The sequence below is a fragment of the Paramormyrops kingsleyae genome, chromosome 22 (genome assembly GCF_048594095.1).
Source record: "Paramormyrops kingsleyae isolate MSU_618 chromosome 22, PKINGS_0.4, whole genome shotgun sequence".
Lineage (NCBI taxonomy): Eukaryota > Metazoa > Chordata > Actinopteri > Osteoglossiformes > Mormyridae > Paramormyrops > Paramormyrops kingsleyae.
This window is the reverse complement of record NC_132818.1, coordinates 4762520-4834608: the sequence shown is the minus strand read 5'-3', so window position 1 is coordinate 4834608 and position 72089 is coordinate 4762520. Positions and strand designations below refer to the sequence as shown.

The 72089-nt window shown below is 44.8% G+C and overlaps 1 protein-coding gene across 2 annotated transcripts; it reads right to left on the bottom strand.

The window, feature by feature from the left end:
* Positions 1-22852: 22852 nt before the first annotated feature.
* Positions 22853-67174, bottom strand: hs3st2 (heparan sulfate (glucosamine) 3-O-sulfotransferase 2). 2 transcript variants are annotated; one of them, XM_072705087.1, is made up of 2 exons: positions 66983-67174; positions 22853-24415 (listed from the first exon to the last, which is right to left on the bottom strand). In XM_072705087.1, the coding sequence occupies exons 1-2, from the start codon at positions 66985-66987 to the stop codon at positions 23797-23799; spliced, it is 624 nt and encodes a 207-aa protein (XP_072561188.1). In that variant the 5' UTR covers positions 66988-67174; the 3' UTR covers positions 22853-23796. The 2 variants fall into 2 exon arrangements, with proteins under 2 accessions (XP_072561188.1, XP_023672294.1); XM_023816526.2 differs by lacking the exon at positions 66983-67174 and adding an exon at positions 52672-53225.
* Between the last annotated feature and the right edge of the window lie 4915 nt (positions 67175-72089).

Sequence of the window (72089 nt, the reverse complement as noted above, 5' to 3'; positions counted from 1 at the left end):
GCGCGTGTTGGCATATGGAACCACAGAGTCAATGGGCACCTTGGTTCTGGAGGTTTGAAGCCCAGTTGTACAACGGTTAACCCCATCCCTTATTCAGTAGTTAGGATGGGACCTTTCTGGACAATTGAGATACAATTTAGTAAATTTGTGCACCACGATAGCTGACCTTTATGCCAAAGTTCAATCTCCTTTTTTCAGAAGTTTATTTCAAGTTTTGAAGCATCATTATACAGCAACTGACCACCTCCCTTAATCCATAAGTAGCCGTTTGCCGGGGGGGTCTGGGGTTGTCCCGTCCTTGGCCGCTAGCTGGGGTCTCATCGGGCGTGGTGGGGTGGGTCTCTCCCGGTCTGCACCTGGGGGGGGGGGGGCGTTCCCTGCTGCTGGGCTGCCTGTGCCGCCCCTGAACACCTCGGTTGGCCGTCCCTGCCGGCTGTGCGGGGTCAGGGATGGGGACTAATCGGGGCCAGTCGGGGATCTGGCCCCGGTGCCGGGGGGGGCCCACTCCTGGCACGCCCTTATTGCTCCCCTGGGTCCAACACCACATTTCACACAACACTAGGGCCTTGAGGGGCGGTGGGGAGGTGCGCCGAGACACTGCCCCTCAATTTTTACTTACATGTTAGACACCACATGACACTAGGGCTGAGGAGGTGGGTTGAGGCAGGTGGGGCTCTGCCGTCTGCCAGCGGTGGGGTGCCCATGCCTCAACTGCTCGCCCACTTTTTGCACCTTAGTCATATACGCAGTCCATATTACATTAGGGCCTTGGGGGTGCGGGGAGGGGGATGGGGGACTCTGCCATCTGCCAGTGGTGGGGCCCTCATACCCGAACTGCACCCACTAATTTTAATGCATAGTAGACATAAACACACAACTCTCTCACACATGTACATGCACACTTCACACCAACATGGGTCAGGGAGGGGATGGGGGCTGAGGGGCCCCCCCTAACTCTCTGTCTCTGGCCCTGTGCTGGTGGGGTGGCCCGCCGGGGGGAAGACCCATCATGGGGGGGTTCGGGTGGCCCTGGCGGGTATGGGCGGCCTCCTCTCTTGGGCCGCGGGCCGGGTGGTGCTTGGCTCTGCTGCGCCGTGGTGGGGCCCTGGCGGGCGGTCCGGGGAATCTTGGGACGCTCTGGGCCCTGCTAGGCGGATTGGGGGGTTCGGTCTGGGCTGGGCGGGGTGTCTGCCGCTCCCCGGTCGCCGCGGGTCCGCTCCCGGGTGGGGGGGGGGCTCTTTGTATGGGCCCCCCTTGGATCATCCTGCAGTGTTGGGGGGGAGGCGTGCCGGGTCGCTGCGGTGGGCGGCGGCCCGTCCTCCCGGGGGACGGGCTGGGGGGGCTGGGGCTCCCCCGGTGTGTGGGGGGCCGTCCGCCGGGGGGTGGGGGGGGTGGTCCCGGTGGGTGGGGCCCTTCGGCCCTGGACCCGCCTGCCCCGGTGGGTTGGTTGCGGGTGGGGCTGGGGGGCTCGCCGCCCGTCCTCCCTCTGCGGGCCTCCCTGTGCGGGGGTTGGCGCCCCCTTAGTCCCTCGCGGGCTCCCTCTCGGGTTGGGCGGGTGGTTGTCTCTGGGATGCGTGGCTGTGGGCCCTTGTGCCGGGGGGGCAGTAGGGTGGCTTCGGTTGCCTGGTTCTCCTGCCTTCGCCTTGGGCCTGGGGGGGGGGGGGTGCTGCCGCCTCCCCTGACGGCATTAAATGCCAGCACATCCAATGACAAATCAGGTCACACCTACACTTGCACATGCATACAAGACTGGTTGAGCGATCGATATCATTATTATTATTACTTTTTAGGGTATGTTATAGATTTAGGAATTGAAATATACATATATAACGGTACGATTACGTGTGTGTATGCTACATATATATAATACCGATTTGTATTAATTATTATTAGTATCACTGATGTTGTTATAATTCTTGTTGTTTGATGAGTGTTATGTTTCTTATGGTTGTTTGTATTCTGTATTCCCCTATACTTCATCTTTTTTCCATCCCGCCTACATTATTAGTGTTATTATTTCTGTATACCTTTTTTTTTTTTTTTTTTTTCTTTTCTCTCTCCCCCTCTCCCCATGGTGATTGATGTCTGTTATTGTTACGCTGTTGTTTTTGTACCCCCCCTGTTTTTCTCCTTTTCCACGGTACTGGTGAGTTCGGAGCGGCCACAATCTTTACTCTTGAATGTAATGTAAAATAAAGTTGTCCTCCGAAGAGGGGGGGTGGTGGTGGGCAATAAAAAAAAAAAAAAAAAAAAAAAAAAAAAAAAAAAAAAATCCATAAGTAGCATCTTCAATATCATGAAATAAAACAGTCTAAGAAATTAGCTAATAATGTGAGTATTGTAAAGAAAACAGGACAGTTAAAGACCTGAAGTCTGTGGCTATGGTGGCTAAGAAGCACAGTGGTTCCAGTTAAAATGGGCAGCACTAATGACAATCAAAGGACTCAAAAAGGTTGGGTGGTCAGCAAACAGGATCCAAGGTGCAAGAACTACAGCAGAAACCAGATAACAAACCGGAAGTTATTGCCAAGAACCACCTAACAAATCCAATCAGGAACTCAAATCCAAGTGAGCAGAATCAGTCCTCATGACTGAGTGAGAAAACACCAGCCAAGCAGATCTTAAACTGAGTAGAATCAGGTATGGGTGATGATGCATTGAAATCATCTGGATGTGGGAGGAGCCATCAGCAACAACCATGCCTGTGGAAGATTGCGAACTTGGAAACTGGATTCTGAACTGGATGTAACAACTATTAATAATGCCATTGAAAGCAAAAAAAAAATTCACCATTAGTTGTCCTATAGGAGAGTACATACAAGATTGTGAGCAAAACAACGCTCAAAGTGTGCTGGATATTCATCTCTGCTGAATATTAATGAAGCGGAGAGCTGTCAAGTTCCAGCTTGATAAGAGTCACTTCTGAAAAATGCTTCTTCCAGTGCCACCTGAATCACTGGGGAATTCATCAAAGCCATCATTAACTTTGTCCTGAAAGTTATTTGTATTTATTTTATTGTTTTCCAGAAATGATAAAGCAAACGTAGGGCTGCCACTTCAGTGCATCAGACCTTTGGTTTCTAGAATGACGGGTAGCCAATAGTCTTCATTTCCCCCGATAATCAGTATTTTGTTGGTACAAAATTTTAAATGGTCATAATCCATTCCCATACAGATATTACATTCTTAAAATAGCTGAGGATGAATCCATTTACTTGTGATATTTTTTAACCAAAACAACCACAGGTAAATAAGGCTTTATGTACATGATATTGGGGGCTGACCTGCACTCACTTTAATTGTCTCTCCTTATCCTTCCCCTTTATGTAAATATGTAACAGATGGCTGAGAGATTAATATGTTTCCTGGTCATATCCATGTGTGGAGGACATTCACTGTATATTAAATTCTTTCTAAAGGGCAGAACAGCAAAGCACAGCGTGAGTAAGACCCAGGAATCATTTATAACTCACCTCTGACATTAAGAACAGCACAGATACAAATAATGGATTGTTTGGTGGAAGTAGTGATAAAGCCTCATGTATTTAATAAATAAAATACTTTCAGGTCAGCACAATTTAAAAGTGAAACGGCGGCGGGGAATCGGCGCATATGAAGCTGCTTTGTTCCGCAGTTTTCTTTTTGACACATTTTTTCTGGTCTTTATACATTTGGATTCTAAAACCGAATCACATTTTTAACATTTAACATCGTGTCACAATTTATGTGTTGGGCTTTATGATTTCAAGCAGCGTCGCGAAACCCGGTACATCTAACGGCAACTACCCATTATAGAGCTTAATTTTATGCACTTGTCAATGGAAGTGAACGAGCTGGAAATGATAACAGCGTAGAGTGAGTGTAGCTCCTCAGTGCCGAAAATAAACCCTCTAAAAGTGATGAACGCATAGCCGTGAATCACAGGCCCGGCCTCCGTGCCCAGGCTGCCATTAATAACCTGTATTTCACAGACACCTAGGCAATCCCCATGGAGGGTAAACATTGACCGCCGTGAAATTGCTCCACTAAATTTGAAGTTTATTCATTTTTAGTCAGAGGTAATATTTTCCCCAAAGTATTATTTCAATTCCCTATGATAAAATGAAAAAAGTTTAACGCGAAGGCAACACCATAACTCTTAATGCATCTTATTAGACCTGAGACCTTCAATCAAGGGCATAGCAAAATTGTAAAAAAGAAGAATACCTGCTCATTTCATATACAAAGTTACACTATTTTTGTGGTCCATATTAGGGGTTACATTGCACGTACTACTTTTATCGTCAGTATTAGGGGTTACATTGCACGTACTACTTTTATCGTCAGTATTAGGGGTTACATTGCACATACTACTTTTATCGTCAGTATTAGGGGTTACATTGCACGTACTACTTTTATCATCAATATAAGAGGTTACATTGCACATGCTACTTTTATCGTCAGTATTAGGCATTACATTTCACATACTACTTTTATCATCAATATAAGAGGTTACATTGCATGTACTAATTTTAGTGTCAGTATTAGGGGTTACATTGCACATACTACTTTTATCGTCAGTATTAGGGGTTACATTGCACGTACTACTTTTATCATCAATATAAGAGGTTACATTGCATGTACTAATTTTAGTGTCAGTATTAGGGGTTACATTGCACATACTACTTTTATCGTCAGTATTAGGGGTTACATTGCACATACTACTTTTATCATCAACATAAGAGGTTACATTGCATGTACTAATTTTAGTGTCAGTATTAGGGGTTACATTGCACATACTACTTTTATCGTCAGTATTAGGGGTTACATTGCACGTACTACTTTTATCGTCAGTATTAGGGGTTACATTGCACGTACTACTTTTATCGTCAGTATTAGGGGTTACGTTGCACATACTACTTTTATCGTCAGTATTAGGGGTTACATTGCACGTACTACTTTTATCGTCAGTATTAGGGGTTACGTTGCACATACTACTTTTATCGTCAGTATTAGGGGTTACATTGCACATACTACTTTTATCATCAATATAAGAGGTTACATTGCACATGCTACTTTTATCGTCAGTATTAGGCATTACATTTCACATACTACTTTTATCATCAATATAAGAGGTTACATTGCATGTACTAATTTTAGTGTCAGTATTAGGGGTTACGTTGCACATGCTACTTTTATCGTCAGTATTAGGGGTTACATTGCACATACTACTTTTATCATCAATATAAGAGGTTACATTGCACATGCTACTTTTATCATCAGTATTAGGCATTACATTTCACATACTACTTTTATCATCAATATAAGAGGTTACATTGCATGTACTAATTTTAGTGTCAGTATTAGGGGTTACATTGCACATACTACTTTTATCGTCAGTATTAGGGGTTACATTGCACGTACTACTTTTATCATCAATATAAGAGGTTACATTGCATGTACTAATTTTAGTGTCAGTATTAGGGGTTACATTGCACATACTACTTTTATCGTCAGTATTAGGTGTTACATTGCACATACTACTTTTATCATCAATATAAGAGGTTACATTGCATGTACTAATTTTAGTGTCAGTATTAGGGGTTACATTGCACATACTACTTTTATCGTCAGTATTAGGGGTTACATTGCACGTACTACTTTTATCGTCAGTATTAGGGGTTACATTGCACGTACTACTTTTATCGTCAGTATTAGGGGTTACGTTGCACATACTACTTTTATCGTCAGTATTAGGGGTTACATTGCACGTACTACTTTTATCATCAATATAAGAGGTTACATTGCACATGCTACTTTTATCGTCAGTATTAGGCGTTACATTGCACATACTACTTTTATCATCAATATAAGAGGTTACATTGCATGTACTACTGTAATTTTAGTGTCAGTATTAGGGGTTACATTGCACATACTACTTTTATCGTCAGTATTAGGGGTTACATTGCACATACTACTTTTATCATCAATATAAGAGGTTACATTGCATGTACTAATTTTAGTGTCAGTATTAGGCGTTACATTGCACATACTACTTTTATCATCAATATAAGAGGTTACATTGCATGTACTAATTTTAGTGTCAGTATTAGGCGTTACATTGTACATACTACTTTTATCATCAATATAAGAGGTTACATTGCATGTACTAATTTTAGTGTCAGTATTAGGCGTTACATTGCACATACTACTTTTATCATCAATATAAGAGGTTACATTGCATGTACTAATTTTAGTGTCAGTATTAGGCGTTACATTGCACATACTACTTTTATCATCAATATAAGAGGTTACATTGCATGTACTAATTTTAGTGTCAGTATTAGGCGTTACATTGCACATACTACTTTTATCATCAATATAAGAGGTTACATTGCATGTACTAATTTTAGTGTCAGTATTAGGGGTTACATTGCACATACTGCTTTTAGCATCAGTATTAGGGGTTACATTGCACATACTGCTTTTAGTGTTAGTATTAGGGGTTACATTGCACATACTACTTTTATCGTCAGTATTAGGGGTTGCATTGCACGTACTACTTTTAGCATCAGTATTATGGGTTACATTGCACATACTGCTTTTAGCATCAGTATTAGGGGTTACATTGCACATACTACTTTTAGCGTTAGTATTAGGGGTTACATTGCACATACTGTACTGCTTTTAGTGTCAGTATTAGGGGTTACATTGCACATACTACTTTTAGCGTCAGTATTAGGCGTTACATTGCACATACTAATTTTATCATCAGTATTAGGGGTTACATTGCACATACTGTACTACTTTTAGCGTTAGTATTAGGGGTTACATTGCACATACTACTTTTATCATCAGTATTAGGGGTTGCATTGCACATACTACTTTTATCGTCAGTATTAGGGGTTGCATTGCACATACTACTTTTAGAGTTAGTATTAGGGGTTACATTGCACATACTGTACTGCTTTTAGTGTCAGTATTAGGGGTTACATTGCACATACTACTTTTAGCGTCAGTATTAGGCGTTACATTGCACATACTACTTTTATCATCAGTATTAGGGGTTGCATTGCACATACTACTTTTATCATCAGTATTAGGGGTTGCATTGCACATACTACTTTTATCATCAGTATTAGGGGTTGCATTGCACATACTACTTTTATTGTCAGTATTAGGGGTTGCATTGCACATACTGTTATGCCTGATACCAAACTGCTAGATGCAGTATTTTACACTCTACATTTTGCCCACATGCCATCAAAATAGCGAAATGGATCTGGACATGCCCATAACTGTTAGTTCCACTTTGCAGTTTATGCAGTTTTGCAGGTTTTGTCAAAATAGAGCCATTAAGTGCAGTTGTGAAGTGCACTGCTAGGACCGTGCGTATCAGGCTCCTACAAGCAGGACTGAAGACCCATAAAGCAAGGAAGAAGCCCTTCATTAATGAGAAGCAGGGAAGAGCCTGGCTAGAGTTTGCACACCAATAAATTGAGAAATGAGTGAAACAAAAAAATTGTGCTATGGTCTCTATATATACAACTGCAGAAAAAAATTATTTGGTGCCCTCCAAAAATTGAACTTGCGCAATGCCCCTGGATGTGTGAGATATAAAATCTCTGCAAGGACTGTTGCCTTGCTCAGTATTTGTTTAGTCTTGAGGCCTGATGACTTCTGCTGAAAAACGGCTGTGTTTTATAACTCTGACAAAAAAAAATAATGCTTCACTAATTGAGTGGGCTTCCTGTAGTTTGCGTGCATTAAAGCATCATGGTAAGTCCACTGGGAGTTTAAAAACACCAGTCCCAGATATCTGAGCTGTCTTTTAAGTGTGGAATAATATTCATCCAAGGGTCAGTTTCCAAAATTGGCTTTAGGGACATGGAATGCAACCTCTATGCTGGGAAAGGAGCCTGAGCTGGTGCAGGAGGTAGAGAGACACCGTCTAGATATAGTCGGGATCGCCTCCACACATGGGTCGGGCTTTGGGACCAAACTCCTGGAGAGGGGCTGGACTCCATTCCACTCTGTGGGTTTACTCATGACCAGGATGATGATCAGCACCTCCAAGCCTGAGGCTAACGTCCAGAACCAGAAAAAAGGTGGACTGGCCCTCCAGGTTGGGGATGGGTTACTGCCTCAATCTCTGGGTCACAAGTGAGAATGGAGAAGAATGGAGCAGGAGACTGAAAGGGCGGATTGGTGCAGCATTAGCAATTATGCGAACACTGTATTGGTCTGTCGTGGTGTAGAGAGAGCTGAGTCGAAAGGTGAAGTTATCGATTTACCAGCCGATCTAGGTTATGACCCTCACCTAAGGTCACGAGCTCTGATATACAGGCAGGAGAGATGAGCTTTGCCGCAGGGTGACCGGACTCCTCCTTAGAGATAGGGTGAGGAGCTCGGACATGGGGGAGGGGCTCAAAGTACATCCACTGCTCCTCCGCATCGAAAGGAGCCAGCTGAGGTGTTTCAGGCATCTTGGATGCCTCCTGGACACCTCCCATCGGGAGGAGACCTCGTTGGCAGGCCCAGGACACACTGGAGAGATTATATCTCTCAGCTGACCTGGGAGCACCTGGGAATCCCCCTGGAGAGGCTGGAGGAGGTGGCTGGAGAGAGGGAGGTCTGGGTATCTCTCCTCAGACTGCTGCCTGTCTGATCTGGACCTGGGTAAATGGTGGACAATGGATGGATGGAGGGATGGATGGATGGATGGGTGAGGATACTGACCTTTTTATTTTCAAAGCACAAGCTAATGCATAAATAAATTACTGTGGTTCAGAGAATGATCACACAATATTTGCAGTGAACATAAAACAAATAGTTACCAAAAGAATGTAGTCAACAATAAAATGCTAAAATCAATAAAACAAAAAAACCTCAAAAGTACAATCACATACATCCTCACGGTATTGAATGTATTCCTCCGTATTATCTGGGAGTTGTGCTACCTACGACATGGCTTAAACCGTCCCGTGCTGTATCGGTATAGCAATTATGCGTTACTGTTAAACTTGAACATGGCATCATATCAAAATTATATGGCAGCAACTGTGACTATATTAGCAGTTAATATCAGTATAGTGAAAAGAGACAGGCTGACACTGGCTGAGGTGTGACAGAATTCGATCCCGGCACTGACCCCTTGGGTTGTTCAGCCCTGCAGGTATCTTCAGCTCGTTAAGCCTCCATGCAGACTATGCAAAGCGACTCCCAATGCCTTTTGTCAAGTGCTGACGGTCACTGTCAGCGATGCCCGGTGTGGGGGCCGGAACCCAAGTGTCAGCGGAAAAACATGAGCAGAATGAGCGAGTGCCCCCCCCAGCCACTTGCCATTCAAGGGGGGGCAACGAAAAGGTGAGGCGGGGGGGAACCACAGCAATATTTTAAATAGTGTGAATGCGCCAGTTATTGCAGGTCTCTGGTTTGCCTCTCTCCTGCTGGGGAGAGATGGATATAAAGCTGGTATTTAGCAGGGATGTGCATGAAGAACAAAGCGCTGTTCATTTTAATGGTCTCTGTGCTTCGATGTCCTGCATGATATGTGTACTGTGATTTGTACAAGGAGTATGACTAACAATAAAGCCAGAAGAGGGTACGGCAACTGTACACTGTATGACTGAGGCAATGCTGTAAACAAAAGAGAGAGCAACGCAATTTCAAGGTCTGTGATGATTGCTTTCGCAGAAACCCGCCAAACCGTTCTGTGAGGAGAATATCAAGCATATGATATTAATATGAGAATACCAGATTGGTCCGATACGGCCACAGTCAAACGTTTGTGGAACAATCATAACATTGTGGCAATTAATCATTAACAGGAGTCAGGTTTTACGTCAACGTCTCCAGCGAGATTCCAGAATTTTTTTGCGGCATGTAGAAATAGCACTAAAACATTTGTTTTGCTCTCTGTGACACGTGCAGTGGGCTCTTTTACACCTAATATTGCTGCAGGTGTTCCTGCAGGGTAAGACTGTACTGCAAACTAACCTTTAAATGTGTCATACTCACCACACTGTATATAGATGAAGGTATAGATGCATTGATATACTTTCAGTTTGTTTGTGGCAACTTTGGTTTCTATGCTGTCTATGGTTGAGGATGCAGATAACCTTAACATGAATTTATTTTCCATAATGTATTATTTATTACTGGACTGCAGTGAGCCTGGACACTGTTGCAGAGTGTGCAGGGAACGAAGCAGGAGCCCACGAGCATGGCCAGCTGATCCATCACGGGGCACCTTCTCGCATTCTGTGATCTCTTGGAAAGATCAGTCCATCAAAATCAGCTGTCTCCGAGCTGTGGGGGAAATGCTTGCAGACATTTTAATATGGTCCAAGCTTCTTAAATCAATCTTTATGGCGTAAATCATAGAATCACTCAAATCATATATTGTACTTGCAGTTGACCCCTCACCTTTGTGAACTGTCAAAACGGAAATGTTTATTTTTCACAATAATTGCTTTCATGACTTATAAATCACAATTTATCAGTGTCTTCCTTATATACATATCCATTCATCCATCCATCCATCCATCCAAAAATCCATTCATCCATCCATGCCATCCGTCTTCCAACTGCTTATCCTGATCAGGGTCACTGGACAAATACATATTATAATTCAGGAACATTTTTCAAACAATATAATCCGATAGCAACAGTCCGAACCTCTACTGAAAATGCACAATTTCTGTGATTAATATATAGTATATAGAAATTCATGAATAAGTTAAAGTGAATATGGATTTCCTGGGTAAAATTACTTTTAAAGGTAAATGGATTAGAAAAGTTTTGTGCATGCAAGAATAGAAATAAATCAATAAGCATTAAAATGTTCAGAGTTCATATCCGACTGCTATTATTTTTTTGTAACTGGTATTAGGCATTATTTTAAGTATCATGATTTTTTTCACTGGTTACCAGAAAAAACAAAGCAAAGGATCAATAAACTGATAATATTCATATTACTTTCATGATAAACTACTCATTCACAGTAAACTGACATTTAAAAAAAATGTGAGAAAGGGCTTGGTGCTGGGAGATTGTCTTTCTTCTTGCCATTGATCCGTTCGGCCTGTTTTTCATTCCTGGTGTCTCCGCATTTCAGACTATGTTGCTTCTCTCCTGGCAGTTATCCAGCTGCACGGTCACTTTGTGCAGGATGCTCCTGTGCGACATTCTCACAGGGTGGCTGTTCTCTTCTCTTTCCATCCCTGGGTTTTTTTATTGAAAACATTTTTGCTTTTAATTCCATACTGTTCCCTCAGTTATCCTCAATAATGATACAAAAGTTCCCTGCTTCATCTGTAAATTATGTTTGCTAAGTTTTCCAGATATTCTACATGAAGTGTCACTGCATATAATTTATTTTCTACTTCATAATAAATTCCAACATTCCTACACAAGGGTTCTGAAGTCTGTAATTTAGACCAGGGGTTTCAACCATCAGGGTGTATAATGCTGGGGGTGTGGGGTGTGGGGGGGGGGCGGGGGGCGGAGTTGTTTAATTTCCAAAATAAGCTAAATATTTTCAAGCATTCATTATTTTACAACCCCTGACAAATGGAAAAAAAGCTGAAATTTTGACCACCGCTACCCTTCCCCTGTCAACACTTTTTCCAGTCCGTGATGTTTTGGCAAAATGTGAGCTCAGCCACAGGTTGGGAGCCACCGGACTTCCATGTTAGTGCAACAGGCTGGACCCCAACACAGCCCCAGTTGTATCTCTGGCTATGGCTCTGCAGTACACACGGCTACAGCAAGACAAAACACCACCCAAATGTAGCTGATGTTTTAGTCTCTGTCAGCACACAATGTATCATAATGTCAATAATCTATTGGTAGTAATTACAATTATCTATATCACTAATTGTTTGAACAGCAGCCAGGTTAATATGCGTCCACAGAGCTCAAATACTTACATATATTTGTTCAGGAAAAGCAATGGATATAAGATGGCATATTTCACATGATCTGTTTTGCCAAGGCAGCCAATTGCCCCAATCTCAATTTTTTTTTCTATGAAATGTGTTCAAGGGAAACGTATAGCATGATGTTATTAATAACAGAGGCTGTACCTGTTCATTGCAGACCACTGTTTGTCTCCAGAAGAGTGGGATGGACCTTTCCTATACATTGGTGAATTACAGCTCGCAGCCGGTGCAGCTCCTAGGGCATCCAGATGACATTCAGAGAGCCATTTCCTTGGGGATCAGGATTTTGTTTCATGCATGTCACTGTCAGCAAGTCTTGAGTCAACTGAAACGGCCCAATGAGACTTTTCAGAAAACATTTAAAGTGAAACACTGGTGAGGGAATACAGCAGGAATTGTTTATATGCATTGAAGCGTTTTATCCATTTCTCTGTGAAGATGGACGATCACGGCTGGATGGAATTTAAATTACATGGTCTCTATCCAGAGTGGTGGTCCGTCAGCTCGAAAACTGTGTTTACAATCTGAGTGTCGTGCTGTGAGGATACATACTAAACATTTTCTTTGGTGTCTTGTCTTTTAAAGACAAGTAAGCAGGATCCAGCTTTGAAAATAAAAAAGATCCAAAGAACCATAATCCAGAATATGGGAATAATATTGAATATGTATAAAATATGGAAGTTTGTATTTCAAGAGTCTAGATGCTTTACAGTCGAGGGCAGTAAAGAATCGAGCAAAAACACACATTTATCCAACATTAGCTCTTGTTTCTGTCCCTATTTTTCTGCAGTTTTTCCAGTACTGCCATTATGCACATTTTTGATATACCAGTAGACTTTTAATGGTGTCAGATGGGGCCCTTGAGTTCTGACATGCTGCTTTGTCTTTGAAATCTCTGTCAGGCTCCTTCATCTTCCGGACCTCCAGAGGCCGCCGATGCGCCTATTTGTCTTTGTGACCGTTTCTAACCCACAAATCCACAGAGTGTCTAGTTAATAGAAAAGTTCTGCTTAGATCAGTGTAACTCAGCTCACCTTCCTAGGACATCAGAACATGTTCCTGGATTCCTGTTAGTTACTGAACAGCCAGTTTGACCACAAAGAATTAGTTTTGCTTAGCAAAAACAAGTGACACCTTTTCATACAAAAAAATGCAGCTCTGACTTTTCATTATTAATATGTTTAATGTTTCATTTATCAACTTTAAATCAAATGATACAAGTAAACTGGTTATTTTCTAAGTGGCACACAATGATCTGCACCGATTGCACACCATAAGCCCGAATGATTGAGTATTACTCCCAAAGTAATTGCAGGTTTATTGTTGTCTGGTTACTTTGTCCTTTCCTTAACTTTTTTGACAAAGAAAACTATTTTTGACAAAAATAGTTGTAGACTGTGGACAGATGTGTCTAGTTCTCTGAAAGACTTCTCCAAAAGATCTACTACAATAGTAGATAACAAGATGGACACAGCTAAGACAAGGGCAGAGAATTTGTATAAATGGGTTAATAAATGGCAGGAAATTGTTTCGATGTCATCCCAAGGTAGGAAGTATGCAAACCTAAGCCAACAGACAGTACAGCTTTAAATAACAACTCTGTGGTGCTTTAAAGTGAAAACGGTTAATTGAAGAAAGGCAGCACATGTCAGTTTGGCAGCGGGAAAGTGCTGCAGCTACACAAATAAAACCTTGATCCCAGCAATTATAGCAAGATATTGCTTTGAATTCAAACTAATTCCAACACGGCAGACAATTAACAAAATGCAACATTTCTTTTCTTCAGTTGCTTCTTTGTGCAGTTAATTGTGCAGTTAATTCTGATGATTTTCAGCTGACAAACAGAGAGAGAGAGTAGTGTGCAAAAGCAAATTAGCGGAAGGTTGTTGATAGTTGTTGCAAATAGTGCCATAGAATAAGTGAAACCTTTTAAGTAATGAAAGCTACATCATAATAGACGTCAACTAAGTGCCTAGAATAATGCTTTTCTCCAAAAGGGATTTACCTATGATACCAAAATTAGCTTTAAAAGAGGAACACAGGATTTAGCTTCATTTATTTAGAAAATGAATATTCGTTGTTTAGTGGATACAAATTGATGCACAGCCATAAACACATTAATAATTCATTACAAACATACTGCTACCTTGAATTATTGTTGTAGCCACAGAAGACCACCTCATTCAAAACCATAATCTTGTGATCTTTAAAACTGAAATGCCAGCCTTTTGTTTATTGCGCTACCTTTGGTCCATTTTATTATAAAAGATTTTGATGGATTTTCTGAAAATGTTTACTTATTCCTGGAATGTGACTTGCATTGTGTACAGCTGAAGAAAGAATGCATCTTATGTGTCCAGGAAAATCCTGTTTGCAAAACACAGCTAACTAATGTTTCTTAAAACGGTAGCGATATATTGAATACGGCCTCTGTATCTTTGAATCTAAATGATTTCACCTCTTTGGTTCGTACACTGTACTCGACAGGTGTAATGTGTTCTCTATTTGCAGTACCATCTCATTGTGTTTTGTTGATTAAGGTCCCCTAGGTGGTAAAAAAACAATTTCTGGTAATTACAAGTAATTCTGTGCTGGAACAACATGGCAGCCATCAATGAAGTCAGTTATCCTCCAGCTACGAGTGTCACAACTCTTACACACACAAATGAACAAACAAAAGTAAGCTGCTGGCATAAAGCTTTTGGAGCACGAATTTATTGTTATAGGCATAATTCTTACAGTCTATGCTGGAAACATAATTTCCTCTGTGATTTATTAACATTTTGCATATGCTCAAAATGAAACAATAAACTTGATGAAATGCTATATTATTCTGTACATCGCCGCATCTGCTCAGAATTTAAGGTAAGCCAGAGATAAGTCGAGTTATTTGGTTTTATTTTATACTGGCAGGGTCAATAAATCTGAGAAAAACAAGATATGAGCCTCGTCATCTACCGCTTAGTGCATCATGCCTTGTACATTGTACTACAGTGAGAGTCAATGGGGACACACAATGACGGTAAGGGGCGTGTGTGCTGGCCTTAGACATAGGGTCTTATCCCCCCCTTTTTGGACTACTATCATGCATCCAGACAAGGAGTCCAGGAGCACCCGCTTTCAAGGCGTCCAGCGGCACCCGCTTTCAAGGCGTCCAGCGGCACCCGCTTTCAAGGCGTCCAGCGGCACCCGCTTTCAAGGCGTCCAGCGGCACCCGCTTTCAAGGAGTCCAGCGGCACCCGCTTTCAAGGAGTCCAGCGGCACCCGCTTTCAAGGCGTCCAGCGGCACCCGCTTTCAAGGGGTCCAGCGGCACCTGCTTTCAAGGGGTCCAGCGGCACCCGCTTTCAAGGGGTCCAAGAGCACCCGCTTTTCAAGTAGCATGGCCTCATGTCCCGAGCTCCTCCTGTGATGGAAGGCTCAGTGTTGCATATTAAAAACAATGGGCCTCATTCACCAACTGTTCTTACGAACAAATTTGTTCTTAAACCCCACGTACGCACTTTTTTTTTACGAAGATTCTGACATTCACCAATGTTTTCTTATCTGAATTTGTTCTTACCTAACAACAGAATCTACGCACATTCAAGACCATTCGTACGCACATTTGAGTAATGATAGTTTGTTCAAAATAATCGGTTATAGCAGTTTTGTTCATTCTACAGTTCATAAAATGAAAGTATTTGAATAATTTATAAAAGTAAAATATAAAAAATAATTTGAAAGTGTAAAAATTATTTTCATGGTAGTAACGGCGATCATGCGGATTATAAATAGGTTTGTTTCTGTGCATTGGCCTTGCTATCAAAATGGCATTTCTGTTACTTCTTGAAGAGCTTGCCAATCGTGCTCTGAGAAGGGAACGCATGTTTGAAGATCATTTAGATTTATTTGGCACACAGCGTTCACAGAGAAGGTGATATCTTTCCATGTATCAGCTTTCTTTGGGGCTTTATATCCACTGCAGTTACTCTACTAAATAACATGTGTCTCCTGTACAGTACAATCCAGTTATAACAGACTTCAAAGGACCTGGCAAAACAGTCCGTTATATCCAAAGTCCGTTATATCCAGAGTTGCTGTAGGCCTATGCCCAGAACACAACTACAGGACACCATTTACTCATGCCACACCCCAGCAGACACACTTGTGATATATATTGTACATGTAGTAATCCAACTTTACCTCAGCAGATGTGTGACTATTAATAATACCGACTACGTATCTGCGCTGGATATCACCGGCACGCCGCACGCCTGTATGTCCGTTATAGCCGAACAAAACTACTAAAAGCGACACTGGGGACTAAATTGTTTGTCCGTTATAAGCAAAATTCCGTTAAATGCGAGTCCGCTATATCCAATACTTTTGCTGCATGTTCTTAAAGGCACGCGGCCGGGACCAGCGGACCTTGTCCGTTATAGATGATATTCCTTTATAAGCGAGACCGCTATAACGGGATTTTATTGTATAAATACTTCTACTTCAGCATTACTGAAGTTTTTTTCCGGTTAGTGCCAAGCGGCTCACAGCCTGCGTGCCTCTTCGTGATTCCTTGCACACGGCGCTACAGTCTCATGCCCTTTTATGGGAAATTGCAGGGCGTTTCCCTATGCTAATTAGGACAAAATGGCACGCGCTTTCAGTTACGAAGACGTGGGATTCACCATTCTTAAGAACAAAGGTGTGAACAATTCTGCTACTTAAGAATACGTCATGAATCCGACGTAGGTTGTTCTTAAATTTCGCAGGAACAAATTTAAGAGAATTCTTAAGAAAATATTGGTGAATGAGGCCCAATGCTTACGTACAGTGGCCTTCAAAAGCAATTCACATGTTTTGTCTGAGCAGTCTGGGAATATACATTTTGGAATCAGAACTGTGTTCTAATATCTTATTGAACTATTCTTAGCAGTTAAAGAAGGCTATTTGCTTGTCAGTTTGTTTTTATATTGGAAAAATGTTTATATAGTGGTGCTTAAGTTCAAAACAACACATTAAGCAAAAAAGAATTAAGAACACCTGAACAAAAACAAAACATTAAGAAAACATTTTAAAAGTTTTCTCAATGCTCTTTTTTTGTATTTTTTCCTGTTTTAACTTTTTGTTTTAAAAAAATGCGGTTATTTTGTGGTTATTTTTTTAAGTTTTAGCTTATTTTATTTTATTTTGCATTTCCTTAATGTTTTTTACTGTCTTAATGTTTTACTGTTTCCTTAATGTGTTACAATGTTTTGCACTTCAAGGCTTTTTGTATGTTTGTCTTTCCCTTAATGCAGCTATCTAGAATTAAAGAAAAAAATCCAATGTGGCATCTTAAGTAATTGCTCCAGCATGTTTCCATTCTTCCATTTTACCATTTTCTTTATTTTCTCTTAATTATTTATTATTATTATTATTATTATTATTATTATTATTATTATTATTATTATTATTAAAATGACATCATATAAACACAGTCACAGACTTGACTTTGTTGTGTCATTCATGTTTTTCTTACTTCTGAGTCACTGTGTTTATAATGCTGTTAAATAATATTGCCTTAGTACATAAACCAAGCAGTTATGCGAGTTTTTCAGGGCCTAAGCTATAGAACACTGGCTTGAATTGCCTTAGCAATACATTACATGAAATCAGACCCCCAGGTTTAGTGGTATTTTGCTGAAGGTACTATCCTGAGTCAGCTGCATTGAGGATCATCGTCAGTTTTGGTACTGTAAATCTTGACTTGAGTTTGTTTTCATTTTATTCAGGCTGTCAGATACCCCTTCAGAGCTAATTTCTGAGACCTGGTATATATCACCCTGTCCCTCTGCGTCATGTAAGTGCAGATATGTGCAGCCATTGTCCATCCATCCATCTGCCACCTGGTTCCAAGTCATCAAACATGGCACTTAAAAAAGACAGGTATTCATTTAATCATACTGTAGGTCTTAATTCATTTGGAAAGACTCCACTGTAGACTGAATTTTGATCATGTATTTGTTTTATAACGTATTATTCCTGGTCAGTTAGGTAACAGGATGATTGGTTGATCATTCTGAAGTTTACAGGCATTACAATGGCATTATCAGGCCGTCGATTTCCGGACAAAGATCCAGGTATAAAAAGTTTAATCCTTATAATGATACTCTGTGTGTATTATACCGTTGCTGTTTTTATAAATATAAAATCAGCAAGTTTAAAATTCAAATTATTACTCAAGTGTAAAAAATTATTCTACAGGTTTCTTTGTTTTAAAATTTGGATATGATGCAATACATATATAATACACACGTTGATTTAACACTCAAACTGAAAAAAAGAGGTCAACCAGGCACTTTTCACCCAAATCATTGTTCAAGTCAGCAAAATGAGGATGGCACATGACGTTCAGATGTTATTTGGGTTGTACCATTCTTCCTTGCTGTGGGGACTTTTGAAACTGGAAAAGTGGATTATTTTGTATAGTAATTATATGACCTTGAAGTAGTGGCACTGGCAGTATACAGTTCTCCCCTACGGACTGAACAGTGCCCCGGGCCCTTACAGCACCGCATGGATAAAATCCAGAGACACCACATCACTTCTTGACCAATGCCTGCAATGCAGTGAGCATCATTTCTTGTGCAGTACGTAGAAAAGCTAAAGGAAGTGATGTCATTCAGGAGCACAAACAAGGCTCCTAAATGGCTAAATTGTGTATAAATGTCTTTTTGATGTGGTAATTTTGCAGGGAAATAGGGAACTATAAAGGAAATTTTGTTCCTCTTGGCCACCCAAAACTTAATGAGAGATCAGTGAGAGAAAAATTTGCCAGTCATGAAAAATTTACCTCGGTGACAAACGCACGCTAAACATAACCGATTACTGAACATACTGAGTAGAGCTTTTCCAACATAAAAATTTGCAGTAAGATATGGTTCCAAAGAACTTTTGTTACTCAGATACTACAGTCATATATCTTATTCACTTTTCCGAATACATATATTCATTAATATATATGCATTAAGGAAAGTCATGTCAAAGATATTCTTCTAAAATATTAATATGCTGACATAATATGCTAGCGTCTGGCTTCCTCCTCATTATCTTCTAGAATGTTTGCTGTTCCTCCATTTTTATAAAAAAAAAAGTGAAGACACCACAAGGCTGTAGCAGCAATGGTCTGCGAAAGGATTTGCAGGGATTTTAACCACAGCTCTAACATGTGGCTCTTCCTGAAGCACAATGTTTGAATGATATCTATAATTTATGAATCAATATTATTACATCACTGTGACCCTGAGCAGGATGAGCAGTCATAAAACAAATGGAACATTATTACATGTTTAAACATGTTTGTTATAATCATTTTGGGGGTACTGTATGGAATGCTGCGGTGCCCCTGAAGAGAGGTTTAGGAACTGAAGCTGTGGTCTTCTGACCATCCAAAATATCTGTGACAGAAGCAATTGTTATAGATATACCATCTACTAGAACATTTTTTTGGGACACAGCACTGTGTGTGTGTATATATACAGTATATATATATATATATATATAAAAACATGAAAGTTACTTTTTGTTTGGTTGCTGTTTGTATTCACGTAGAGTGCTTGGTGGGAGCAAAGACTGCGGAGCTCTCCACAGTGCTTCTGATGGACCCATCATTAGTTTGCTAGGCGAGGAACCTGTCAAGAAGAATTGATCAAGCATGAAAGAAACTGCAGGGACTGAGCTAACAATGTGCAATCCCCCTGTCATCCTGCGTTTAAATTGTGCATTTATTTGCAGTTGTTTCTATGAAAGCGTCGCAATAGGACTTGTCCATGCGTGTGCGAGAATTTGAGATATCCGGGTGTCTGTTCTGATAAAATTCAAAGCATTCCTACAGCTTCATACAGCTAGATATTCATAGAGGTATTTGGTGTGTGGCACAGTATACAATCAGTACTTCTAACACATGCCAATTTATTCATAAATGAATATTTTATCATTGTGTTCCTAATACAAAGGCTGACTTGACAATGCGCTCTTGTTCGTGATTTAAAAATCCTGCATAGCCAGATAGTGAACCCCTCACCTGAAATTTGTTTGCAACCAATCAGGCACTTAGCCAGTTACTAAAGGAATGAGTATTAACCCCCTTGTAATTTCTTGAGTGGGACCCCTCAGTCGGCACAATCTGCTGAACCCCTATGTATGTGAAAAATCACTATTGTTAAGACACAGATCTAATTTTCTAGATGTGCAAAAGATCATTTAAATTGCTGCATAAATTAGACTAGAATTCACAAAATATGTGGGGCTGTTTTGTGTGTGCCATGATGCTCTCTAGAAAAAAGTGTATTTCTCCTTCCAGGTGGAGTCAGATTCTGTTCTTGGTGAAGGAGGTGATGCAGGCAGGGGTCTTACAGGGAGGCTGACAGCCGGATCGGTAAGCTGGCTGCAGTCGGTCTGTGTCGGCGAAGCAGGCAGGGGTCTTACAGGGAGGCTGACAGCCGGATCGGTAAGCTGGCTGCAGTCGGTCTGTGTCGGCGAAGCAGGCAGGGGTCTTACAGGGAGGCTGACAGCCGGATCGGTAAGCTGGCTGCAGTCGGTCTGTGTCGGCGAAGCAGGCAGGGGTCTTACAGGGAGGCTGACAGCCGGATCGGTAAGCTGGCTGCAGTCGGTCTGTGTCGGTGAAGCAGGCAGGGGTCTTACAGGGAGGCTGACAGCCGGATCGGTAAGCTGGCTGCAGTCGGTCTGTGTCGTTGAAGCAGCCAGAGGTCTTATAGGGAGGCTGACAGCTGGATTGGTACCCTGGCTGCAGCCGGTCTGTACCAATGAAGCAGCTAGTGGTTTTACAGGGAGACTGACAGCCCGATCGGTATGCTGGTTGCAGTCGGTCTGTGCTGGTGAAGCAGGGGCTAAGGTATCAGAGGAGCCCCTACTGTTCAGGGTGTGTTCCTGTTCTCACCTGTGGTCTCAAGCTGTGGGTAATGAGCAGTAATGAAAGGTCCCGGATACAACCAGCCAGAATGATGTTTTTCTGCAGTGTCACGCTCTCCATGACAAGGTCAGGAGTCTGGAGATCAGGAGTGACCTCAAAATACAGCCCCAGAGCAGACCCCAGATACATTATATCTCCCAGACGGCTTTGGAAGATCTGGGGATCAGCCAGAAAAAGCAATACTGTGCAGACCTGGAAAAAGAGGCGAGGTCAGACCCACTCAATGTGCTACTACCAGCAGGAGATGCATGACGGTGATGACGACAATGATAATGATGATGGTGATGACGATGATGATGATGATGACAATGATAATGATGACGGTGATGACGACAAAAAATACCATGAAATTCTTATTTGCATGTCTCGTCTCAGCCGAAATATTTCGGCAGTTATCATTTACTAAAATGCATTCTAAATTAACTTTTGATGTATTATTTAATATTGTCTATATTGGCTTCTGATGTACTGTGTAATACTTTGTATGTGACTAATGGCAAAAGTTAAGTGATATGTTCTACTGGCTAATTTTAGCGCTGAGTTTAGAAAATATTCAAAAATAATGATTTGAGCGTGAACCAACAACACTCAGGTGCATCTTAATGTTTCACCATGCCACCTATTACATAATAACGTGTAGCCACAGCTTAAAAAAATAGATAAAAGGAGCGACAAGTAAACAGCTAAAGAACAGAAGAGAAAGCCAGACATGAGGTATGTCATGGATCCACGATGGCTGAATGTGTATCTTGTGATTTACTCTTCGCGAGTTGGAGTAGGGCCAGTTTAATGGCCTGTAACTGTGGGGGTTTAGCCACAGCTGACAGCTGAGCACACGTTAGAAACCAGTAGCTTAGCATGACTCCATAGGGATGTCAGTATTTCTGTGAGTTATGGCTATAAGAAAAGTGTGTGTGTGTGTCTGTGCGTGTGTTTTAAACCTGCCAAATGCACAAACCTCATCACTGCTCATATCCTGTGGTGCAACATCACCAAAGCTGCCTGGGTGGTTTGCACGGATCCATCTTCTGGTCATAGTTCTACACGGATATTTAAGTTAGAGTTTTGTTCAGTGCAGAGAATCTCAATTTAAAGTGACAAAACAACACAGAGAGAAAGATCCACTGTCTCAAAGATCCACTGCCATATTAAGCTTGCTAACAGTTGTACTTTGACGGTCATTTCAAAAGCTCTGACATTTTGAAATTTTTGAGATAAAGTTGTTGCCAAGATTTCAAAGAACTATGGTATGCTGTATTTCTGTAATACAACCCAAGCCTAGTAGCAAATTCACTAGACTGCTAGTATTTGTGTTTGTCACAATACACATGCCCTTTGCTGGTGTGGAGTGCATGTACACAACCATGCGTGGACCACAGTGACAGACGGAAAGGTGAAGTATGAACTTGGCTTAACACACCACTGTTAGCATTGCTGGGTGGTGATGTCATATGTAATTTACACAGCAAACCGTAAAAAAAGCCACGAATCGATGACAAAATTCATTGTCAACAGTTTTTATTACTGATTATTATCGATGTTATTGATTAGCTGTTGCAGCCCTAAAATTAATTAATTGATAGTTTATTATCCGCACGGAGCGGGGAAGCAGGAGTCGGGTGAACAGGGCATTTAATGAGGATAACACACTGAGGAACACGTAACCACAGCACAGCGCTAACACGCTAATGACCGGACTGGAGAAACATATTCTAACGCGGACTTAAATACACAAGACGAATTGGACACAACTAGGAACAGATGATAACATCGGGCTTCCACACGAGGTGAATGAGGGGGCGTGGCAAATGGGAAGATCGGACGACCGGGACCTGACACGTCTTTCTAGAGGTTTCTATTATGTAGTACAATAGTCATGGAAAATGAAAAAAAAAACAGCATTTTACATCCATTAATTTATTTTATTTTTTATTCTTTTGTTTTTATAACAAGATTAATATTCATGTTTATGATGCACACAAGTTATGGGCCTCTATCTGTGAGAGTATAGTACTTTGATGTCTTGTAACCTAAAGTAGCATATTGATGAAATACAAAAGTTAGAAACTACAGGTAAAAGCAGTAGCACAATTTGATGTTTTCTTAGACCCCAAACTAGGAATAGTGTTTAAGTTCTTTCAATATTTCTTTGTTGTGATTTAATGGATGACACAGACAAAATTAGCTATACCTTCCACAATTACTCATTATAATTTTATTGATTAAATTAAATTGTGCAGGACATAGGATTGTTTAATAATGGCAGAAGTTTCTGGCAAAAGTAAAGGATTAAAAACAGTCATAACTTAGAACTTTTGGTAAGACAGAATAATGAAAAAAAGTCTTAAGAAAACCATTTACCCTTTGTGTGGTAGTTCTACAGAAATGGTAAAACAATGAGTTTGCCATTAGGCATGAATAAGCACTTAGTGATTCTCATATTCCTGATCCAGCTAAAAGAAGGAAAAGAGGAAAAGAAAAACAGTGGGATCTATCTATACCCTCACCATGGGAGATTTGAAACTGATTAAAAGAAGAGAAAAGGGAAAAAAAAACTTATGACTGCTTAAAGCTGATTAACCGACAGCCTATACTGTCTATACCAGGTAGCCAATCTTATCCACAAAGGGCCGGTGTGTATGCAGGTTTTTGGGATAACCTGTAGGTCAGCTGTTCAAACCCAGGTGTGAGGACTCTTCAGCCAATCAGTCCTCTAATTATTAAGCTAATTAGGCAGGTGCAGCAAAAACCTGCAGACACAGTGGTCCTTTCTGGATTAGATTGCCCACCCCTGGTCTATACAGTACTGATGAAATGCTTACTATGGACAGACTGACACATCAATAAATTGTAATAAATACCCCCCCCCCCAACCTTTATGATCCAGGTTATAGTAAACAGAGACCCACGTTCCTCCTTCTTCAGTCCCACCTGAAATCATGTCCAACCGTTTCATAAAATTTTATATTATATGGTCTATAAAAGTCATGCAGCTGTTCGATGATGTCCTGGTCGATCTGTACGTGAGGCCTCCCTTTCGACTTGCCTAGACATCGCGGTGAGCTGCTACTCTCTGGCTTCTTCAGGCAGGGGAAGCCTTTAGTCTTGTTAAAATAAAAGTGCTTGTCTGTGACGATGCGTTTGAGCCCCAGGAAATCCTGCACCCGGCCCAGCTCTCCGGCCGGATCCGTGATCAGCCGCTCGCCACTGACGAAGTGCATCTGGGAGAGCCGGAAGTACTGAAGCCAGTTCTCCAGGTGTAGCGTGTAGAGGCCGATGCGGATGGCATTCCAGGAGGTGTCCACCGTCCCCAGGCTCCTGTTCTTAAAGGCCAGGTCTTCGAAGCTGGGGATGTCGGGCTTCTTGGATAGGGTCTGGGTGTAGTCTGAGATAGCCCTTGTCACAGGGTTGCGAACTACCACAATCAGCTTGGTGTCCCGGGACATGCTGGAGATCCGTCTCGGAGCCTCCAGTGTCACAAAATAGCTGGGCGTCTTCTCCATGGTGATCTGGCTGTCCAGAGTCCTCGGCATCAAGCCCCTGCACGTGGAGAGCAGAAATCAAGAAAAAAGGTCAATTTTACATGCTCTACGATATAAACTGAAAAATTTCAGTATATATAGCTAATCTATTTGCTCTATTAGCGTATTCAGTCTTCGTTTGACAAGTGTTCTTACTTCATACAACATATTAGGGCCAGATCGAGGAAAACAACGAATATGAGTAATCGAAGTCATAATATTACGAGATAAGAGCCATCATTTATGAGAATAAACTCATAATAGTACAAGAATAAAATTGTAACTTTAGGCTGTCTGTTATTTTAGAGGGGAGATATAAGAAGGCTACGGAAAGCTTCTCCCAGACCAGCGGTTTCAGAAAGTGGGGGGAGAGGGGGTCGCAAGATGATTTGCGGAATAGGTCTATAAGCATAACGTGAAAAATATCTTATTTTAACTGTTGTAACCGGGCTACTGTCCTAGCCGACAGGAACCTTCATTTCATGTAGACTGAACCCAGAAAACACCTGAAAGTGAGGCATCTGTATGGTGTCGTCATATCAGACGATTCACCTCCTACAGACAGCTCACATCTGTATGGTGTCGTCATATCAGACGATTCACCTCCTACGGACAGCTCACATCTGTATGGTGTCGTCATATCAGACGATTCACCTCCTACGGACAGCTCACATCTGTATGGTGCCGTCATATCAGACGATTCACCTCCTACGGACAGCTCACATCTGTATGGTGTCGTCATATCAGACGATTCACCTCCTATGGACAGCTCACATCTGTATGGTGTCATATCAGACGATTCACCTCCTACAGACAGCTCACATCTGTATGGTGTCGTCATAGCAGACGATTCACCTCCTACAGACAGCTCACATCTGTATGGTGTCGTCATATCAGACGATTCACCTCCTACGGACAGCTCACATCTGTATGGTGTCGTCATATCAGACGATTCACCTCCTACAGACAGCTCACATCTGTATGTTGTCATATCAGACGATTCACCTCCTACAGACAGCTCACATCTTTATGGTGTCGTCATATCAGACGATTCACCTCCTACAGACAGCTCACATCTGTATGGTGCCGTCATGTAAGACGATTCCCCTCCTACAGACAGCTCACATCTGTATGGTGTCATGTCAGATGATTCACCTCCTATGGACAGCTCACATCTGTATGATGTTGTCATATCAGACGATTCACCTCCAACGGACAGCTCACATCTGTATGGTGTCATCATGAAATACGATTCACCTCCTACGGACAGCTCACATCTGTATGGTGTCGTCATGTCAGACGATTCACCTCCTACAGATAACTCAATGGCACTGACAGATTTCTACCATTTAAATTTTCAATTTTTTGTGTTTTTCTTTCCTTTACTCTCAATAATTGTCTTCCTTTATTTTGTGATAATTTTTGGTTGAAAATAAAATCACCTTCTCAGGGTACTGTAAATGAGGCAGAATTATAGACAGATGGTTTATTGACTAATTTCAACTAATGAGAACAAGCAACCGGCTGTTGCCTGAAAAGTCAAGTATTCAAGAAGAACCAAGCAGACAGGCATTGCATTTTCTAGAAAGCTGACTTAAAACATTTTATATTATATAGTTTGCAACACAATGAACAAAGAAGCAAACACAAACAAAAGTGTACTGCTTATAACAACAATAATGAAAATATATTTTGACATGTTTTTAGGTACTATGTGTTTTTGACAGATTAGTAGTGAATTACCAGTGAGCCTATTGTAAATTTTTGTTAATTCAAAGCTTTGCAAGTTTTTATGTTTTGAATGTGGATTAGACATAAATTGCATGCTTCTAAACTTTCTTCAAATACTAGGTGTGTAAGAACCGAGTATGTTTATCATCACTGACTGCAGCTCAGTGGCAAAATGGTAAATAAGCTAATGAATGTGTTTATTATTTAATACATTCTGGTTAAAGTTTTCAGCAATGCTGTCTCACATCACTGGGGTTGGGAGCTGAAATCCTGCCCCCAATGCGTCTGTCTGCCATTTGCGTGATTTCCCCTGTGTCACCTGAGCTGCTTCCAGGTACTCTGCTCTCCTCCCAGTGACCAAAGCCATGCAGTTAGGCCACAGTTCCTGTAGTTGGTCTGTTTTGTAATGGGCTCTTATCTGTCGCGGGTGTTTCCCCTGCCAAGTGCCCTGTGCTGCCACGGACAGCAAGGGGGTCCAGCCCCCATTGACCAGGATAAGCATTTAGAGGCAGATACAACTGACGGACCAATGGATGGCTAGGTGTTCTTATTTTGGAAAAATTAAATGATCTGCAAGCCATAGAACATGCATAATTAATTTCATATTTTTATGTGAAGTAAATGTTGTGAAATTTATTGAAAGTCGAGCAGTATTCAGCTTGATGCACTTGGCCACACTCATTTTGTTCTTCCACAAATGAGAAAGTGTGAGCAAGCACTGGCCAAACCGGATCACGCCAGCCGCACTGCCAGTTTTCTGCCTGACAGGTCACGCTTCTGCTGGGCCAAACACCATGTCCCCAGTAACTGATAGGATGCATGGCTCCGAGACCAAGTGTGCAAAGTAGATGTGGAGAGAGAGAGAGGAACTGGGATAATCCAAATACAAGCAGCCATAAAAATGCTGCAAAAAACCTAGACACAGAACTGACCAACACCATGCATTAGGGTGGCCCTTATTATATAGTGAAAAAAATAAAAGTTTGAATTTTATTACTCTGACCCTCTAGAATCTTTCCTTTTATATTGAAAATAATTCCCCTAAATTTTTTTTACATTTGAACAAATTCCACAGGTTGCTCAAAGGCCAGGAACATAAGGCTGGCCAATCACGCAATAATTCTACAGATACAAAAACCAATAGCTATGAGAAATTGAGAAACATGAATCATATTTATTTTAAACTACTAAGTGACAAATCACAATTAGTCTCTGTTAATACATAGTGTAAATCAAGAAGTCTTTATCTTCAGGGATGTTCATTATATTTAGTGCATCTTGATGTGCCACATCAAAAAGATCTTCAAAATCTTCAGTAAATGCCTTCTCATTTTCAATTTGTTTAGCAGACCTTCTGTATGCATTCTTCTTTAAAGCCTGATATGTCTTGTACAGATTTTCTACTTTCTTAATCATGTCTTGCTTGTGCTGAATGGGAATTCTTGCTCTCTTCCAAAATTTCTCTACTTTCTCAACAGTATTACTTGCAGCTTGTCTTAATGGATTTTTGTTTTCAATGTGACAGTACAGAAAGTGTCCTAAAACTTGCTTCTTAGAAGGCAACTTTGCACCTGTGATATCTGCTTCAGGCGATAGCAGGTATGACTTTTGACGTTTGGATTTCTTTACTTTCATTGCCTGTTTGCCAATTGCCTCCATTTTGTCATCAAAGCTGAATTAGCTGATGTCTGGTTCCTAAATTTGATCAATACTCTCACTTGCACTGTACAGTGTACATGTATAAATACAACATTAAATAGGTCTTTTGATACAGTCAGTAGACTCAGTACTAATTTATGTAAGCCTTGTTTGTTCACTGTGGCTTTGGTTGATGATGAATATACTCAGACAAGGCCCAACAGAGATCATCAATAAAGTAGGCCTATACTATGGTACCCTTCATGAAATATATGAATACTGAACAGACCAGAAGTGTAATTCCCACTATAATACTGTATATTGTCATTATTGTGACTATAGTGGTTAACACGGCCTATTTGTCATATAGCACTGATTAGCTGACCATTGAGCAACCTGTTACAATTGGTATATTGCCCTCAAACTTTACCAGAATTATTTTTTTATTATTTGGAAACATATAACAGGGTCAGAGGAAGAGTTTTCAATACTTCAAAAATAAGGGCCACCCTACCATGCATGCAAGACTCTGACCAAGCGAATCTCTTAACTAGGAAACAAGATGCCAGCAAAGAAAAGGCAGATCCTGAGTCAGACCAGCAGACAAAAATAACCCAATAAAGGAGGAAGGAAAACTCAGGCAGCCAGAGTTTTATGGGAGTGACGGGTTTGAGTCCCGAGCAAAGCTGGCTGCCCCAGCTACATATAACCTGAAACTCCAACTTCTGATTCAGACTAAAGTCACAAGGAACTCACTGCCTCACAAAAATAGTGCTGAAGATCTAATACTTCCCATCTAATAAAATGTCTTAATATGATTAATCTTCAATGGAACTCCATGCAATATTTTTTTTAAAATGACCTAATGCAAATAAAGAAAACACGCATTTGGAATTTTAATCCATCCATTCATCCTACTGCTTATCCAGTGCAGGGGTGCAATGCATCAGGAATCTGCACAGAGACCACATGTTTACAGGTTATGGGTGGAAACCTACACAAACATGTGGAGAACATGCAAACTCCCCACAAACAGAGGCATGACGATGTCAGGCAACAGTGAGTGAAACATGACGTCATTCCACTGAAAATAGTTGTCTTGAGTGTAAATATACAGTGGCCTCATACCTCTGTTTATTAAACATTTTTTGATTGATTTATATTGTGTCTCAGGGTGGGAAAGCGGTGCAGCATCAACACTGTTCATGGTGGGGATGGGGCACTGCTGACCTAAGCTCAGGACGTTTTGGGTCGGTGGAAGGAGTACTTCGAAGACCTCCTCAATCCCACCAACACACCTTCTAATGAGGAAGCAGAGTCTGGGGACTTGGGTGTGGACTCCCCCATCTCTGGGGTGGAGGTTGCTGAGGTGGTTAAAAAGCTCCTCGGTGGCCAGGCTCCGGGGGTGGATGAGATCCACCTGGAGTTACTTAAGGATCTGGATGCTGTGGGGCTGTCCTGGTTAACATGCATCTATAGCATCGCGTTGACATAGGGGGCAGTGTCTCTGGACTGGCAGACCGGGGTGGTGGTCCCCCTCTTCACACTCCTCAGTCTCCCTGGTAAGGTCTATTCGGGGGTTCTGGAGAGGAGGGTACGCTGGATTGTCGAACCTCGGATTCAGGAGGAGCTGTGTGGTTTTCGCCTTGGCCGTGGAACAGTGGACCAGCTCTATACTCTCAGCAGGGTCTTGGAGGGTTCATGGGAGTTTGCCCAACCAGTCTACATGTGTTTTGTGGACTTGGAGAAGGCATTCGACCGTGTCCCTCGGGGAGTCCTGTGGGGGGTGCTCTGGGAGTATGGGGTGCCGGGCTTCCTTATAAGGACTGTTTGGTCCCTGTATGACCGGTGCCAGAGCTTGGTCCGCATGGTCGGCAATAAGTCGGACTCGTTTCCGGTGAGGGTTGGACTCCGTCAGGGTTGCCCTTTGTCACCGATTCTGTTCATAACCTTTATGGACAGAATTTCTAGGCGCAGCCAGGGCGTTGAGGGTGTCCAATTTGGTGACCTCAGGATTAGGTCTCTGCTTTTTGCAGATGATGTGGTTCTGTTGGCTTCATCAGACCGTGACCTTCGGCTCTCACTGGGACAGTTTGCAGCCGAGTGTGAAGCGGCTGGGATGAGAATCAGCACCTCCAAATCCGAGACCATGGTCCTCAGCCGGAAAAGGGTGGAATGCTCTCTCTGGGTCGGGGATGGGGTCCTCCCCCAAGTGGAGGAGTTTAAGTACCTCGGGGTCTTGTTCACGAGTGAGGGAAGGATGGAGCAGGAGATCGACAGGCGGATCGGTGCGGCGTCAGCAGTGATGCAGGTGCTGCATCGGTCTGTCATGGTGAAGAAGGAGCTGAGCCAAAAGGCGAAGCTCTCGATTTACCAGTCGATTTACGTTCCTACCCTCACCTATGGTCACGAGCTGTGGGTAGTGACCGAAAGAACGAGATCGTGAGTGCAAGCGGCCGAAATGAGTTTCCTCCGCAGGGTGGCTGGGCTCTCCCTTAGAGATAGGGTGAGGAGCTCGGTCATTCGGGAGGGACTCAGAGTAGAGCCGCTGTTCCTCCGCATTGAGAGGAGCCAGATGAGGTGGCTCGGGCATCTGCTTTGGATGCCTCCTGGACGCCTCCCTAGTGAGGTGTTCTGGGCATGTCCCACTGGGAGGAGACCCCGGGGAAGACCCAGGACACGCTGGAGGGACTATGTTTATGACGTGATTCAATAACAGATAGAATTTAATTTGGGGCGCATGCTTTACCCCAACATTCTATTGACTGTTTGAATACATTAAATTCACTCAAATTCAAAACTGAACATTAGTTCTATTTTTAATGGCAGGCCAGCTAAAATCTCAGATCCTTAATGCTAAGCAGTATTATGTACCATATTACAGTTACAACAGCTTTGGGTTTAGCAGGTTAAAAATCTACCACATCAACGAGCAGGGTAAATATTCACTAAAGCAGTCCAGCTTAAGTACCTTACTGAATGGCTACCATCAATTACTTCTGTAGAACCAGATACCTACAAATTTAAACCAGAAATGTAAATGTGGTAGGATGTGGACTTGAAAATGTAATTTAAATGAAAGACTTACTGACTGTATTAATTGTGACATCCAAAATGTTTAATTAAAAACAGAAAGCATTTGGCAGACAGCAGCGATCATGCATTTTGTTGGTAGCTCTGGCTGATTCTTTGTCTGTTTACATGTAGTTTTTAATAAAATAAAGGTAAATCAATTTCATATATCTAAAATACCACAATGAGCAGCTATATGAACTGCATATTCTTTCAGTTTGTATTGCATACGTGTGACTTTGGCCTTTTTTTAATAGACAGCTGAATGGCTTACAAACCGAATGCTAATCCTTTGCACTGACATCTTTATTACAAGAGCTTTGGCTTAATGTGATCCTTTCAGCATCTAATGGGGTTTATCGGCATGATGCCATTGACTAAAAGAAAAAGTCTTCAATTAATATGAAAAGTCTGTTCTCACCAATGCGTGTAGCATGGTAAATGATTTTAGTTGTGCATTCACAGTAAGATGACAGATTAGGGTGCTCTATCATTTGACATGTTCTAAATGATAATAATGAGAAAAATAAAAATCTCTATAGATATGGAGAGCATTTTTTTCTGCCTCTATTTTCACAATTTTTTTCTATGTGAGAAGCTGCCTCTATTTTGGGCACTTTACAGGATTTTCTTATTACAAATAGTCAATTTAACCTTTATCCTGTGTTTCTTACCTCAGGTTCCGAATGCTGTGAATATAAGGGGAATTCCAAGAAGTGCTGCATGTCCCTTATTATTAATAGAAAACAAAATTTATTGCATTGTGAACTGATTTTCTGCCTCGAAAGGCTGTCTTAGCTTTTCCAAACATGCCATTAACATTGTGCATTGCTCCTTCCTTCCTAAAGCAAACCCCTTAGGAATAATTTTATTACTTCATTAATTTCTTGAGTAAAGAGTCTGGTTATAGTTATACAGTAGAAGCACAGACCCTAACTGCTGAAAATAAACAAACATACAAATAAATAAATACTTCAAAAAACTGGACTTTCCCTATTAATATGTGGTTTTACTTTGTGTTGCTTAAGAATATAACTTTTCGTAAGCGCTCAATAATCGTACAAACCAGTTTCTTATTGATGACAGAGTTGAAAATGGAGGTATGACATAGTTCTGCAATCAATGTTTTCAAGATTGTAGCCAATAGTGAAGGAGAAATTAAAAACAAGAAGTTGGTTAAAAGGAAAATTAAACTGTGAGGATAAATGGGTGGCTGGGAATTCTAATGAATTAGGACAATGAGCTTCAAGAAGGACAAACGAGATGACTGAAATGAAAGTTTTCACATAATTCTTTTTCTAATGTCGAAGGTGTCAGCTTCGGGATGGAACGCGAGCACGGAAGCAGGCGAATGAAGCCAAAAGGTCCAGTGCAGGGTTTATTATAGGTAAAAGGACAGGTGCAGACAACGACGGACCATACAACGATGACAGATCTCGGGAATACAGACTGAGACTCGGACTAAATACACAAGACTAGGTAACAGAACGAGCTACAGGTGGGAACAATTAGGGCGAAACAGAAGGTAATGAGGTGGGCGTGGCACACATCGGGAGCGGACGGAGCGGGGCGTGACATAACCCCCCCCCAAAGGCGCGCACACCGGGCGCGCCAGGGAGGAGGCGACGGACGGGACGAGGGAACAGGACCTGAAAGACAAAACAGAACGTCAACCAAACCCAGGGAACAGGACGGAGACGCAAAAGACGAACAGGGACGAAACGAAGGACAGGACCTGACAGAGAACAGGGAAGGCGGAGAGACAGACCCAGAAGGGAGACACAGGGGGAACACCCACAGGCGACACGAAAGGGCCAGGGGTGCCAAAAGGAGGGACAAAGGGACCAGAAGGAGAAACAGGCGGGACGAACGGAAAGGGAGGAGGAACAAGGGGAGCACGAAAAGGCCCAGGCGGGCGACGGGCAGCGGCCGGAGGGGCCGCAGGGGAGAGGGAGAAGGGAGCAGGAGGGGACCACCCAGGGACCAAGGGGACGGGACGAGGGAGTGACGGAGGGGACCAGGAGGGAGCAGGAGGGAACACCAGGGAAGGCAGGCAGGAGGGGGAAGCCGCGGCAGGCGGAGGCGCAGCCGCAGCCGGCGAAGGCGCCGTCCGACGCCAAGCCGGAGCAGGGGGGCCCGGAGGCGGCCGACCGGGAGCCGGAGGCGGGACCGAGGACCAGCACCCAGGGACCAGGGGGGGGCCCGGCGGCGACCGCCGACCCCGAGGCGCAGGACCCGCAGGCAGCCACCGAGCCAGAGCTAGGGGCCGAACGGGCGAGCCAGGGGGCATGGCGGGCGGGACCCAGGCCCGACGCCTGTGTCCCCGTCCCTTACGGGACACTGACAGGCGGGGTCCTGGGCGGTGTTGGTCTGGCCGGGGTAAGGGCGAGGGAGTCTCAAGGGAGGTCAAGTCTGGGCAGACAAGTGTCTTGGCCTCCAAAGAGGCAACAGGCGGGGTAGCCAGAGCCTCGGGTGTGGCCGCCGGCAGAGCGGCGGCCTCAGGCGGGGCCGCGGGCAGAGCGGCGGCCTCAGGCGGGGCCACGGGCAGGACCGGAACGGCGGCCTCAGGCGGGGCCGCGGGCAGGACTGGAACGAAGGCCGGCTGGACAGGCGAGCAGGGCTGGGCTGGCTGGACAGGCGAGACGAGCAGGTCAGGTGAATCGGGCTCGGGTGTGCGGCCCGCAGGGGGCCCTTCATTGCGCGCCACCAGCACGCGGGCAGCAGGGGGCGTAACCGCGGCAACCTGAGGCAGTTCAGGTGCCGGTAGGACAGGTAGGTCAGATGCCGGCAGGACAGGCAGTTCAGGTGCCGGCAGGACAAACAGTTCAGATGCCGGCAGGACAGGCAATTCCGATGCTGGCAGGTTGGGCGCTGCCCTCCCGCGGCCAGCAGGGGGCGCTGCCGCGGGGCAGAACCCCCCCCCAAAGGCACGCACTCCGGGCGCGCCAGAGAGGGACACCCCGGCGGGCGCCACCAGCACGCGGCCAGCGGGGCCCGTCTCGGCGGGCGCAGCCTCCACGCGGCCAGCAGGGGGCGCCTCGGCGGACGCCACCGGCACGCGGCCAGCAGGGGGCGCCTCGGCGGGCGCAGCCTCCACGCGGCCAGCAGGGGGCGCCTCGGCGGGCGCTGTCACCCCGTGGCTAGCCACCGGGACTGTAGGCAAGCCAGGCAGGGCAAGCGGGTCCAATGGGACAGACGGGTCAGGCAGGTCAGGAGGTGCCGCTGACAAGGCGGCGGAAGCTGCAGCAGGCGGTGCCGCAGGTAGAGCGGTGGCAGCTGCAGCAGGGAAGACAGGCAGGACGGGCGGTGCCGCTGACGAAGCGGCGGAAGCTGCAACAGGCGGTGCCGCAGGCAGAGCGGCGGCAGCTGCAGCAGGGAAGACAGGCAGGACTGGCGGGTCGAGCGGTGCTGCCGGCATCGCGGCGGCTGCAGCAGGCGGGGCTGCAGGCAGCTCAGCCGCGGGCAGAACGGCGGCGGCAGCAGGCAGCGCAGCCGCAGGCAGATCGGCGGCGGCAGCAGGCAGCGCAGCCGCGGGCGGATCGGCGGCGGCAGCAGGCAGCGCAGCCGCAGGCAGATCGGCGGCGGCAGCAGGCAGCGCAGCCGCGGGCGGATCGGCGGAGGCAGCAGGCAGCGCAGCCGCAGGCGGATCGACGGAGGCAGCAGACCGGAGAGGTAGTGCTGCTGGCCGATCGGCGGAAGCTGCAGCAGGCGGTGCCGCAGGCAGGGCGGCGGCAGCTGCAGCAGGCGACGTCGCTGGCAGAGCGGAGACGTCAGCAGCCGGCGGCGCCGCGGGCAGAGCGGCGGCATCAACCGCCGGCAGGTCCGGACCGAACCGGTCCGGTGCAGGAAGGAGGGGTGCTGAGCGCGTATGCGCCCTCCCTTTTCGCGCTTTAGGGACCCGGGGACTGGCGTCTCTAACAGCGCTGTTCCCTCTCCCAGGACAGCGCTCTGGCCAGGCATCCCCAGTCTCCAAAGCAGGCAGGTCCTCCGCGTCTTGGGGCCCACCCATCACCCAGGCGTCCTCCAAGGCGGGGCGAAGGGAGCACGCTCCCAAGAAGAGAGTTGGGGCGGCTTCTTCAGCCTTTCCCTTTCGCCTCTTCTTTCTCCTTCTGGATCCGGAAGGCAGCAGTGGGGTCGCATCAGCGGGTGGCGAGCGGTACATCAGCCCGCTGTCAAGCTCCACCTGCCTTTGCAGGGCTGCAGCCGCTACCTCCCGAAGCTGCTGGAGGCTTTCGCGCACCACGTCCGCTTGGTGCGCGTCGCCGGGGACAGATATCCCCTCCAGGATATCCCGGCTTCGGTGAGCTAACCGGAGAGCTGCGGGATCCTCTCGGATCTCGGGTTGGGTCAGCCAGTATAGGACCTCGTCTACCAAGCCGAGGTACTCTTCCTCGGCTAGGGGGGATCCTTTCTTCCGGAGATCTGTCATTCTGTCAGCTTCGGGATGGAACGCGAGCACGGAAGCAGGCGAATGAAGCCAAAAGGTCCAGTGCAGGGTTTATTATAGGTAAAAGGACAGGTGCAGACAACGACGGACCATACAACGATGACAGATCTCGGGAATACAGACTGAGACTCGGACTAAATACACAAGACTAGGTAACAGAACGAGCTACAGGTGGGAACAATTAGGGCGAAACAGAAGGTAATGAGGTGGGCGTGGCACACATCGGGAGCGGACGGAGCGGGGCGTGACAGAAGGGAAGTGAGTTTTTTAAAATGCATTTTTTTCAAAAATGATATCTTTCTTTCCCTAAAATAGAATAAAGGCAAGCAGTTCTTTAGAATCTGCCTTTGACAAACCTTCCTTGCTAAATCTTCCTGGAATACAAATTAAAAAAAACACAATTAAAATTCACTTCTGGCCTTTGCCGAATAGCAACGTGGTAGTGAAAGTCGAATCTCTGAGCTTCCAGCTATGCTATTGATTGTTGGAACCTAAGCTCTCCTCCCCTTCTAACAGACTGAGGTTAAAAATGACTCATACATACATTCATACATACATGTCATGCCTAGTGTTACCCACCTCGTATTCTCCGCAGCGTATTCTGCGTACAACCCTGTCACCTGCTCCTCCCATCTAATCCCAACTCACCCCAGACTCACCAGCATGCACAATTTATATTAGTACTGGATGGATCTGGAAATGTGAATATTAATAAATGTGTTTTTATCTGAATGTTCTGAGTCCTTGTTGTAACATGTAACTGTGAAACTACACTTATTCATTTGTTTTACATTCCACTTACATGCCAATTTGCACAATCTTTCCCAATTAATTAGGTGGTTACTTGTATTTACCTGTATGTCTTAATTTGAGACAGCTTCACGCAGCCGCTGCACCTTCGTGATGTGAATCTCCGGTTCCACCACATCCCACAGCTACTCAATTGAAGTGATATCTGGTGACTGTGGAGACCATTTGAGTACAATGAGCTCATTATCATGTTTAAGGAACCAGTCTGAAATGATATGACCTTTGTTACATGCTGGAAGTAGCCATTCGAAGCTGGGTACACCGTGGTCATTAAGGGATGGACTTGGTCAGCAGCAATAATCAGGTAGGCTGTTAGATTTAAATGATACTCAGTTGGTACTAAGGGGCCCAAAAGTGCCAAGAAAATATCGCCCACACCATTACAGCACCAGCAGCCTGAATTGATACAAGGCAGGACGGATCCATGCTTTCATGTTGTTTATGCCAAATTACTACCTGAGGAATGTCACAGCAGAAACTGAGATTCATCTGACAAGGCAACGTTTTTCCAATCTTCCTTTGTCTAATTTTGGTGAACCTGTGCCCTCTTTAGCCTCAGTTTCCTGTTCTTAGCTGACAGGAGTGACTCTCGGTGTGGTCTGCTGCTGTAGCCCATCTGCTTCTAGGTTCTACATGTTGTATGTTCAGAGATGTTCTTCTGTATACCTTGGTTGTAACGAGTGATTATCTGAGTTATTGTTGCCATTCTATCAGCATGAACCAGTCTGGACATTCTTCTTTGACCTCATCATCATCTCCACCACAATAATCACCACTTACTGGGTGCTTTTTCTTTTTCGGTCCATTCCCTGTAAATCCTAGAGATCTAGGCTGTGTTTGAAAATTCCAGCAGACCAGAAGTTTCTGAAACATTCATACCAGCTCATCCGGCACCAATGACCACGCCACGTTCAAAGTCACTTAGATCACCCATTCTGGTGTTTGTTGTGAACATTAACTGAAGCTCCTTAAATTATATCTTAATTCATGATAGGCACACACACACACACACACAAGTTTGTAATTAAATCTTTGTGGGGACTACCCATTCATATCTATGGGGAAAACTGTAACATGGCAACCTTAACCCCTACCCAAACCTAACCTTAGCCATCAGTAACCAGACTAAATATGAGACCTTTTGGGATTTTTTGTTTTTTGACTGCATTCACAGATTTTTGTGGGGACCTGGAAAAAAGGTCCTCACAATATCAAAATAACAGGTTATTTTTATCACACTGTGGGGGATATTTGATCTCCACAATGTAATATAAACCTAATCCACACACACACATGTATGTATGTATAGGTTTGTGAAAATGCATGTCTTGCCTTTTATGAAGTCAATGAGCAGGCATTAATCGAGATCATCTCACAAATGGCCCATCATCCATGTCACGTCAGTAAATACCTTAACATTTTTTGATTAATCCTCATAAAAAAACGAGCATATAAATCATAAACACACAAAGCCTTTTAACAATTTATAATGATAATTACAAAGCTGGCCTTGCAAGTTCCCGTTGGCTGTTTAAAGGGAAACTTAATAATATGAGGTATAAGGATTAAATTCTGTGAAATACTGTGTGCTATGAATGACAGGGACTTAGCCTAGACTGTCACAGTAAATGTTTATTTAAATGAGGAATTTTTTTGAGGATGAACAGCTGTTTCAGACTTCTTTTGGTTTCAAATTACTACTGTAAACTATTTTTAATAATTGCAACATTTAATAAACGTAAATGAGTTAAATATTAACATTCAGCCCAGTCCTGTGATTAGTTGAGGGTAGTGAACAGAGCAGATTAATTAATTTTATAAGCTTAAACTTTGTGCTTTGGTGAGCCAAGATAACCAAAAATGTGAAGGTTTTATTTATATAATTATAAATGTAGATATTTATTGTGTAATTACTATTCACTGTGACAGTCAATCTTATAGGCGAAATGTAGCAGCTAATAAAGTAAAAATATGCCAATAACACAATAAATCTCTCTGTTCTTAATGCAGTAAAAGTCGATAATGTAATAAATGGCCAATAATGTAATAGCTTATCACATTATCAGCAAAAGGTTATGATGTCATTGGTTTAGAAAATGTATTACATTATTGGCAGCTATTGCAATGTTGGCTTCTATAGGGCGCCTGCTTCTGAGGGGGTGCCAACTTGCCAGTCAGTTTCACTTCGCCTCAGACAGGGGGCGCTGGCGATGGTCCTCGCCTAGGGCGCCAGCTTCTGAGGGGGTGCCAATTTGCCAGTCAGTTTCACTTCGCCTCAGACAGGGGGCGCTGGCGATGGTCCTCGCCTAGGGCGCCTGCTTCTGAGGGGGTGCCAACTTGCCAGTCAGTTTCACTTCGCCTCAGACAGGGGGCGCTGGCGATGGTCCTCGCCTAGGGCGCCTGCTTCTGAGGGGGTGCCAATTTGCCAGTCAGTTTCACTTCGCCTCAGACAGGGGGCGCTGGCGATGGTCCTCGCCTAGGGCGCCTGCTTCTGAGGGGGTGCCAATTTGCCAGTCAGTTTCACTTCGCCTCAGTCAGGGGGCGCTGGCGATGGTCCTCGCCTAGGGCGCCTGCTTCTGAGGGGGTGCCAATTTGCCAGTCAGTTTCACTTCGCCTCAGACAGGGGGCGCTGGCGATGGTCCTCGCCTAGAGCACCAGCTTCTGAGGGGGTGCCAATTTGCCAGTCAGTTTCACTTCGCCTCAGACAGGGGGCGCTGGCGATGGTCCTCGCCTAGGGCGCCTGCTTCTGAGGGGGTGCCAATTTGCCAGTCAGTTTCACTTCGCCTCAGTCAGGGGCGCTGGCGATGGTCCTCGCCTAGGGCGCCTGCTTCTGAGGGGGTGCCAACTTGCCAGTCAGTTTCACTTCGCCTCAGACAAGCATGGCTTGGACTGCTACTGGCTATGCAGGGTGATTTTCTGGAAAGATGTAGAGCCCCTTATTTATGCTGTACTAAAACATTTATATGCATTTCAGATATTTTATCTATATCTATAACTGCTGAAGTTATTCTAAAATACTAACAGAGAGCAGACAAAGTCAACACTTTCAGCTCTTGACATATGCCCACTCGGAAAGCTCCGTAAAGCAGACACAGTGTCTGGGTTAAAGATCAGATGTCTTTTCTGGGAGATGGGAAAAAGTTATTTCTATTTAGAAGTTTTATAGCATCAAGTTGAAGGGAAGACTATGACATCCAGCCCCAATGGGCCCCATCTTGGATCAAAAGCTGCTTGGTGCTCTGCAGAGGGTGGTGAAGACAGCTTAGATCACTACTGGTACACGGCTCCCAGCACTCCGAGACATGTACAGCACACCCTGCTGGTACACGGCTCCCAGCACTCCGAGACATGTACAGCACACCCTGCTGGTACACGGCTCCCAGCACTCCGAGACATGTACAGCACACACTGCTGGTACACGGCTCCCAGCACTCCGAGACATGTACAGCACACCCTGCTGGTACACGGCTCCCAGCACTCCGAGACATGTACAGCACACCCTGCTGGTAAACGGCTCCCAGCACTCCGAGACATGTACAGCACACACTGCTGGTACACGGCTCCCAGCACTCCGAGACATGTACAGCACACACTGCTGGTACACGGCTCCCAGCACTCCGAGACATGTACAGCACACACTGCTGGTACACGGCTCCCAGCACTCCGAGACATGTACAGCACACACTGCTGGTACACGGCTCCCAGCACTCCGAGACATGTACAGCACACACTGCTGGTACACGGCTCCCAGCACTCCGAGACATGTACAGCACACACTGCTGGTACACGGCTCCCAGCACTCCGAGACATGTACAGCACACACTGCTGGTACACGGCTCCCAGCACTCCGAGACATGTACAGCACACACTGCTGGTACACGGCTCCCAGCACTCCGAGATATGTACAGCACACACACGGTGAGTCCAAAGTGACTGTAGGCATATAAACTAAAATGGAGCTGTGATTTCTGGATACAGTACTATAGTCAATGAATTATTTTTTGCAAAATGAAATAAATTCCTTAAATTTAAGTATCCTGTAATTATTATTTTTGCTTTACTGTGCTGACCCTGAAAGAAAGCCTCCCCCCGCCCCAAACAAGCACACCCTGCCTTTTTGTTAATTCCTTTCTGCCCCCCCTCACTGACCTGGTGCAGCTTGCACTGCTGCCTAGAGAAAGTAGCACTGGACAGTGTTAGTATGTCATGTAAGGAGCTATATTTAATCTTAAAGGTGCATCCATCACTGTATGTATTCACAAGGAATATTTATTTATAACTAAAAGAAAGAATGTGCTGGTTATCAAAAATGGGGGCCACTAGGGACAGCAAGAGGAGAACTGCTGACATGCAGGTTTACATCCTTGATGGTGACACAGCGGGGGGGGGGGGGGGGGGGGGGGGGATCTAAGCTCTCTTTATGCCATAGAAGTCGTCAGGGAACTTTTTCCAAGTTCGACAGTTCAAGATCCTGACATACGTTTTGGAAACTAACACGCTGACAATGAATTAACTTAGATTTGATTTTGTTAGTTTAGATTTAATAATTACTGCTTCAGTTTTATGAGTATGACATTAATTGGTAATTAATTGGTAATGTTCCATAATGATCTATGAAAAGTCACGCATTCATCAGATATGTTAGTGCTGCTAGACACTTGACAGAAACCAGAACTGTGATAACTGCTGACATATTTACAGGACAGACTAAAACAATGTATTTTTTTTTTTCACTTTTACTATTCTCAGGTAAATTTAGGTAGTTGATGAATGAAGTTCCCTACAACAGTAAGCATAAACAGTAGCTATAACAAATTAAAGAACCATTTCACTCACCACTCCTTTTGAATGTAGAAATTAAACTGTAAGCTTCCATATACCGCTTGCGTCCATCAAAATTTTATATCTTAATAATACAAACGTGCCAAACGAACAAAGGAAGGAGCCCTGCTTTCAAAGGCAATCAAGGTGAAATTACGTTTCCAATTGTATGAATTATTTGGATTTTGTGATTACTCCTGCATTGCCTGAACATGCTGACTTAAATCCAACAAAATTTTATATGTAAAAAAAAAACCCCAAAACTGAAACACACGTGCAGTGCCTGGCTGGCTGCATAGCGGTTTATGCCCTGCGGTTCACAAACAAAGAGGAGGGCTTGTGAAAAGGTGCCGCCAGACACCCAGCAGAGAACAGGGATAAAAACGACTTTATGAGGTGGAGATGGGAGTCAGTCTCTTTTCCCACAGAGGAAGCAGTAAGCAGTCAGCCCTGCTAATAACTGTTTTCTCTTCTTTTCTTTCCAGTTCATTTTAACGTGTTTATCTCTCTCTGCACCTCACTGTTCCTTTGTCCCGCCCACTTGGTGAACTGCACCATACATCAAACACATTTTTTAACTCACAGTAAGTAATAATAACAAAATTAATTGTCAGTTTTCATAAAACTCAACAGCTGTACTAATTGTCACTAATGAATGATGTGCTTTAGCAACACTGAGCACCTACGTTAACCTCCTTTGGCATTTTTCTGCATTTCTACTCTGATGTACCTTTCAAAATGTGTATAAACTAATGCAAGTTTCCTTATAAATTAAGTGCCAGAAGTTGCCAATATATCTTAATAAGTTGCGACTGCATCTGACAAAATTCCTGCTGTCCACCCTTAATCATTAAAGCAGAATTAGATGCAGAGAGATCTATGAAACATTTACATAATGAAACACCTCCTTCCGCATATCACCTTGCCCGTTAAGGCAAGATTTATGGGCCTAATTTACAGTCTGCGCTCCTGTACGAGTCATGGGTGATGCTCCAAATATCTGTCATGGTACATTAAAGTTCAAGTTTGGGAACTCTAATTACAGTTTGGGGTGCAAACGAGGTGTGAAGTATATATCAAAATGCCAGTTAACGTATTTCTGCTAGTGTGAGTCGCTTCTTGATATATGCACCTTTAAGAACGGACTGACATTTTCACCCAGATTTCTATGTGCTTCACTCAAGAGTGCAACAGGCTTCTTCGGCCACCCTGGCCACTCAGAGACTGATGGACTCGGTGCATCTTTCTCGGATACATGTATGTATTTACCTGGCACTTTCATCCAAAGAGACATGCAATTCAGGATACAAGGACAGCCAGTCCCTGCAGCAATTGGGTGCTAAGGGCCTGGCTTAGTGGTGGGGTCACTCTGCCGGCTACGGGATTCAAACTGGCGACCTTCTGAACACAGGTACAGAGTCCTAACCTGCAGTGTCACGCACTGCCCCCATCTATGGTGACAAGATGTCCCCATTTGACAGGAAAGTCCTGATTTCAGGCTATGTGCCCCCGGTGTCCCAAGAAATAATTAAAAATTAACAATGTCCAACACTTAACATGCTGCCCGGCAAAAAAAAAATTTGATGTACGAGAAACTTAGCTCAGAAGGCACAGACATCAAACCACTAATGACAGAAAAGAAAAGCAACAGCCTCTATTGCTGCATACAGCTGTCAGTAATAGCTGTCAGCCACAGTTGGTGATTTATAAGCCCCAGGCAGTGTGAACTTAGCTTTAAGGGGATCCCATCTGCCAAGAAAATATAGGAAAAAAGTGAGGATGCAGTGCTGGCAGCTAAGCGACTTTGTGGTAGAGGCCTGAGCCCCGAGCTGAGCCCGCGGGGCACTGACAGGGTACCGGGACCCGTATAGGTATGTGTCGCTTTTCCATGGTCGTCTTCGGGCTCAGGATAGTGTGTTTTTTGTGATTTTTTTTTTATGTGCGTTTTGCACTTTCTGGGTCCTTGGCTCACTTGCGCTTTCCAATCCCCCCCCCCCGCAACACTCATCCCCGAACCCCCACCCGCCCACCCTTTCTCTCTCACCCACCAGGTACCTAGCAAGCATCTAAATATCAATGGAAGAATCACGACAAAAGCTCACAATGTCTCCTTATACACCGATGATTAATATTTCCACAATTTCAGGTTTCGGTTGGGTTCGGATTTTAGATTTGCTAGTGCCATTCCGCCCGGATTGGGTTCGGTCTCAGGGTCTTGGGTACGGGCTTTAATTCCAGGCCCAATACAGGTGCATACTTTGTCACTACATCTAGTGACCTTTCAGAAGCCTTTAGTGATTTATTGTCAAAAAAGCAACTAGTGAAAAATCTAGCATCTGTTTACTGGACGAACCTTAGTTGACAAGAGAAACAGAAAAACATGTAAATGAGAAAAGCTTTATTGGGAATTTGGCCGTATTAAAATACAGTATATGTGAGCAGCTTTACTGGGAATTTGGCCGTATTAAAATACAGTATATGTGAGCAGCTTTACTGGGAATTCGGCCGTATTAAAATACAGTATATGTGAGCAGCTTTACTGGGAATTCGGCCGTATTAAAATACAGTATATGTGAGCAGCTTTACTGGGAATTCGGCCGTATTAAAATACAGTATATGTGAGCAGCTTTACTGGGAATTCGGCCGTATTAAAATACAGTATATGTGAGCAGCTTTACTGGGAATTCGGCCGTATTAAAATACAGTATATGTGAGCAGCTTTACTGGGAATTTGGCCGTATTAAAATACAGTATATGTGAGCAGCTTTACTGGGAATTTGGCCGTATTAAAATACAGTATATGTGAGCAGCTTTACTGGGAATTTGGCCGTATTAAAATACAGTATATGTGAGCAGCTTTACTGGGAATTTGGCCGTATTAAAATACAGTATATGTGAGCAGCTTTACTGGGAATTTGGCCGTATTAAAATACAGTATATGTGAGCAGCTTTACTGGGAATTTGGCCGTATTAAAATACAGTATATGTCAGCACAAAATAGGAGAGAAGGAAGCAGGAGTAAAGAGCTGACACCTCTGACACTAAACAGAATGCAAATACGATGCAACGTCTCCACCAAAATGCTAATTAACGCATGGTGTCATCTAGCAACATTTCGCCACTTTTTAAGCAGCTTTAGCTACGTTCCATTGAAAGCAGCTGGAAACACTACAAGGGTGCTAATCCACGCTATAAATCTCCCAAATGAACCATGTCGAAGGCAAAATATGCTTTTAATCAGGGTCTGCAGCAAGCATTACTGTTTCTCAACCCAATACCGCAATAATCAATGTTTTTGCGGAATTCAATACACTGATTTCATCTATAGTAGAGTTAGCTGATGTAAACTGATACCCACTTATCATCATATAAAACTTAAACTATATGAAAATGAGAAACTGATGATAAACTGTCGATAAGGAACATTGTCTGACAGCACACATCACAGACATGAATGCAATTTCACCCAGTCGTATGGTAATGTTTTAAGAACAGACAACCTATGTTCAACAAATGCCCTATGAGGTGGAAGCTGAATTACCGTAATTCATGCTTGTCCAATAGGAATGATCCTTTCCTAAACTCTTATTGGACAATCATGACTTCTAGCTTAAGCTAACCCAGCTAACTGAGATACTCTGCTTCGTAAACCCCCCCCCCTAATCTCTCCTGATTGCTCCTGCCTTCTGTTTGACCCCCCCCCCCCCGCCCCCTCCATGGTCCTTTTGTTTCTGTTACTATATATTTTGGTTCTGGAAAAAAAACCCTTCAGTCCTTGAAAGGCTCCTTGTGGATTGTCCCTCCTTTTTGTCTTAACAGCTGGGATACTTAAGAGAAATTGATTTCCTCCATGACTGGCCGGTGTGTGTCCAGGTTGCTCCCTCTTAATGGACGCTATGTTGGGGCGGTCTTCCATAAACAAGCATGCCGAGACGTGCTGATGGCAAAGCGCCGGCTGGTCTTTCTTATCTTTACAGCTGGCTAGAATGGATCCATTATAACAAACGACCTGTTTTCAGAATTCAGAAAACATTCGGAAACTGGTGAGACAGCTTTTCCTCAATGACGGGCAGGTGGGTCTGTCTTAAAGTCTTAACACAGATGTTCATTTCTCAGTGAGAGTACAAAAGACTAACGAGGCAATTTTCTGCTGCACAAATTAATGCAATTCAGTGTGAATGCCACAGTATTTCAACTTGATTTATCATACAGACACGTTTCTTGGTTATGTAGGCTTGAACATCATTAGGTTTAAGCTCAGGAGAATTGCTGCTTGTACAGCTAAGCTCTGTGCAACTGTGTATGTAAAATCAATAAATAAAGCATGAAGCATTCTGGGTAACATAAATTTTGACATAATATATAAAGCAGTAATCAGAACAAAGTTTTTTTTATTCTTTTAAACTAGAAAAGGGCTAAATATTTACATCATTTTGTTTTTTTGGAAATACATTCAACTGACGTCCCAGTTATAAATTACTGATTGAAAGGTAGCCCAAACATTTGGTCACGGAGGCCCTACATCAGGGCTATTCAACTCACGGTCCTCGAGGTCCGAGCCCTGCTGGTTTTCCAGCCTTCCTTTACTTGTCAGTCAGGTGTGAAGCCTCTGACCAATCAGAATCAGTAATTATTAAACTAACTACCTGGGAGAACTGAAAACAAGGCCTGGATTTGGAATCGAGGGCCTGAATTGAATAGCCCTGCCCTACAGAGTCAAAGAAGGGTAGCAGATGCAATACAATATAAAAACACAAATTGTACATGCAACGTGAAATCTGATGTCGTAATGGACCAAGCAGCCTGTTAATACTATTTTGACTCTGTGTGGGTTTGTGGTTACATCGGCAACAGCACAATGTAATCAAACACTCCATCCAGTGCATTCATCAGTCAGACATAGCCTTCCTCATTATATTAAAGGGCACTTACAGCGCAACCACTAATTTATTAACAAAGTGGATTCAGAAGTTTGAAGCCCCAAGAGGAGTTATACAATTGGACCATTGAGTCAATGTATGCTACGTAAGTACGTATTACAGGAAGCAACAGACCAGAGGCTCGTCATGGGTTCCAGTCCACAGGGCACATGCACATCTTCAAACACACAATACAGACTATTCATAAATTCCAATTTACATGAACATTACAGACTCAGGGTCACACATTGTCATCGTTAGCATGCTACATCACCAGCTACTGCAATCAAACACTCCATCTAGCAATTTTGACTTTATTCTTCATTTATATATTTATTTATTATTTCCCACTGACTGATCTTTCCCTGGAACAGGATCCTGCTGCTAATCACCATCAGAGCGTTCTTTAGAATGAAGGTCAATTACCAACTAACAAGAAACAATTTAAGCAGCAACGTCACTGGAAAGGAGGTCAGCAGACCTGTTAATCAAACCAAATGAGAAGTGTAAGCCTCTGGCAGCACAAGCTGCTGGGGGAAAAAAAGAAAAATGTATTGATTGCAAGAACTTCATTCTTGGTACTTAACAGAGATTAAAATGTAGCACGATAGCAATTTGGCTACCCAGAGAAGAGATGAAAAGTGATCACATGACCACAGTCCATGATTATGGCAGTTTATTATTCTGATTTGGTTAGAACTACCCTTTGTATTCTGGGCATATATAAATTCACAAACTCCACAGCAGTGGCTAGGAGCAGGAGCGCTGATCAACCCACCATGAATCCATCAAATGTCCAATGTTTTTAAGATCATTGATGGTTGATTGACAGCAGTGATGGGTTTCATCAGTGAAGAGAGTTCTCATTAGAAACATTTAATTCATCTCCTTTCTTTCCTAAACAGTTCTGGTAGATGGTTCAAAAAATAATTCTGAAACTGTGTTTGAGCAGCTGCTATTTCAGAACAGAACACAGCGTTGTCAATTTGGATTGTTGTTAACATGAAGGGAACAAAATAATTATAATGCATTTGAGCTGATTTACTCAATGAAGCTGCAAAATAAAAATATATAGCAAATACCGAACAAAAATTGGCATTTTTTCCATAACAATTTCAAAGTATAGCCCACCCACATAAGAAGAACATTATGTATTTCATGCTTGTTGCTGAGTCTTTGGAGCCAGAAAGGACCTTTCTTTTTGATTTTATTTTTGCTGAAATATCTTTGTTCCAAAGTCAAGGTCAGTACTGGTGCTGAGGAACAGTATATGACTGACATTAGGGCTGCACTGGACTCGGCACTCTGTGATCCGAATGATAATCTGTTAGGAGGAGTGACAGGAATTTCCCGCATCCTGAATACTGTCATTCAAAATCATTGTCCATTAGACGCCAGTGAAAATGCCCAAACTGTGCTGAGAGGTGGTAACCTAGCGGGCAGCGAAGCCCCCCCCCCCCCCCCCCCCCCAAAAGCACATGAGACAGCAAGAGGAGAACATACAAGGAAAAGACAGGGGTGGCACTCATGTGATGCATGCTGAGTCACCACGGGATGGAGTTATTAGTGTTAGTTTAACACATTGCATATGCTATAAAAAGGTATTAAATGCGTTAAGTATCCAGAATAAATGTAACTAAAATTTTAATATCAGCAGCACTTAGAAGATCAGACGAACCAAAAACATTTAAACTAAGTTTTAACACTTTTTATGACTCCCATTCTCTGTCACAAATTATCATCAGACTCATTCTGATAATAAATCAGAGTTTTTAGAGAGAAAGACTTTCAATAAACTGTGACGTTGGGGACACAAAGATGTTTGGTCCAGGCCAGTGTGAAAAAAGATGTTTTGTTTTGTGTCTGTTTCCGGAAAGCAGCTGCTGTGTGTTATATTCACATGAGGATTGTAATACAGACCGTGCAGTAATGCTGATCAGTCATTCCTCAGTTCACTCCCACAGTATCATCACTCTTCTGGATCTCTATCCAAACACTATCTTCACATTCTTGGACTTTGTGCAAATTGCTGCCGCTGTGTGTGCACATCTGTGTACAAAACTGTTTATTTATATACTGTATATTTGGGAGCCAGGTTCTAATCAGTAATCAACTTCTCAATACTAAAATTTATTCTATTTAATTTACATTTGTATTATTTTTCTTAATTTATGTTCTATGTCGTATGCGAATTTAAGCACGTTTAAGCATGTAGGCAGGGGCGTCAGAAGCATGTGTGTGTGTTGGGGGGGGGGGGGGGTACACTGCCATAAAACTAATATTTTATATTATATGTGGTTGGGGGGGGGTCCAAACGAATAATTATGAAATGTGAGCGGGGCACGCCCATGCCCATAGGAGTATTTCGCTATTTAAAGTGAATTCTGATTTTGATTACCTCCTTTAGTTTGGTCGATGTACTATTTCATTAACTTTATTATTATTATTATTATTATGTGTTGTCATTATTATTATTAATATTATGATCATCATTATTATTTAGTAAGTTCAGGTCGTATAATTATGTTCCCACATTTTCAAATGTGCCCTGCTGGTTGTCCGCGACGCTGCATCGCTGTCAGGGAAAATCAGTAACGAGCGCATTGCCTGCCTTAATAAATTATGTACGCCGTGCTGGAGCCGCCGTGCCAGCGCAGTGTTTGCTGCTGAACGGGCACCGTCCACCTGCTCCTCCTCACCGGACACCGGCGGCGGCGTTTATGAGCAAACCGATTATGGAAGCTTCTAAACGGCGAACGCCGCGCCGGCCGCTCCGCAGGTTCTCCTACTCCGCCCAGGGGAGCGAAATCAATAGGGGCCCATTTCGCTTTTGTCCTGATGCATCGGCACTTTCCCTTGGCTGTAAAAATGGAAAACAGTTCAGCTATGCAATAATACGCTCCTCAGTAAAGTGCAGTGCACAGCTTCCGTCTGTGTCTATACTTCTGATAAATTCTGATTTACAAGCTTCTGTATCTCCGTAAGCTATTAAACTCGCATTCAGTTGCAGTTGCATTCATTTTGCATAAAGGTTATTTTGGACTGGACAGTGCTTAAGAATTAAATAAAGTTTACATTTTAATAAACGTCCATACGGATATTTAAAAGTGTCAGCAATCAAAAGTGTATCGCGTAGGCCTATAGTTATCATGCCCAAAGATATGAACTGCTTGCCCACACCGAAAAAAAGCATAAGCACTTGTAATTTAAATCTTTCATATTAAAGTGGCACGTATAAACTCACAAGGCAAAGTGACGCATATTAACTTTGGTGCACTTAATTAACAGTTACAAATCGCTTAATTATTCCTTTTGGCTGTTTTGGTGCATTTATTGTCTTTACAGTGTTTCTTCCAAAGTAATGTAACTATGTACATTTTTTCAATATTACTGGGAACTGGGTGGCAGGAGAGGAGAAATGGTTTGTTTATTTTCACTTCCCGTTAAAGGATGGGAAAAAGGTGAACAGCCACATAAATGGCTTCTCTGCTAAGAGCGAGAGCTGATCCCGGTCACCACTGCAGTACAGTCACAGCTCATTATTCCAGAGATTCTCACAGGTACATCAGTGTAAGTGCACCTTTACTGTAACAAAATGACCAATCATCCAAAAAAGACAGAAACCAAAATAGACCACCTTTACATTTCAGTACTAGCATTTCTGTATTTGGCCAAATTGAGCTGCATTTCTATTCCGTTTTCTTAAAGATGTTTAAGAAACGCAGGTAAATCTTCAGCAGAGGGCTTATTGAACCAAGTAGTGCTGTATCTGCCTGCTGTTCTGTGCCATTTTAAACCCTTAATGGCACCTTCCATGTTTACAAGCTGGTCTCTTCTGCCTTTGTAGCACCTGAATTGCACTTCCTTTCCTTTCTGATTCATTTACTTTATGTTTTCAAGGTGGCTATTGTGCTGGGAGTCTTTGGAATACTACTGGATGCCAAAAAAAAACAAAAAACACTGTAGTCAAAATATTATCTATAAATATTCATATCTAAGCTTTTAAACCAGACTCTCGTGTTGCCAAAATTATATTTTATTTGTTTGTTTTGCATGTCTGTAACTTCATTTACTGCAGGTCTGCTAAAATCGTAATATGGATTAGCATCTAGAACTAAGTGCACAACTTAGTATCTAGAATCATACATGATTTAGCACATGGGTTAGCATCTAGAATCATACATGATTACGTTCATAGGTCTAACAATACCAAACAGGATTAATGATAATATCATTACATACAGATTAAGATAAGATTTGAGCATTAAATTTAAAAATGTAAAATATGTATCCTAATATTAGGACGTATGTTAAAACATCTTCTCAATAGACTGAATCACAGCAGGATGACAAATTGTTCTTTACACAGCGTGTAGTTAGAGTATGGAATAGTTTTCCTGCTAGTGTAGTGGAAGCTAAAACCCTGGGTTCCTTTAAATCAGAGCTAGATAAGATTTTAACAACTCTGAGCTATTAGTTAAGTTCTCCCCAAACGAGCTTGATGGGCCGAATGGCCTCCTCTCGTTTGTAAATTTCTTATGTTCTTATGTTCTTCTGCCAAATTTGTATTATTATAGAATAGCAAACCATTTAAACATTTTTAATTTTCCTTGGACTAAAATGATATCCTTAGGGTTCTCATAATCTTTTTGTTTTTTCCAACTACTCCAGGTTTTTATGACTTTTCCATTGAGCCATAAGTAATGAAAATGCATGGTACCTGGTATCAAAATCACATTTAAAGAATCCTAACAAGATTTGCAGGATTCCTCTTTGAAAATGGATCAGGCGGGAAGCCTTACTGGGCGCTCAGGTTCTGCACCGCCTAATGGGCTCCCGCAGGCAGGCAGTGCCTCTGAAACAAAGACGGTAAAAGTTATCGACCCACAGGGGGGGTTCAGCTGTTGGGTGGGCAGACAGTCCCTGGCCACACCCCTGGGGGTATCAAGCTAATAGGCTAATCTTTTTTGCATCTTTGGGTGATTATTTTTGGAGGGGGGCACAGGCGGTCATGGGGGGAGCATCGATCCTGCCGCCCTCCCATGGCACCAACACTGTACTGCATCAGTTGCTCCCTGAATTTCAGCTGTATACAGTGGCCTGATACAGTGGCGTACCACTGGAGATTTTTGTACTAATATATTTTTTTGCTGAATAAATTGAATAAATTTAAAATACGTTGTACTACCATAGCACCACAAGGTGGCATGTTTGTTGAAATTTTCAATATTACAGTCCCGCTGTATGTATATTTTAACAGACACTTCTGACTATTCCTGTCCATCTTCTAACTATTCATTCTCGGCAGGGTCATTTTCATTGCATCCCAAGTATGTAAATGAAACTTTCCAAAATAAATAAATCAAGCAATATTCACAAGTAATTGTTTTCTTCTCTTCTTGCACCTCAGCTTATAAAAACATGCTGTCTAATACTTCTGCACATATACATAAACTTTATGAAGTACACAGATATTCAGTTGTTCTTTTTTAAAAAAAAAACTAACCTCACACTAATATGCTGGCCACTGCACTGTAATCACAGTTCCGTCTCATTCCGCTAAACACATTGACCCCCCGACTGAGCAGGAATGACCATCCGTGGTCACAGACTCACAACTCCGGACGTTTCACAAACGCTTCGCTGTATCCCTGCAATTCCCTGTACCTCTGTGATGCAGGTGAGACCAGAAGGAGTCATTCATCAGGCATCTGCATTCTGCATTTAGATCTTTCCGTTAAGGTGATTACAGGTGATAGTTTGTCTTGGCCATTATCCGATTAGCTTATCGGGGACAGTTTTTGCTTACAATAAGGTGCACCCAAACTCCCTAAAACCAAACTGCTTGTGGGTTATGAACTAATATAGTGACACTATATGAGGTGGCTTTATCCAGAGAAACTTCAATTTATACGTGTGGAACAATTAATCTGAAATACCTTCCTCAGTGGGACCACATGCCCCTTAATGGCACCAGAATCAGCAAATTTCTGCACCCTCATCTGCCACAGTACTTGTAGAGTATAGACACCCTGATAGAAGCACATTATGCTGGTCTCAGGTAATAAATTTACTTAAGAAATAAACAAGAACCAACAAAACCTCCTGTCATCAGAAAAACACCTTTAAATATACACAATTCAAACTCTAAACTCATTTCTAAGGAAAATAAATTGAAATTAATTAGATATTTTGTGTATAAATATACAAATATTCAAATTTCAATGGAATTTATACACACACATACACGCACACACACACACACACACACACGTGTTTGTGTGTTTATGGTTCCATATTATTTAAAATATTTTTTTCCAATTATTGTTCGGAAAAATCAAACATTCATCCCATAACCATGCGATTCTCACCGTGTTTATTCAATGTGAGGACTGAATAAATAATTAAAGTTCTAAATTTAAAAGTTATATTAAAGGGGAATCATACTGCGTTTTTTAAATCTGTTTGCCAAGAAGTCTTAGAAGTTTCTGCTTTTTTTTTTTTAACGAAAAAACAATATAAAAAATTGCAAAATGTTTAATATTGATAATTAGTCATTAACTGTACGCCATAAAAGTTGAATAAACATAATAGAAACCTCATCCATACACCGGGAAACCATGAGAGTATGTGTAAAGCACGGAATCCCGCAATCGGCTCGCAGGGACGTGCGGGACCGTAATAGGAAAACCAGCATCTCCGTGGTCCGATGCCATATGCATGAATGCAAAAGAGAAACCCAAGCGTACGAAATTTAAAATGCCTCATCTGAAGAGACTCATTTATGGCTCACTGAGTGGAAAACTGCACAATGTATCCGAGGAGAAAGTTGCTTACCTGTACCAGTCTAAACCTCGATCATAATTTCTGTCAAAGAAATGTGGTTCTGTTCCAACCGCTCGAACGTCTGGGTGGATCCTTATAAACTCCAGCACCGCTCTGGTCCCCCCTTTCTTAACGCCGACGATCAGGGCATTGGGTAATTTCTTGTTTCCATGTTTTGGGACGACGGTGATATTAATCGATCTCCGATTAGTCTGATTAATACCGCGCTGCTGTGTACTGCGTGAATCGGCGTTTTTGGTTAAGTTGCGATCAGGAGTTTCTTCCCGGTGATCAAGACGGACACCCGATGTGTCGCCCATGATAACTTTGGTGTCCGGGCGCATAGTGCACTGTGATTTTTGGAGAAGTTTTTTGCTCCCTATATTCTGGAAGAGGAGGCACCTATGCTCTTCATAACTCTGGCTTTGCATGATGGTGTCCGAGTAGAATATGATGCTATAGCATAAATAAGTAAAGGACAGGGATAAGGTAAATATGAAAATAAATCTTCGCGTTTGCTTGTTTGCGGACGGCGCAACTCGGCTGGAGAGGAACCTATATGCCATTTCTCCATGGATTAAAGGGCAGCATCTCTCTCCATCTGGACCCTTCCCTGGGTTTGGCGATCGTCCGGGACATGGGTAAGATAAAGCGGCATCCCACGATACAGCGCGCAAAATGTACTCCGAAAATGCCGGTGCGAGGCGCCCAGCATGTGTGCGCTTTCGGAAAAAGGCCACATTTCCCCAAAAATACAGCCACCGCAACACTTTCCGTGGCAATAATAATAGTAGTAATAATAATAATAATAATAATAATAATATTGCTGGTTAAAGCTTAAAAAAGTTCACTTAATGCATTTTAACAGATACCAAAAAATAAACGGTCTTCTCAGAAAATACATTGAACTCCCTTGATTTAAAATGTAAATATCTGATAAAGTCCATCAACTAATATCACAGTGCCGAAATCCCTTTGCTTATTGAAATAAGCCGGAAAAAGGCAAATTTGCGTTTTTGGCAGCATCTCCTAAGCGGCACCGCGCCAGTCGCTTGCTCGATCTCAGTTTGCGTGCCTTTGCACCCATAAGACAGCAGGAGTGTACCTCCCAGACCCTTATCTGCTTTTGTCAAACTTCCCAAGATTGCAGTGCATGAGCAATACGATGACGACTAATACTGGTGCCATTTGACGTCACATCGCAAACTCTAAACGTGTCATTAAAGCAATACTATTTGCATAAAGAAATTAGTAGCAAAACACATAAATATGAGAAATGTACTGAAACGAATGAATAGATCATCTATTAAAATCACCTTTTCACATATTTAAATTATAAAAACTTGTTTCAAATGTATATGTTTTCCCCAAAATTAGCATATTTAATACAAGTGACTGGAGCCACAGAATAGGTAAGTGCTATTTTGGGTGTGTAAACATATAAACTTATTTGGAATGATAGATGATCTAAGAGGATGCAAGTATATTTTCTCAAATAATAGATCTGTATTTGAATACTAGCAATTCATTAATTCATTCATTGGTTTACCTTTGCTTTTTGTCTGTTGTCTCTGTGTCTATATTAATTTGCTTGTTTTCTTACAGAATTGTTTTGATCATTAATGGAATCATCAATGGAAGAAAAAGAACTAGAACAGCTGTATATTTTATTATACCAATGTTTATATTCCTTTAATTGTTAATATTTAGTAATTAGAATTCCAAATTGTTAGATAAGAAAGTATCACATGAACAGACTACTTTAAGACCTCAGTCCAACAAAGTCACAAGGATTCCTAGCGTTAACTCTCTGATTATTGAAATGGATCCTTAAAGCCAGCGCTTAACACATGCATATTACGCAAAATTGGTGGGAATAAAATACCAGTATGTGGCATGTTGCACCTAAGAAAGGTTTTCTGCTGTAAAACGGATTAAGTCTCAATAAACAAGCACTTGTAGTAACTGACACCCCTGACTTTGTAGGTGCGATGTGCCTGTGAACTCACAGCATGCACTCGGGTGCTGCTTAAATCTATTGTTCAGCTCTGCAGCGGCACCGCCGAGTCTGTTGCTCCAATTAGCCGCTCACCCACTATGGGCAGGAAATGTAATTGGAGGCCAAAAATCAATTAGGTGCCCAGTAATACGACACTGATCTGATGTGTCCCGAGAAGCAGGAAGTGCATGAACTTCATTAACCTTTTCAGACAGCTTGGTCAATGCATCACAAGGTCAACATTATCTGTGTAGGTTGTTGGGTAAAATTAAGACAGTTAATGAGATCTGGGACTTTCTATTGAAACAGGCATCATGAAATGAAAAAGGTAAATAAAGCATGTGTCAGGTAACATAGTATCCAAAATGAACAGTGCGCTTTGGTTTTTTTGTTATTTACAAAGTCATTGTTCATAGAATTGTTGCATTCGGTTACTGTCACTGTCTCTGTCAGCTTGTCAGCTGTCACTGTTTCTGTACTGTCAGCTGTCACTGCGTCTGTACTGTCAGCTTGTCAGCTGTCACTGTGTCTGTACTGTCAGCTGGTCAGCTGTCGCTGTGTCTGTACTGTCAGCTGGCCAGCTGTCACTGTGTCTGTACTGTCAGCTGTCGCTGTGTCTGTACTGTCAGTTGGTCAGCTGTCACTGTCTTTACTGTCAGCTGGTCAGCTGTCGCTGTGTCTGTACTGTCAGCTGGTCAGCTGTCGCTGTGTCTGTACTGTCAGCTGGCCAGCTGTCACTGTGTCTGTACTGTCAGCTGTCACTGTGTCTGTACTGTCAGCTGTCTCTGTGTCTGTACTGTCAGCTGGTCAGCTGTCGCCGAGTCTGTACTGTCAGCTGATCAGCTGTCACTGTGTCTGTACTTTCAGCTGGTCAGCTGTCACTGTGTCTGTACTGTCAGCTGGTCAGCTGTCGCCGAGTCTGTACTGTCAGCTGATCAGCTGTCACTGTGTCTGTACTGTCAGCTGATCAGCTGTCACTGTGTCTGTACTTTCAGCTGGTCAGCTGTCACCGTATCTGTACTGTCAGCTGGTCAGCTGTCACTGTGTCTGTACTGTCAGCTGGTCAGCTGTCACTGTGTCTGTACTGTCAGCTGTCACTGTGTTTGTACTGTCAGCTTGTCAGCTGTCACTGTGTTTGTACTGTCAGCTTGTCAGCTGTCACTGTATCTATACTGTCAGCTTGTTAGCTGTCACTGTGTCTGTACTGTCAGCTGGTCAGCTGTCACTGTGTCTGTACTGTCAGCTTGTCAGCTGTCACTATGTCTGTACTGTCAGCTGGTCAGCTATCACTATGTCTGTACTGTCAGCTGGTCAGCTGTCACTGTATCTGTACTGTCAGCTGGTCAGCTGTCACTGAATTCCTTACTCAGAAATTCACACAGTGTCTTTCTAAATGGCTAGAGAACTGCAACTGACAGTCCAATTATGAGGCATTTAGCCTTGATCAAATTATAATTAGCAATCAGAAATAAACAAGAAAATATAAAATTGTTACCCGGCCGGGCTGTGCCCCTGTTTGCAGCCAGTTTGACAGCTGCCAGCTTATTAATAATAATAACAACAAGAAGGTCAATGCTAGCGGCTTTAAAAGTTCATTAATGTGAATCTGAAATGACAAACATGGAGCTCTTAGATGCATCGATTGTTATTCTTTTATTACTAGTAAAGTGAGAATTGTTTCATAATGAAATCTTTATGTATACTAATGCCCTAGAATTGAAACTGTACATTTTGCCTAATCTCCTTAATTTTCAGCATGAATATGCAAGTCTTTCAGGGTGAAATGGGTATATGGGGCATAAATAGATCTAATAATGCCAGTTATGGATATTTAATGATAATTTGATGAGTAATTCTGGGTCACATGGCTGCTGGAGTTCTCTCTGATTGCAGCTGTGTCATCTACACAGACGTTAGAGTAATTTTACCTCCTTCTTTATTTTTGTTTTAATAATGAGACCGGAAACTCAAAGTGTTTCCTTGTCCGTGCTGGTGATGGATCCATAAGTCTAAGTCACATATCCAGAACAGGGAAGCTGTCACGATCCGCTCCGTTCGATCCCGATGTGTGCCACGCCCCTCATTATCCACGTGTGCTTTCCCGATCGTGCCCAGCTGTTCCTTGTTGTCTCGGCTTGTCTTTAGTATTTAGTCCGTGTCTGAGTCAGTCTTCCCCAGATCCGTCATTGATGTTTGTCGCTGTCTTGCTCCTGTCTGCCCGAATAAAGCCCCGTTTCCCTGCATTCTCGGCTTGCCTCGCCTGTTTCCCGGCTCGCTCGCTCGCCGAAGCGTGACAGAATGACGGATCTCCTCAACGTGCCTCCGCGGATCGAGGACCAACGCCTCGATCTGCTCCAGGAGGTAATTTACTGGCTGTCCCAACCAGAGATCCAGGAGGATCCTGTGGCACGGGACTTAGCCAGCCGGAGCGGGACCCTCCTGGAGGAGGTCACCCCGCTCACGGAAGCGCACGTTTTCGCAGACGTACGCGACAACCTCCGGCAGGTGTACGAGCGGATAACGGAGAGGCGGCTCCAGCCGCTCACCCTCTCCGCGACAGCTTCGACTCGACCTACCAAGCCAAGCCGGAGGAGGCGCAAGGGGAGAAAGCAGGCAGAAGAACCGGCGATCTTTCTGAGGGCTTGCTCTCTCTCCGCTGCCGTCACCCCAAGCGTCATCACCGCTTCCAGTTTGCCGGTACCCCTCGCCAGCCCCGCCGATGAGATGCCGCCACCCTTGGCGGCTTATGACTTTCGGGCAGCACGCCTGTTTAATAGGGGGGCCAGGGCCGTTTGGGACGCCATTCCCCGGATCCCCAAGGCCCTAAAAGGGGCAGCGCCTGCACTCCCGGCGCCAACCCTGGCGCCTGTTATGGATCTGCCCGCGGCACCGCCCGCTACAGCCTCCGCCGCTCTGCCCGCGGCACCGCCTGCAGCACCAGCCGCTGAGGCCGCTGCTCTGCCCGAGGTGCCTACTGCGGGGCCCCCTGCTGGCCACGTGACGGTGGCGCCCGCCGAGGTGGCCCCTGCTGGCCGCACGCCTGAGGTACCTGCTGAGGTGCCCCCTGCTGGCCACGAGTCGGCGTTGCCCGCTGCCGCCACCACGCCGGCCTCACCGGTCTCGTCTGCCCTGTCCGCCTCACCAGCAACCCCTGCTGGCTATGAGGTGACAGTGCCCGCAGTCACCGCTCCGCCTGCTGCTGCTGCCGCTGCGATGCCCGCGGCACCGCCTGCTGCTGCTGATGCAGCTGCTGCCGCTTGGCCAGCGGCACTGCCTGTCTCGCCTGTCCTGCCTGTCCTGCCTGACCCGCCTGTCCTGCCTGTCCTGCCCGTTTCTGAACTGCCTGTTTCGCCTGTCCTGCCAGCTCCTGAACTGCCTGTATCGCCGGCTCCTGTCCTGCCTGTCTCGCCGGTCCTGCCGGCGCCTGACCCTCCTGAGGTGGCCACGGTTACGTCCGAAGCCCGTCTGCCCGCCGCTTCTCTGCCTGAGCCAGCCGCCGGCCCCTTCTTCGGGACGCGCCTGGCCCTTAAAGGGGCAAGGTCCATTAGGGACGCTGTCCCGCTAGTTCTGCGATTTCGGACGCGGGCAGCTCCCCCCGAGGTTCCTGAGGCGCCTGCAGCTCCCCCCGAGGTTCCTGAGGCGCCTGCAGCTCCCCCCGAGGTTCCTGAGGCGCCTGCAGCTCCCCCCGAGGTTCCTGAGGCGCCTGCAGCTCCCCCCGAGGTTCCTGAGGCGCCTGCAGCTTCCCCCGAGGTTCCTGAGGCGCCTGCAGCTCCCCCCGAGGTTCCTGAGGCGCCTGCAGCTCCCCCCGAGGTTCCTGTGTTGCCTGCTCCAGCTGCACTACCCCCCACTGGTCGCACGCCCGAGGCGCCTGCCGAGGTGCCCCCTGCTGGCCATGTGAGGGCGGTGCCCGCCAAGGCGCCCCCGGCTGGCTGCACGCCTGAGGTGCCTGCGGAGGTGCCCCCTGCTGGCTGCGTGACGGAGGCGCACGCCGAGGCACCCCCTGCTGGACTCACGCCCCAGGTGTCTGCTGAAGCGCCCCCTGCAGCTGCTGGCCACACGCTCGAGGACGCCGCTGCGTCCGCAGCGCCCCCTGCGGCTGCTGGCCGCACGCCCACGGCGCCCTCTGCTGCTGATGGCCACACGCCCGCTCTGCCCGCGGCCCTGCCTGAAGCCGCCGGTCTGCCCGTCCTGCCCTGCTCGCCTGACCTGCCCGTCCTGCCCTGCTCGCCTGACCTGCCCGTCCTGCCCTGCTCGCCTGACCTGCCCATCCGGTCCTGCTCACCAGCAGCCACGCCCGCAGCTTCCCCTGCTGATGCTGCCGCGCTGCCTCCGCCTGCACCCACGCCCGCCGAGGTGCCTGCTCTGCCTGCGGCACCTCCTGCTGGCCACACACCCAAGCCCGTCTCGCCTGACCTGCCTGTCCTGTCCGGCCAGCCCTGCTCGCCGGTCCTGCCCGTCTCGCCTGTCCTGTCCGGCCAGCCCTGCACGCCCGCAGCGCCCCTGGCTGACCACTCTCCTGTCCTGCCCGTCTCGCCTGTCCAGCCGGCCCCGCCCTGCTCGTCTGTCCAGCCGGCCGCACCCGCGGCTCCACCCGCTGCTACGGCCATGCCCGCAGCCCCGCCTGAGGCCGCCGCTCTGCCCGCGGCCCCGCCTGAGGCCGCCGCTCTGCCCGCGGCCCCGCCTGAGGCCGCCGCTCTGCCCGCGGCCCCGCCTGAGGCCGCCGCTCTGCCCGCGGCCCCGCCTGCGGCCACGCCCGCCGCTCTGGCTGCCCCGCCTGCGGCCACGCCCGCCGCTCTGGCTGCCCCGCCTGCGGCCACGCCCGCGGCTTTGGCTGCCTTGCCTGCCGCACCTCCTGTTGGCCGCACGCCCAAGCCCGGTTCGTCGGTCCAGTCCTGCTCGCCTGTCCAGCCGGCCCAGCCCTGCTCGCCGGCCCAGCCCTGCACGCCTGTCCAGCCGGCCCAGCCCTGCACGCCTGTCCAGCCGGCCCAGCCCTGCACGCCTGTCCAGCCGGCCCAGCCCTGCACGCCGGTCCAGCCGGCCCAGCCCTGCTCGCCGGCCCAGCCCTGCACACCGGTCCAGCCGGCCCAGCCCTGTACACCGGTCCAGCCGGCCGCACCCGCGGCTCCACCCGCTGCTACGGCCATGCCCGCAGCCCCGCCTGAGGCCGCCGCTCTGCCCGCGGCCCCGCCTGAGGCCGCCGCTCTGCCCGCGGCCCCGCCTGAGGCCGCCGCTCTGCCCGCGGCCCCGCCTGAGGCCGCCGCTCTGCCCGCGGCCCCGCCTGAGGCCGCCGCTCTGCCCGCGGCCCCGCCTGCGGCCACGCCCGCCGCTCTGGCTGCCCCGCCTGCGGCCACGCCCGCCGCTCTGGCTGCCCCGCCTGCGGCCACGCCCGCGGCTTTGGCTGCCTTGCCTGCCGCACCTCCTGTTGGCCGCACGCCCAAGCCCGGTTCGTCGGTCCAGTCCTGCTCGCCTGTCCAGCCGGCCCAGCCCTGCTCGCCGGCCCAGCCCTGCACGCCTGTCCAGCCGGCCCAGCCCTGCACGCCTGTCCAGCCGGCCCAGCCCTGCACGCCTGTCCAGCCGGCCCAGCCCTGCACGCCGGTCCAGCCGGCCCAGCCCTGCTCGCCGGCCCAGCCCTGCACACCGGTCCAGCCGGCCCAGCCCTGTACACCGGTCCAGCCGGCCGCACCCGCGGCTCCGCCCGCTGCCACAGCCAGGCCCGCGGCCCCACCTGAGGCCGCCGCTCTGCCCGCGGCCCCGTCTAAGGCCGTCGCTCTTGCTGCTCCGCCCGCGGCCACGCCCGCGGCTCTGGCTGCCCCGCCCGCGGCCACGCCCGCGGCTCTGGCTGCCCCGCCCGCGGCCACGCCCGCGGCTCTGGCTGCCCCGCCCGCGGCCACGCCCGCGGCTCTGGCTGCCCCGCCTGCGGCCACGCCCGCGGCTCTGACTGCCCCACCTGTTGCCTCTGCGGAGGCTTTGACTTCTGTTCACCCAACACTAACCTCCCTCTTGACTCCCTCACCCTTGCCTCAGCAAGGCCGACACACCCCAGGACCGCGCCTGTCTGTTTCCCGTAAGGGACGGGGACACAGACGTCGGTCCCTGGTCCCGCCTACCCTAACTCCTGGCTCGCCCGTGCGCCCCCTGGCCGTGGTTCGGTGGCTGCCTGCGGGTCCTACGGCTCCGGCTCGGCAGTCGCCTCCGGATCCCCCTCCGGTGCCTCGTCGCCCGCCTGTGGTCCCTCCGTCGGCGCCTCGTCGGCCGCCTCCGGGCCCTCCCACTTCGGCTGGGCGTCGGAGGGCGACTACCCTGGCTCCGGCTGCGCCTCCACCTGCGCCAGTGTTCCCTCCTGCTCCCTCCTTGTGTCCTGTGTCGGTCCCTACGTCTGTCTCCTTGTCCCCTGTGTGGTTCCCTCCTGCTCCGGCCTCCCTTCCGCCTGTGGCCCCTGCGGCTGCCTTCCCTCGCCCGCCTGGGTTCCCTCGAGCTCGCCCTATTCTTTCTCCTCCCTTTGTTCCGTCTCCTCGTCCCTTTGTCCCTCCAGTTTTGGCTCCTCGTCCCTCTGTGCCTCCTCCGTTCCCTTCTGGTCCCTTTGCTCGTCCTGCCTTTTCTCGTCCCTCTGTGCCTCCCGTGTTCACTCCCGGCCCTTTTGTTCCTTCATGTTCTGTCCCCTCTCTGTCTCCTTTCTTGATCTGCCTGTCTGCGTTTCCTGTCTTGTGTCGGGTCCTGTCGTTTTTCTGGTCCTTGTTTTTGTTCTGTACCTCTGTCTTGTTTCCCGTGTCTCGTTGACGTTCTGCTTTTGTCTTCCAGGTCCTGTTCCCCGGTCTCGTCCGTCGCCTCCTCCCAGGCGCGCCCGGTGTGCGCGCCTTTGGGGGGGGGTTCTGTCACGATCCGCTCCGTTCGATCCCGATGTGTGCCACGCCCCTCATTATCCACGTGTGCTTTCCCGATCGTGCCCAGCTGTTCCTTGTTGTCTCGGCTTGTCTTTAGTATTTAGTCCGTGTCTGAGTCAGTCTTCCCCAGATCCGTCATTGATGTTTGTCGCTGTCTTGCTCCTGTCTGCCCGAATAAAGCCCCGTTTCCCTGCATTCTCGGCTTGCCTCGCCTGTTTCCCGGCTCGCTCGCTCGCCGAAGCGTAACAGAAGCAGTCTAAGTCACATATCCAGAACAGGGAAGCAGTCTAAGTCACATATCCAGAACAGGGTAGCAGTCTAAGTCACATATCCAGAACAGGGAAGCAGTCTAAGTCACATATCCAGAACAGGGAAGCAGTCTAAGTCACATATCCAGAACAGGGAAGCAGTCTAAGTCACATATCCAGAACAGGTTAGCAGTCTAAGTCACATATCCAGAACAGGTTAGCAGTCTAAGTCACATATCCAGAACAGGGAAGCAGTCTAAGTCACATATCCAGAACAGGGAAGCAGGCAGTACAGGGTGGGGGAGACCCTGGTGGATATTACATTTGTCTGTTTATCTAAGCTTGGGGAAAGTGAGAGTCCATGCAAAAACACATTTAAATTGAAGACACTGGCAAAATCAAGGTTGTTCTTGTTGAAAAAAGTACTGTAAACATAATAGCAATTGTACTACAATGCTGTGCGCTGTGACAGTCTTGATGGACAATCACATCTATTCATTGATGAGGTTCTTTTAAATCTATCGCTGCTCATGTGCATCATTCTTGGATGCAGAATATGTCATGTATACCAGGTGTTGACAAAAAATGCTGAAAAGAGGAGCTCTCTCTCTCCCCAGACAAGCAACCATTGAGTCAGCTAATTGTAGCTGACATTTCCCCTGTGTTGCTGAAATCAAAAATATTTTGATGTATTGATTTGCTGGCTTGCTCACAAAAAGGGGGAATGGTGGTTTGGAAATGTCACCCTTTGGTGGTCTGGTTAGAGAGTCTTCGTGGAGTGATTTCCTCTGAGTGAAGTCTTTGTGAGACCGTCAGTGCCAACTGCTCGCAGCACGTCCTCCTGCGGGAGGGAATGATCAGTATGCAAGATCCCCTCAAAGTTTTTCTGCTGGAAAATAAGCCAGAACATCTGTTGGCAAGCATGAAAAGAGACAACCAGTATGGTTTGCAGCAAAACTTCACCCTTGCACAAAAAGCTGCCAGATAAAACTTCACAATCACAAAGTATCCAGATAAAAGTTAGAAGGTTAACTGTAGAAATATATCCCATATTTTTTTTCTTCTGTGACCTACAGAAGGTCACCTCATAGTCACTCATTAACTAATGTAGCTGCAGCATGTCTTAGCTATTTACACTATATAGACAAAAATATCAGGACACCTACAGGAACTTTTATGACATCCATTCTAAATCCATAGGCATCAATACGGAGTTGGTCCCCCCTTTGCAGCTATAACAGCTGCAAGGCTTTCCACAAGATTTTGGAGTGTGTCTGTGGGATTTTCCCCATTCATCCAGAAGAGCATTTGTGAGGTTATGCACTGATATTGGACGTGAAGGCCTGGCTCACAGTCCCCATTCAAGTTCATCCCAAAGGTATTCGATGGGGTTGAGGGCTTTGTGTGGGCCAGTCAAGTTCTTCCACACCAAACTCACCCAATCATGTCTTTATGGACTTTGTTTTGTGTAAGGTACAGAAAAGAGCCTTCCCCAAACTGTTCCCACAAAGCTGGAAGCACAGAATTGTCCAAAATGTCTTGATTTGCTGAAGCATTAAGTTCTTTTCACTGGAACTGGCAGGCCTAATTGCTGAAAAACAACAGCATACCATTATCATTCCTCCACCAAACTTTATAGCTGGAACAATGTAGTCAGGCAGGTAACATTCTCCTGGCATCTGCTAAACCCAGACTCACACATCAGACTGCCAGACAGGGAAGTGACAGAACACATTTCTGCTGCTCCAGGGGCAACGTGCTTTCACCATCCCATCTGAAGCTTGGCACTGCGCTTGGGTGCTTTACACCATCCCATCTGAAACTTGGCACTGCGCTTGGGTGCTTTACACCATCCCATCTGAAGCTTGGTACTGCGCTTGGGTGCTTTACACCATCCCATCTGAAGCTTGGCATTGCGCTTGGGTGCTTTAGACCATCCCATCTGAAGCTTGGCATTGCGCTTGGGTGCTTTACACCATCCCATCTGAAGCTTGGCATTGCGCTTGGGTGCTTTACACCATCCCATCTGAAGCTTGGCATTGCGCATGGGTGCTTTACACCATCCCATCTGAAGCTTGGCATTGCGTTTGGCGATGTGAGTGTTGTTCTTAAACACTTGCACTTTGCAATAAAACTACTTACAGCTGACTGTGGAATATCTAGCAGAGAAGGAATTTCACAAACTGACTTACTGCAACGGTGGCATCCTGCAACAGTACCATGCAAAGGGATTTTGGCACTAGGATATTAGTTGGTGAGCTCTTCAGGAAGACCAGTGGCCTGTACTACGAAGCAGGGTTACTGGCTTATCGGGGTAATTTGTCGGATTTAAGTTAGTCTGGGCAAAATGTAAGTGAACAAATATGAAGTCCATTTAAACTGTGGTACCTTAAATCCGACAAGTTACCCCGATAAGCCAGTACCCCCGCTTCCCAGTACAGGCCACTGTTCTTTCACAGATATTTGTAAACCTGACTGCATGGCTAGGTGTTTGATTTTATATGTTTGTGAAAATGGGTTTGAATGAAAGACCTGAATTCAATGATTAAGAGGTTTGTCCCAATACTTTTGTCCGTAAAGAGCATGTCTATTGGTGTTTTACTGGTGTGCAGAAACTGGCACTTATACAACAATTGTATTTTAGATTAACAATGAGGAACTAACCTAAAGACAGCACATGCCTCATAAATGACAATGGAAAACAATGGAAATGTGTGGCCCAGTGGGCTAAGCCTGTGCCTGTGACCGGAAGGTCGCTGGTTCCAGCCCAGCCTCGGCACAGCTGTGGCTCCTTGAGCAAGGCCCCTAACCCCCAGCTCCCTGGGTGCTGCTACAGGTGGCTGCCCGTCACAGCTAGCATGCTGTAGAATGTACCCACAGGGATAAATGAAGCATTAAAAATACACTGCCCGGCCAAAAAAAAAGATCGTCATTTGAATTTATTTCAGCAAATACTTAAGAGCCAGTGACTGGATCATTATTACAGCTCAGCAACGTTATGCAGCAATAAAGTAAAGTCAGCTGAGTACCTGAATCTACTGGCCGGGATATACTTCCATCCATTATGAATGGATTTTTTTCTTCCCTGTTGGCATGGGCATATTCTAGGACGAGAATGCCAAGATTCATTGTGTTTGAATTGTCAAAGAGTGGTTGAGGGAGCATGAGGAATCATTTTCACTAAAGTTGACCAATATCACAATATCGTTCAGTTCTGTAGCGATTTTGCGAAGACCTGGGAAGGCGTGGTGATGATTTACTACAAAAAGTATATGAAAGAATTAGGAATCCCAACAAACTTTGAAGCCGGCATCGATTCTCGGACACTGAAGAAAACGCCGGAAAGCATACCATTTGTCCGGAGACGTAATCTCGTTGTAGAGAATGACTTTGAGGAAGATGTAAATTATCACAGAAGCGCACAATGTACTGCCTCATTCACATATAGCTAAAGAAATATATAAATGAAAAATAATAATATTAACCCATAAATACATTATTAATATTTATGAAAGTATTATCATAATATAAGACATGAAAATGTGAATGTGAATGCGTCTATGGTTCTGAGACGAGCCGCAGCTCGTGCCGCAGTCTGCCGCCCCCTGGTGTAGGGTGTCATTTAATTAGGGGGCGACTTAAAAAAATCTGAATACCTCTGATTTCATTCCATGACGTCAGTTATTCACACTAGTTTTAAAACTATGCTACTTTTCTTGTGAAACAGATCGAGTTAGCATCCAGATACTCTGTGCTATTGAAATGTATTTTCTATAAATTAATTGACAAAATCTTTTATCTGCTGGTCTGGGGGGGGGGGTGGTAAGCAGAGTCCGGCTTTGTCAGGACACCCAGGGCCCACTCCGCTGCTCATCTGCGTGACGCTTTGACTTGCTACACACATCAATATACTACACATCATCTTGGAGAAGCTGCGGAACTATATATATATATATATGACTGTTTCACAGTCTAAATGTAATGGGGTGTTTTTTGGGGTGTAATTTAAAAATGTCAGCGACCTCCACAGTTTTCTTAGCTGTGCTTTTTTAATGCATAATGTTAGACTTTGTTTACTTCCTGTCTCATCTGTCCTGTGCCCCCCCCCCCATATCAGCCAATGCCTAAGAAGAGGGGAGAATCGTATATTTGTCAGGCATTTGCTGAAGGGCTCCGTGTAAAGATTCACTAAGAGGTTTGCTCAGTGTCATGTTCCACCAGTGGCATTTCGATGGCACAGAACAGATATTTTTTCCTCACTCACTAACAATACTAACACTAGCATGGGTTCTGGAAATCTGATAAAATGTTTGTTTTTAATCAGAAATATATGAATGGAACAGTGCTGGTTGGAGTTCTTGCTGCACGCTAAACACATGGGGTCCTATATTGCCGCATGGGATGGCTTAATGGGACTTATCATCACCCGAAATATGAAAAACAGAAACATGGAGATATATTAGTCATTTCCCCCTTTGTTCCAATATAAGTATTATCACTCTCTCTGCCCTCATTTGCTCTTCCAGGGCCTCAAACTTATTTCACAGCCTAATTCTCTGGTTGGATAAACTCTTTCACTACACATTACTACACAGACTGGATTTCGACAAACACTGTCAGACTCATACATTTAAAAGGATCACACATGCAAAAATTATATCAGCCAGAACCTTTTGTTTGCTCCAAAATTGAACTGCTGCTTGCCCTCTTGGAGAAAGGACAGATAAGATTGGTTCCTGTAGGCTCCCGCATACATTGTTAGTAGCCTAGTCCCAACAGGGGTGATGTTTCTGCAGATATGCTGACATACCGGTTCAGGTAACCCATTTGCATGAATATTTATGCAAGGAACAGCTTTCATAGTGGAACTGCAGAGGCTAGGAAGAGCACTAGCCTGTAGGGGAAAGATTGGCTGCGCAGCGAAGGTGAACATCAGCATATCTCCAAAAATATGCATGAAAAGTAGCATATTAATTAAATTAAATATTAAATAATTAAATTAAAATTGCTAATAAATAATTAAACAGATTTGAAAAAAATCTCTTTATAAATTATGACCCCAGTGCATCTTTTGTGTGACGTGAATGTGTGTCTTTACATTTCTTTGAAGCCCAACAATGTGAGAGATCTTCCAGGCGGGTGTAAGCGTGCCGTGATGACACCATTACATGCTCGGCTATCATGCTAACCCTTACCTCATCTCCTTTGGCTACCAGAGCAGCACTTTCCCCAGTATAAATACTGTAATCATCGGACGACAGTGTGCCGGCGTGAATCACATGTCAGATCACTCCGGGAGGCAGACAGAATAAGAGCAAAATCCCGCCAGGAGCGGCTCCTCCCTCCTGTCCACTTACACTTTGCGGTCGTCTTAGGAGTGCAGAATGGACGCCATAACAGCGAAACTGCAGGCTTCTGCTGGACTTGATAAGACAGAAGCTGCTTTGTCCTTTTCAGCTGTATGTTGTTTTGAAGCAAAATGCCTCTCAGTCTGTTCCCCCCCCCCCCCCCAGGAACTAGAAGCGCATTAGATTCAGTAGAACACAACCTCAGAAGTAGATCTGCTTTAACCTAAAGTTAACTTGTATACACAGGTCAAGGAATGGGACTTAAAGGAGAACAGGTAACGCAGCTGTATGTGGCATGAATATGCGGACGTTGATGGTAAACGCGCACAGTGAAAATATGAAGGAAACATGCGTAGCTACTGAGATAAAGGAAACAGCAGAACTGAGTGCTGGGCAGCCATAAGGCTCGACGGTATTGGGAGGACAGGGCAGCGTTTACCTATCATACAGCACTCACAGAAAGTATTAGGACGACTGCTTAATTCTGTAATAATGATGCAAATTTACTGGTCTCATAACAAATGTCCATTGACAAACAATGTCTAACATATCTGCATAAATCTTCCATACAGAGATTTTCTTTTTATTGAGTGTCAGTGTTTTTTGACTGATTCATTCAGATTCGTTCTTGCCATTTTGCTATTAATTGCACTTGCCACAGACTCCCAATGGGATACTAAACACAAATGTTTGTGTCGTGTGTTATTGCAAAGGTGTTACTAATTAAAAAGCATCTAGTGATTCTTTTAAGTTAACTTTTTAATTCGAAACAGCTCTTTTAGAAGTATAATTTGGGCTTCAATTTATTACTACTTGAAATAAATTAAATGAAAAATTCCCTGTTGTTTCTAATGTGATATATATTTTTTGTAAACAAATCAATGAAGTAATGATTTTTGCTATAAAATGGTTTTTGTTGTAAAATGAATTTGCAAGATTTTTACTGAATTTAGCAAGGATCTTTACATCTATCCTTTATATTCTATATTCCAGCATTCAGTGTTAATTTTGGTGCTTATATTTGATATTGCAGCCGGTCACTGCAGGTATCCATTCTATATTCCAGCATTCAGTGTTAATGTTGCTGCTTATATTTGATATTGCAGCCGGTCACTGCAGGTATCCATTCTATATTCCAGCATTCAGTGTTAATGTTGGTGCTTATATTTGATATTGCAGCCGGTCACTGCAGGTATCCATTCTATATTCCAGCATTCAGTGTTAATGTTGGTGCTTATATTTGATATTGCAGCCGGTCACTGCAGGTATCCATTCTATATTCCAGCATTCAGTGTTTATGTTGGTGCTTATATTTGATATTGCAGCCGGTCACTGCAGGTATCCATTCTATATTCCAGCATTCAGTGTTAATGTTGGTGCTTATATTTGATATTGCAGCCGGTCACTGCAGGTATCCATTCTATATTCCAGCATTCAGTGTTTATGTTGGTGCTTATATTTGATATTGCAGCCGGTCACTGCAGGTATCCATTCTATATTTCAGCATTCAGTGTTAATGTTGGTGCTTATATTTGATATTGCAGCCGGTCACTGCAGGTATCCATTCTATATTTCAGCATTCAGTGTTAATGTTGGTGCTTATATTTGATATTGCAGCCGGTTACTGCAGGTATCCATTCTACAGTACATTCCAGCTGGAATGACATCTTTGGCCTGTAGTTTGCATGGTTTTTATTAATAACACCAAAGGATTTCAATAGCGCAATGCAACCTGCTGTTCTGCGGCTTGTTGAGCTTCAGGATGCCGCAGGTCCGCTGCAGGATAGATATGACGACTCTGAAGGGTTTGGGATTCATCACCATCTACCCTCTGAGAGGCTGAGTGGACCTAAATTGTATCAAGAAACTGCGTTCCATGCTCTAACAGAACTGCCAGAATCCAACAGCATGCAAAAGCTTTGGTCAATTGATACATGTGCAAAGAATGTATCTGCAATGTGTACTAATGGGTCTATTCCCTGCATTTCTAGTATAACATATTATTTTGACTAACTCCATTTGCTGTACTTGGTATGTTATAGTTTGATTTGAAGTTCTCCATGTGCTGTACTTGGAACCTTACAGTGGTATTTGACGTTCTCCATGTGCTGTTCTAGGTACCTTACAGAAGCATTTAATATTCTCAATAGGCTGTACTTGGTACCTTACAGTAGTACTTGACGTTCTCGATGGGCTGTACTTGGTACCTTACAGTGCTATTTGATGTTCTTCATGGGCTGTAGTCGGTACATTACAGTGATATTTGACATTCTCACTGGGCTGTACTTGATACCTTACAGTGCTATTTGATGTTCTCCATGGGCTATACTTGGTTCCTTACAGTACTACTTGATGTTCTCGATAGGCTGTACTTGGTACCTTACAGTGGTATTTGACATTCTCCTTGTGCTGTACTTGGTACCTTACAGTGCTATTTGACGTTCTCCATGGGCTCTACTTGGTTCCTTACAGTACTACTTGACGTTATTGATGGGCTGTATTTGGTACCTTACAGTGCTACTTGATGTTCTTCATGGGCTGTAGTCGGTACCTTACAGTGATATTTGACATTCTCACAGGGCTGTACTTGATACCTTACAGTGCTATTTGACATTCTCCATGGGCTGTACATGGTACCTTGCAATGGTATGTGACGTTCTCCATGTGCTGTACTTGGTACCATGCAGTGCTATTCGCAGTGCTCTGATTGAGCTTCCCATCTGCGTAGGGTCTGTACGCGATGCACGGGCATTCTAGCGAGCTATTTGCAGTCGCCTCTGGCCGATGATGCTTTCACTCAGACCTGCGAGAACCTGGTCCTCAGGGACAGTCTGTTTGTGGTCTCACACAGACAGACTGAATCCAGATGAGCCAAAAGTAGTGCCTTTTTGTTTTTGCTTGTTTTATTTTTTGCCTCGTAGGAATATGCTACGCTTCAAATCCCACACCTATCTGCTGAAAGAAATTACAGGAAGAGGCACCACTACAATGGCATCCTGGCTTTCAGTATTGCATGAGTAAACAAGCATCGAAATTAAATGTTCGTAATTTCAGAGTCAAGCAATATTCCTCCAGAAATCTTTAATTTGAGAGTTTCTCTATAATATGAGTAATGACATTCTAAAAATTGGGCATTGTTAAAAAAAAACCAGGACAAACGTTAACAGTGAGAGAAAATTGTTCTTGGAATGTGAATTAAAGAGCTTTCTGCCTGAGCAGTGTATTAACAAGTCTTCTGATTGAGCTTTATTCAAAGAAATTCTGACCTGTTCTTCTTTATGGCCTATCAGCTGGTACAGTCACATGGTGGGGGGGGGGGGGCTTTGATTTGTGTGGGTGATCTTGGCTGGGGAGACGCTGAAATGGAGTTGACGTCGGGGGCAGAGGAAAAGTTCAGAGAAATTCCTTATTTTTCTTACTTTTTGAAATATGTTAAAGCTTTACATTAAGTGCACCTTCCTAATGCAATTGTAATGCATTCATGCAGCATTAATAAGCATCATGGATTGTTATTGTACCTTACTGTCAAGATGTACTCACTGTCCTTTGAATGCATCATAAATGAATCATGAAGGTGCACTTAATAAGTGTTATTAACATACATTTAAGCTGCCATGTCTTGCCCGTTGAAAGTATTATGAATGCAATGCTTTAAGACATGCTCTATGCATGCATTATAAATGCGTTATGAAGGTGCACTTAATGTAAAGCGTTGCCATATGTTACAGCAGTAAAACTGTGCTGGACTGGGCTGTCGTTCCATGTTCATTGGACCTTAAAATGCTGGTATCAGATGCATAGCACATGATCACAGCAGCACATGATCGTCTGTACTGAAGTGGGTCAGCAGCCCAGACAGAAGTTTGGTATCGGTTCTACACAGAATATTTAACTTAATGCGTATGGAATATATGTATAATTATACTTATATTCATGTTAGAAAAACACCTTTATGAGTTAAAATACAATGAAAGAAATGCACAAGATAATGTAATTAGGACAGCATGATGGAACTTTCCCAGCAAGAAAAGCCATGTTCTCAGCACAGACCGAAAGGTTTGGCAAGTGAGGAAATGTGACAGGGATAATGCGATGCAGCTGGGTGCCCCTTCGCAATACAGCCTTATCAGGGCACGGCTGGTGTCGCATTCACTGCACCGCTTGGGGAGGGGACATTTACACAAGAGCCCGCATGCATCTGCACCTTTATGGCACTCAGAAGGCAGCATGTTTGGCTCCTTTATGTTTTATAAATCTGCACCCAGTTGGTAATCAAAAAATAATTAGTGACATTTATCAGATTGATTCCCCTAGATTAATTAAAGTATTATATCTAACTGAATGTGTTGCTTTGATACTTTGTACATACAATGGTGTCCAAACGAACAGCAAAGCGCAGGAGGGAGGCCTAAAGAGAAGACCGTTACTAAATGAACAAATGAATAAGTAAGCAGACATTCGGAATCGGTCCCTGTTAAGAGTTCTCTTTTGGTCAGTGTGGACCTGCACCTCTGCCTGCTTTAGGCTCCGCGCCGTGTCCCTCCCCCAGCAGACAGCTTTGCGCTCAGCTAAATGTCATCTCTCACATTTTGAATCAGACAGGAATCAATGTTTTGTCTTCATATGTTCATGGAGTGAATATTAATCACAAATAAAGGATTCATTGTCCCAGTGCTTATTTCGTGCATTCAGCTGACTGTGGTTTTATGGTTTTATCAGTTATATCGGCATGTCATATTATGTACATTTATGTATTATTTATACGTGTGATGTGCACAGGTGTTCACTGTATGTATACACCCGAAAGGAAATAAAGAATAGCCTTGTACATTGGTGAAAATGTTATATGTATGGGCATTACATTTTTATCTATCTATCTATCTATCTATCTATCTATCTATCTATCTATCTATCTATCTGTCTGTCTGTCTGTCTGTCTGTCTATTTGATGATT

Coding starts and splice junctions, on each gene's coding strand:
- hs3st2 (XM_023816526.2), bottom strand. CDS start 53,225: ATGGCATATAGGTTCCTCTCCAGCCGAGTTGCGCCGTCCGCAAACAAG. Junction 24,416..52,671: donor CGAGGTTTAGACTGGTACAG/GTAAGCAACTTT, acceptor CTCCACGTGCAG/GGGCTTGATGCCGAGGACTC.